The 72,089-nt window shown below is 39.9% G+C and overlaps 1 protein-coding gene across 3 annotated transcripts; it reads left to right on the forward strand.

Annotated features, from left to right (window-relative positions):
- Positions 1–292: 292 nt before the first annotated feature.
- Positions 293–39,893, forward strand: ABCB5 (ATP binding cassette subfamily B member 5). 3 transcript variants are annotated; one of them, XM_074837066.1, is made up of 29 exons: positions 295–426; positions 1,455–1,552; positions 2,599–2,686; positions 2,808–2,856; positions 3,915–4,068; positions 4,521–4,587; positions 4,816–5,007; positions 6,180–6,351; positions 7,378–7,502; positions 9,520–9,694; positions 10,663–10,776; positions 11,652–11,762; positions 14,135–14,260; positions 15,524–15,727; positions 16,951–17,121; positions 19,696–19,857; positions 20,342–20,581; positions 22,609–22,755; positions 23,174–23,278; positions 24,058–24,135; positions 25,280–25,363; positions 27,295–27,498; positions 28,346–28,446; positions 29,754–29,894; positions 30,385–30,541; positions 32,802–32,999; positions 33,925–34,131; positions 35,127–35,273; positions 35,806–39,893. In XM_074837066.1, the coding sequence occupies exons 2-29, from the start codon at positions 1,480–1,482 to the stop codon at positions 36,001–36,003; spliced, it is 3,990 nt and encodes a 1,329-aa protein (XP_074693167.1). In that variant the 5' UTR covers positions 295–426; positions 1,455–1,479; the 3' UTR covers positions 36,004–39,893. The 3 variants fall into 3 exon arrangements, with proteins under 3 accessions (XP_074693178.1, XP_074693167.1, XP_074693188.1); XM_074837077.1 differs by lacking the exon at positions 32,802–32,999 and having other exon boundaries at positions 293–426; XM_074837087.1 differs by lacking the exon at positions 27,295–27,498.
- Positions 39,894–72,089: the final 32,196 nt, after the last annotated feature.

The raw sequence follows: 72,089 nt of genomic DNA on the forward strand, positions 1-72,089 counted from the left end.
TGACTCTTCTCCAAATACCCCCTCACCTCTGCTTATCAGCAGCGCTTTCTAAACTAAAATTCTTCAAGTTGTAGTAACGATGAGACTCAGGGAGTGAGGCAATACTCTGGTAACGGGGCGGAGCCGAGGGCAGGAGCCCGCCGACCGACATCACCCCGCGGGCCCCTCTTCCTTGGCGCCTCCTGCCCGGCTGCGGCCCCGACCTTCACCTGAAACCCGAGCCCGGGCGGGAGGGCGGTGCCCGCCGCTATAAAGCCGGTGGCCGGGGCGCGGGGGACCCGCCCCGCGGGGACCGGACCGCACCGGGCCGCGCTGGTGACCGCGGCCGCCGCGGGGCTGGGGGCACCTCACCGCCCCGCTCCGCACCGCCGGGAGGCTGTAAGGGGCCGCGGTCACCCGCACGTATGGGCACAGCGTGGCGTAAAGGTAAGCTGAAATAACACGAGGAAAAAAACGCAGACAGAAATCTATCGAAAAAGATGTTTTAATCTTTTTTTTTTTTTTTTAATGTCAGGTTGATTATGTGTTTTGTTATCGTTATTCTTTTAGCTTTCATCAAATTCATGTCTGGTTTTTTGCTTTTTAATTTTTTTCTAAATCTGAGTATGTGATACATCAAGAATAGCCTAGGGAAACTTGGAGCATCAGTCATTTACTGCCTCTAAATCTTGCTTAATTGGTGTATGGCATAATGCGTACACATATCTTTAGTTTTTATTGTTACAAACATGACTATGTTACATTTCTTAGGACAGGCTGAGAGAGTTAGGGTTGTTCAGCCCAGAGAAGAGAAGGCTCTGGGGAGACCTTATAGCAGCCTTCCAGTACTTAAAGGGGGCTACAGGAAAGATGGGGAGGGACTCTGTATCAGGGGGTGTAGGGATAGGACGAGGGGTAACGGTTTTAAACTGAAAGAGGGTAGACTTAGATATAAGGAATTCTTTATGGTGAGGGTGGTGAGACACTGGAACAGGTTGCTTAGAGAAGTTGTGGATGCCCCCTCTCTGGAAGTGTTCAAGACCTGGTCTAGGGGAAGGTGTCTCTGCCCATGGCAGGGGGGCTGGAACTAGATGATCTTTAAGGTCCCTTCCAACCCAAACCATTCCATGATTGTTCAGTAAGTTTTAGTCAAATATAAGATAATGAGTCAAATCCTCTATTCTGTAATAGCTCATCCACCATAATTTGTATATGAATGATCTAGGGATTTAGCATAAAAGGCTACTAAACCAGTCTACTGAGTTAGGTTCCATGGCAGTAGTTTGCACTGTTCTTAATATCCCATTAAAAGTAGTTCTTTATCACGCTATTACGTATTTTCTTTAGTCATAATATTTAAGTAGGACGATGTTGAGACCAAAATATAATGAGTCATGGGAAAACCCACAAATATTTTAATGTGTACTCTTTAAATATCTACTTTTTATAAAGGTTTTGCTGCTTTTTTAATGCAGGTTTTGATTAATGTGACTTTATCTCATGAGCATACAACAAAGAAGAACAATGAAGGACTGTTTTGAAAATCCCACAGCAATGGACCTCTCCAACGCTGGTAAGCCACAAGCATGAAAGCTATGTGTGTGTTTGAGGAATATATTCCACAGCTCCAGATCTAAAGGTGCATTATAAGTTTTTCCTGATTGCCATAGTGGTTTTAGAGGAGATAATACAATGAGTTTCCAGTGAACTGAAGCCACTGCCTAGAAAGTGTTTATGCATGAATCATTCCACCAAGTTCAGCAGAATTTATTTACGTAGATAAAACTAGGTGGGTCCTAGCCTGTGCATGAAAATGTTCCTACAATAAGCTCAGTAAGGTGGAAGCCCATTATTGCCTTCAAATGGTTGTCTAAACCAGCCTTTGTAGACTGACTGACATTAAAAGCAGTACATGGAAAATTCTATTCATAGTGAGTCAGGTAAATGTAAATTGGGGGTGACTGGTGTGTGGTACTCTTTTCTCCTGATGTGATTCACAGCTGGCTCCCTACTGTGGTTGCTCATCAGTCTTTTTATGCATTTATTACATCTGATTTTATACATTTAGAATCATAAGCTTTGTGGGGTAGGATTCCTATTTTGTGTAACTTTCTAAAGCCCCTAGCACAAAGGAAGTGGGATGTGTGGCAACTACTGCCATACAAAGAAATAATGGAGACAATTATTACAGGCAAAGACGTGATTCTTCGGTTAACTCGCATCTATTTCGTGTTACCTACAGCAATTATAACCTTCACTATAAGCAATTCCCCTTATTTCAGTAGGGTTTCTCCTTGTTTGCATTCAGTTGTGTAGGTGTTTGCAGAATTAATTAGTTCGTGCTTTTAGTCTTTGATAGCCTTTCTGTATAAATATATTTTAATTATAAAAATAAAGTTTGTTTCCATCTCAGAAATAGAGCTGGAAGCTTTTTTCTGGAGTAGAGAGGAGATGAACTGAAAAGAAGTTTCAAGAAAAATTCACAAGGCTGTTCCAAGAACATGAGAAAAAGTAGTTGTTAAGCTCAAAATGAAAAAGAATTGGCAGGGAAAGTTGCAAGAAACTGGTACAAAAGGTGGGTTATAATGTTTAAAAAAAAAAAATCTTTTTATTTCACAGAATCTGCAGGCAAGGGATATGACAATCCTTCTTTCCAACATGAAGAAAATCCTGAACAAAGTGACCAGTTAAAGCCCAAGAAAAAAAAGTAGGCATTCTTTGAACTTAACACATTAGCCTCTGGTGTATCGGATGTATGGGGGGGTGGAGTTTAATATGGCTTTGTTAGAAAAAACTCATCTTAATTAGTCTTTTGCATTTTCTTCTAGGAAGGAAAATGAGAAGCCAGAGAAACGGATGGTTGGCATTTTTGAATTGGTTAGTGTCCAGTTTGATGGTCTGCTTTATATTTTCTTCTCTTTATTTGTCATTATGAGTTCTTTATGAATTGCAACTAATAAGCAATCAAAAACTGGAGAAGAAGCCTGAGACCTATTGATGCTAGACCTCTTTAAAATTTGACCTGTTAGGTCAGCTTCCCCCCTCAGAGTATTGGTTGCACTGACAGCAGTGCAACCTTAGTGCTGTTGGAGGATGAAGCTCACCCCTGCTGAGGCTGATCTGGACATATATATTGCACAGGCCCTTGCCTTGGCTCTATTTACAAAGGATTTATCCTGTGTTTGACATCTGAGGGATCTGCTCTGTGAGAGAACCAGTGGTATGGTTTTGGTCAGTTTTCCATACAACAGCTATTCCCAAATAACTCTTACACATGGACTTGCTTATTCTGGAACAAGAGAAGTTTTATTCTTCCCTAGTTTATTCCATGTCCATTTACACTTTGGAAGAGGGTTAGGACAGTCAGGAATAAAATGTTCTGATTTCAGATTAACCACATCCAGGAATAGCTGTGGCAGTTTAAATTCACATCCTTCCTTAAACCAAACAAATGTCCAAGGGTAGACAAGCCTTAAGATACAATCTCTGCTGCAGACATTTTCTACTGGTAGATATAACCCAGGTGCTGGTCAATAACTCACTCTTGTTTACATTTCAAAGGCATTATCTTAGTAAATATGTAACTTACTGGAACACAAAATGCAATATATTTGTACAGAGAAGATCATCGCTTAGAAACATGTAGGACATACGCTTTGTTTTTTTTCACTGCTGAGTTGGGGAAGAACCATGTGTCCTGCCAATATTCTCTTAGCAGCCTTACTGAGTACTGATTTAAAGATGTGTGGGACCTACTACAAAATTCTTATGTCCTGAGTTTACCCCCAGTTGAAGTGTTGTTGCTACTTAGAATACGTAGGTAGAAATAAAGCATGTCTTGTGAGGTTGCTATATTGTAACAAATATGTGAACTGTCAGGTATAACTTCATTCTTTTTTTTTTCCTCTTTTTTTTTTTTTTTTATGCTCACATAGTTTCATTATGCTGATTGGGTGGATGTCCTTTTGATGGTAGTTGGTTTGATCTCAGCTGCTGCAAATGGTACTGGATTGCCACTTATGATCATTGTGTTTGGAGAGATGACAAACAGCTTTGTGCTAAGCGGCCTGAAATCAAACATATCAGAAGGTAAAAAGTTAAAATTAGACTTCTCTACATACCAGTTATGTTTTGCCACAGGGGCTGGGATTTTTTTCCCCCAGACTATGGCACTGGTACACATCTAATCAAGTATATAATGAGCAAAATTCATCCTGCTGCAAATGACCCAATTGTTTTAATCAATCTTTAATGGCTAGACCAGGACAGAAGCAATGCATTGGATGTGCTCTTTATGAATGAACTTAACTTTAGCAAGATAGTAAGGAGCATGACCACCTTCTGTATCCTCAGTTATCAGGCACTAATTACTAGAAGTTCCTTATAAATTAATGCATGTTTGCCAAATGATTTTGTATTTTGCAAAACTTCACTTGCAAAATACAAAATATTCCCAAGCTGATGACCCTAGATTGCCATGATTTATCTTCTACATATAATACTTTCACAAATATTACTACATTTTGTTTCCTCCCCGACAGATGCTTCAGTAAATAGTTCCAGCTGTCCATCAATTCCAGGCATAGATATAGAAGGTGAAATGACAAAGTAAGAGTCTTTGTAGTTATTCTGTTAACAGAGTATGGGGGGGGTTTCTTCTACTGTGTTATCCCTTTGAGCCGAAGCCAAATGTTTGCCTTCTCAAAAAGGCTTCCTAATGTGTTCACAGGCTTCAGGATTTATTTTGATATAGTAAATGAAGACTAATTGTTGTTTTGTGTGTGAGTGACTTTTCTCACAAGATAGGTCATATGGCCTTTTGTTGTCTTATCACAGGTTTGCTTACTATTATGTGGGAATTGGCTGTGCTGTGTTGATCCTGAGCACCATCCAAGTATGGACATTTCTGATTGCTGCTACAAGGCAGACGGCAAGGATCCGGCAGAAGTTCTTTTTTGCAGTGCTTCATCAGGAGATGGCTTGGTTTGATACTACCCAGATAGGAATGCTGAACACCAGACTGACAGAGTGAGGGCTCTCTTCATTTTTTACCCCCCGAAGTATGACATTTAAAGAAAACTGCCATTTATCATCTATGGAATAGCCTATAGAGATTTAAAAAAAAACAACAAAAAAAACCCCACCACCCCTCCAAAATACACCCCCAGCCCCGCCCCCCCCCAAAAAGCAGAAAACCCAAACAAACCCACACCTAAAATGTGAAATATTGCAGCTCTGTGGGAGAAATTAATTATTCTTTTCAGCTTCATTTTTGCAGTTTCTGTGATATATGCACTGGAAGGGGTTTTGCTGTGAAATGCCTGACATTGGCTTTTTGATGTCGATGAAGTACATGGCAGACAGTACTAAATAAACAGTTCTGCTGTCTCCAGCTAGTTTACAAACACTTAAAGCTCTGACACTTTATTGAATGGAAATGAGCTTGCATTTCCATCCAGCCAGATCTCAGGCTGGACTCCATCCAGTCAAAAAAATCTTTGGAGCTTTTCCATAGACTTAAATAGACATAGGAGTGAGGACTGTATACCCCAAGATGCAATGGGACTATATGCATGAACACAGATTTATTTTTTTTCTGGATTTTAAGGTAGCTTTAGACAGAGCTGTGTCTTGAAAGGTGTAAGAGAAGCTTAAATGAAACCACTCTCAGCTCTAATATCTGTATGTGCTGGGAAGAGAAAATGGGGAAGGAAATTTTTATGGAAAACAGAGGTTCTTCCAAATAATGGTTGTTCTGATAGAATGGAGATAACCCTTGATCTGAGTTTGTAGCCAAAATTAAGAACTTAAAAAAGCATCAGAGAGCTGAGCGAAAGGAATCCTTTGGAGATGGTCACGGGAGGTGAGGAGGCTGTTTGGCTGTTTGCTTGTATTGCTCCATTTGGATGCTGGATAAGGAAACTAGGTCATTTGTGACCTAGTGACAAGGCATAGAAACAGCAGAGAATGTTGGAAAACACAGAAAATGAGTCCTAAAAAATAGGTTTCTGCTGTGTTTTGGCCACACAAGAGACTAATGGTACTGTTCAGTAGCTGTGGTTAGAAATTTCACTGTGCCAGTTAGGAAATGGCAAAGCTTCTGACAGTAGGCCACACAGCATGAAATGGAGGGGGAGGGAGATAGAATGAAAGGCATTCAAAGCTAACAATTTTTTTTTTATCATTATTATTATTTAAAGTGACATCAACACCATCCATGAAGGCATCGGAGACAAGATCTGTATATTTGTACAGTTTTTTGCCACATTTCTGGCAGGGATTATTATAGGATTCATCTACGGGTGGAAGCTGACACTGGTGATTTTGTCAGTCAGCCCTCTGCTTGCTGCATCAGCAGCAGTTTGGTCAACTGTAAGTGTGTGGGGATTAATAAACAAAGCAAACCAGAAAAACATTATAACTCTTATGCGGAGGAAAAGGGGAGAGAATGGGAGAAACCTAGTGTGGTTTCTAAGTTGGGAGGTTGGCCCATGCTTACCTTGTGATTTCTGCTCCTTCTGTAGCTTTTCTCTGAGGTCCCAAGCATGTACTTGTAGGTCATGTTCCTTCTGTCCACATACTCTGTCCTCATACCTTGTGACAGGAGGGTAATCTGCATCAGAGCATCTTCATCACACAGTGATTTCCTCATGCAGAGCTCTGGGGAAGCCCAGACATACACCTGTGACCCTCAACTCTTTCCTCTTAACACAAATGCTTTCAAGCTCTTTCCATCTGCACATATATGATACCACATCTCTTGCAAATAATTTACCAAGTTTCATGATGTGTACAGAGTAGACCCTAGGACATATATACAGCTGCTGCAGACTGGAGTGATATGAATTAGTGAAATATCTGGAGAGGTTTCCCTTTCAGATGGGAAAGCCTTTTCCCCTTGTGATCCATTGTTGCCGCATTAATGGGTACAGCTTGTATTCATGAGTGGTTACTTATATATAATACTAGGGTTTTTTTCTACCTGAAGCATTTCAAATAAGCTAGGAAGAACATTAGAAGCTGTAATGTGACTACCTTGCTTACTTTAATGTCTACTGGTGCTCTAGTTTCTGAACACCTCAGACACCCCCCAGGGCAGCTATGGCACACCTCCCTGGCCCTACACACATCATAGAGTAGTTCATAGGCTGTCCTCAGCTTGGGAGGAAAGTGGATCAGTCATGAAACTCATCTGATGCTCGTGTAGTCTTTCACTGTAATGAGGACACAATGAGGGAATGAGCTGGATTTTGGGGAAATTCAGGGCACAGAGAGGAGTTGACCCCCTTTTTCCTAAAACCTCATCTTGTGCCTCGAGCATTGATCATTCTTATTCACCAACAGAGTGTGCATAGTCTTTCAGTAGACTGCAATAATATATGTTTTTCAATTTTCCAGCTCCTGGCATCCCTTACTGCTAAAGAGCTGTCTGCTTACGCCAAAGCAGGAGCTGTGGCAGAAGAAATTTTGACAGCAATCAGGACTGTTGTGGCTTTCAATGGACAGCAGAAGGCATTAGCAAAGTAAGTTTTTTAAATAATAATTATATTTAAAATATGGAAAAGGAGTTTGGCTGTGGGCTGGGTTTGTGGGGGAATTTTTGGAGGGGCAGGGGAATGAGATTTACCTTAGTGTCATTTTATCCTTCTATAAGTGGACAGCTCACCTGAAAATAAAGCTGTGTAAATAGACCTAGTCAGACGGGCTACTTGGTGTTATCACTGCAGCATAGGCTCAAATTTCTCCTCTGATTGAGATCTGGAGTTGAATTTAAAGTGAAAGTGGTGGGAAGGTTATCTTTACCTAGTAGTGAAATGCAGCAAAGCATGTGATTAATTGCTTAACTTCTAGAACATGTTCACTGCTGTTCTGATCTTTGATTAATGAGCTTATATTTAAGCTTCACTGGATAACAGCCTTATGTAAAATCACATCACTGGCTTTTATTACTTTCATGATTTGCAAATAACACTTGTAGTTGACCTAATTCTGTCTTGGCCCTAGTCAAATGTAAAAGGTGAGGTAGATATGGCTGACCACAAATTTCTTCACATATGTATCAGATAACTCAACAAGCATAAACAATAACATTCAGTATACAAATACAGGGCATCACCAATACCATGCAGTTGGGAAAGGCAAACCAGAAGGCCTGATCCATATGATCCATGAATCTCTTTTTCAATGCTCATGTTTGCCCTGGTCTTGTGCGAAATTTCTGAGGTGATGTTAGCCCTAGATCAGGGTCCTACAGCCTGCTCCTGCATTTGTCTCCTTCCAAGGACTGAGCTCTATCTTCTAGCACTGTGTTCTGCTTACTGGGATTTGTCCTTAAGTTACAACAGTATTAAGACCCTTTCTGCTTACACAGTAAAAGCGAAAAAGCCCTAACATGGGCTAGATCTGTTATCCCCCTCCTCCCCATCTTCTTGGTCCCTGCAAAAAACAGTGTCTGAAAATCCAATAGTAGGAGCTGCTTCAAACTACTTTTTTCTTCTTTTTTTTTGACGTCTAGAGACAAAATAACTGATACCTTGGTAACCATGCCAGTAAGGCTTCCTTTTCTCCATGGTTGACCATTCAGCCTCTTCCACAGCTCCACCTCCATTTAATGTAAAAAATCCATGGAACTGGTGGATTTCCTAGGAACTAACACAGCATTGGTAGCATGTGAGCAATTTACGTGGACAAAATTAATGCACATTGTTTTAAGATTCCTCCCCAGCTGACTGAATTTCATGTCTTCCTAATATGGGGATGTTTTGTATAGGAAAATATGTATTTGGAAAAAAGTGTAAGCTGTTGAGCATGTCACTGACAAGTAAAAAGATGCACTATTCCTAGGCTATACTTTTCATAATGAGCTTGAGTAAGTGAAAGCTGTTAGCTGGAAACTATAGATGAATAAATATAAACTATCCTTAGAAGAAATAAGTCTCGCATTGAACTTGTCAGTCTTTATACTGGTCTTCTGTGTCCACTTGTTTTCTATATTGCCATATTAATCAGTAAACTAACCTAAGGGAAAGATTCATGACTTCTCAGAATGACCAGTAAGAGAACAACTCTGGCGTCAGAGGGAGATCTGGCTTCTAGTCATTTACCTGCCTTCACCCATAGTGCCTGGGGTTGTGGGTTTTTTGTTTTGCCCTTTTTAAATGTGAAAGACAAAACCTTGCCTTTTGTATGTAATGTTGATAAAACTTTTTCAAGGTGTCCTTTCAGGACCAGTAGAAATAAATGGCTCAAGAGTGGTATGGAGTCTTCCATCATGATAATGAAGTCATGATACCCAATTGTTTTCTAAGTATGTCTTCCATAGTGGTATGACAATGTTGTCAGCATGTGTCAGAGCAGATTTATTCAAATGAATTATATCCCTACTAGTCCTCTGTCAAAAAAAACCCCTGTACTCTCTTTGTGCGACTTCAATTGCTTTTATGGCAGAAATCCTTGTAATTAAAAGAAGGGCATTGGGAAATATCAATCAGAATGGCATGTGGTACATGTCAAATTAATGGTTTCCTTATCCACTTTCAGATATGATGCTAACTTAGAGATAGCTAAAAGTGTTGGAGTGAAAAAATCCATTACCACCAACACATCTCTAGGTGTTTCACAATTTCTTATCTTTGGAACCTATGCACTTGCATTTTGGTATGGAACCAAGCTCACTGCTGAGGAAGAAAGTTATGACATTGGCCGTGTGTTAATTGTAAGTACAGCTATTAAGCTTTGAAAAATGCTCTGTAACATCAAGAAGATAGTTATGTAAGTGGTCTATATAATTATCTCTACTTTCTGCTGAGTGCTTGCTAAATTAGCTGTTAGAGACTCACTTGGCATAAAAAAACTGAAAGGAGGGCCTTCATTTTACCTAGCTTTTGATATAACAAGTTTGAACAGGACACCCAGAATTCCCACTCTGATCGGTGTAGAGGCAAAAGTATCTGCACTTTTCTCACTTGTCTTGGACCCTATTGTAGGGCAGGATGAACAACCTAGAGCTGGTGGTTAGGGAGCAAAGACAAGTAACCTGGACCGCCAACAAAATTCTAGCTAGATGCTAGGATAAATGAATCCTACTGGTGTGCTGAATGTGTACTGGGAAGTCCTCAATGTCTCATTTAGCTGCAATGTCTTCTGTGCATTTTGTTGTTGTTTACTTGCAAGCCTTTACTGTACGTTACCAGTATGTCTAAGTTGATAATGGTTTGAGGATATTTAGCTATCTTCTTGATGTCAAAAGTTTGTTTACATGCTTAACTTTCACACTTAAGTGACTTCTGATGAGTTCTTAGTATGATTCCTCACAGCATGTCAAGTTAATTGTGTGTTGGTCCCACAGGTGGAATTTCAGTTAAGAAAATCTGGATTAAATTTTGCAAGCCTCTTAACTTTGAGAACATCTGGAAAGCAACAGAGAAAGATATTTGTTCTATTTGTGCATGATAGAAAATGCAAGAACATCAAAAAGAAAAGTCATTCATGCCACAAAGGCATGTGTCAGTAGTTACCATTCACTCCAGGAAAACGGGGAGTGGACAGAAGCAACTGTGAAAGGCACCTTTCACTTTCATATTTCATTTTCCTGGAAAGGGTGTACTAGAAAGACTTGGGCATTTAACAGACAGGCACTGGTGGTTCTGTAATCACTGTTAACTACACCTCCCTCTCCCACAGGTGTTCTTCTCTGTGTTCGTTGGAACCTTCTCCCTGGGCCAGGCGGCTCCCAACTTGGAGAGTGTGGCTAATGCACGTGGGGCTGCCTATGAAGTATATCGGATTATCAAGAAGGTAAGTAAGCAGAAAAGAAGACTTTCAATTGCACTTAATTTCTTCCCCCCCCCCCATTTTTTTCTTTCCTCCAGAAGTGTAACAAAAACACTCAAAAGCCCCTAATTCGTAATTTCTATAGATGCCTACCACTGAAACCCATAATATTTCCATTAATATCAAGAAAACTGCCTCTTTATTTGAGACAATGAATGTTGGTAAAATTGGCATGTGTATCTGAGATTTATGGATGAGATCTCTCTAATATTAGACTTGCAACTCCAAAGGGAAAGTAGTAAGGCACTATACTATTTTTTTAAAAATACATGTACACACAGTTTAATCTGAACTGGGGTTTTTTTGTGGGGTGGGGGAGTTTGTGAGTAGGCCATTAATAGTGCTATTGAAAGCTATAATAATATAAAGCTGCAGTGCTGATGTTGCTGTGAAAAAGGGTTTCCACAGTTATTATCTTGGTCTTACTGTGTTATGCAGCAATTGGATATCAGTGTATATGGAATAGTTTAAACAAGTAGGACTACAAAGTTCATGCAGAAATGGCTGCATTGTTCTTCTTGATGTGAGTATAAAATCATCCCATATGGATTACTGAGGGCCATCTTTTGGCTACAGGATAGTACCGTTGTGTTCTGCAATTATGGATTTTCTGCTGTGGATTTTGTTGCATTTGAAAATGTACTATATTTGTCAAAGTAGAATTCACAGTTAGATGTTCTCCTGCATTCAGCATCCTGCGAGTAAAATGCAGCAGCTCTGCAATGGGGTACTGCAGTGTAAACCAGCAGCTAAGAAAGTAGAGAGAACAATGTACCCAGCTGAAATGACAGTTCTAAAAGTGTAATAACCAGTAATATATTATAAAAACCTCTTTCCAGAAACGGCTCATAGATAGCAGTTCTAACGAAGGCTACAAACCAGACAAACTCATAGGAGAAATTGAATTCAGAAACATCCATTTCAGTTACCCATCCAGACCTGATGTTAAAGTAAGTGTTCGCTTTGGATTAATCTACTGTATGGAAATTCTGCAGCCTATGTCCATATTATTTGTCTAATCTTCTTGCTGTTCTTGAATACAAAATTCATGCCTATCGTGGGAGATGGGATGTTATTTTCTTCCCCCCGGTAGTATACAGACAAAGCTCTAGATCTGCTGTCACTGGCTACCTGCTCACCATTCTCCTCTACTGGACAAAGCTAAGAACACGTGTTGCTCCTAGTCTGAATTTCTGTGAATAAGAGCTCTGATAAACCAAATAAGATTTTTCAAGATCTGTCATTAAAAATTCCAGACTTTAGACAGTTAAACTAGGAAGTTGCTCTTTCCAGTCCCTTGGTTGTTCTGAGTTGCTGTGATATCCCATGTGAAAAATGACCTGTGAGAGAGGCTTTACAACAGGATGCCATCAAATGGATTGAAACATATCATCCTAAATATACCTTTGGAAGTCAAATGTTATTTTGGGCAGATGTTAAAATTGCTGCTTAATAAATTGATGTACCTATTCTTTTCCAGTTAAACTTTTCTTAGTACCCTTATTGTGCAGTGCTATATACGTCATGTCATGGTGATTATTTTTGTGGTGACACAGTTGGTTTGACCTCTCTACTATATTCAACAGTTTATAATCTTTTAAAGACCTTGATAAAGGTGAAAGGAAAGGGGATTTTACTGCTGTTATTTGATGAAGAAAAAGGTAGAAAGAGATATTTCAAAGGTCAACAAAAGCTGGACATGCCAATTAAGTGGTGAGAATGGGAAAGTTCATATCACTGTGGCTATTTCTTCAGATGGCTTGTCCCACCTCAGTCATCTGAGGTGTGTCCCATTGTGCATCAAATCTGTTTCCAGGACACTGGGGCTGATAAAAGAACAGATACAGAGCTAGGCTTTCTGCCTGACTGAAGTCAGTGCAATGCATCTTCTTTCATTCTTGGCTCAGAAATCAGAAGTGACAGAGCGGACTCTTCATCCTTCTTCCTAAAAATGCTATTCATGCTAATGAGCTATGTTATGGGTCTGCATGCCAAATCGGAGGGAGATAAGAAATTTTTTGTTGTTCTTCCCAAACCTACTGATTCAGCAGCTCTCCCTACTAAGAGTATCAATGTTATTTAATAGAGCCAAAAGGAATCAGCAAAGATGTGTAGAAGTTATCTACAATCTCTAAAGTAATTGATGCAACACAGTGTAATCTCCACTGTCCAGGCTAAACCAAATCAAACGGATTGAAGCAGTCCAGTTATTGTCAGTTTTAATCTTGACAACACCTTGCCTGATAGAGGAGAGCTAGAAATAGTCTATTGGGTGGTTGTGACTATTTGCATCTGAAGAAATTGTGGTATCTAGAACATAGCTCTTACTTGATAATGCAGGCACCAAGATATCAGCTTCTTGGAGATACAAACCATGCTGGAGGTAACACAGGGAGAAGAGAGCAATATTGCAACTATTTAAATCTCTCATTGCAAAAACACGTGTAGGCAAAATCATAAATCAGCCTGGTATAAACAAGAAGAGTTCCCATAGCAGCCAAATATTTTGGCAACTGCACAGCATTACTCATATATGACATGGACATCTTCTGAGGTAAAATGTTCCTAAATGTGAAAATGGCAACAAAGATATTATTAAGCTGCAACTACTCCCCAGGTTGTTGAGGCTGTTAACAATAAAGATTGGGATTTATTAACGGCTTTCCAGCAGTTACCTTATCAAAACAGCCATTTATATTCTAAAAATAGAAGCAAGCAGGCTTGTTTCTCAACAATAATGTTTAGCACCTTGGAAGTATTTTTCTGTGAGATTCATAACTAAGTGTTATGCCATTGTCTAAGCATTGGAAAATGGAGGACAGCAGGAGAACATAAGAACCCTGAGCCTGCTATCAGATCACACAAATTGGAGAAAATGAGCTATTAAGTTTAGAGTACTGTGGCTGTGTCTATATTAGTTGATTTGAATGTGCTGGAGAATTTTCCCAGGCACTGGAATGCAATAGTCTATGCAAGGGAACTCTTAAAATGTTTCTTGGCATGAACTTGGCCTGTTCCAGTTATCAATCCTCAAATAATTCCCAGGCTTTGTTTGGTAGCCAGAAGGATCCAGAGACCATTCCCAAAAGGCAGGTTGGTAGCCATGCTGTTTTGAAGGCTAATACACTTCACAAGCATAGATGCAGACTCTTTCATATCAGTGCCCCAGAATATTCCCAGGTACAATTGCCATACCTTCAGACTGCGCCCTTTACTACTGCCTTGCTTATTACTACAGTTACCTTGACAGATTGTTCTCTAATCAAACTTGTCAAACTAAGATATATATTTTTGGTTTGGTTTGGTTTGTTTTTTTCCCCAGATCCTCAAAGGTCTAAACTTGAAAGTTCAAACTGGGAAGACCATTGCTTTAGTTGGTGCCAGTGGCTGTGGAAAAAGCACTACTGTTCAGTTGCTGCAGAGATTCTATGATCCTGTCCAGGGAGAAGTGAGTGCCTGCAAGTGAACTGTAAAAACTGAGAGCTATTCAGATAAGCATGAGTTTACTGGATTGACAGAACCTTGATTTTTATCTTTATTTTTTATTGAATTTGAACATATCTCTGCATAGTTCAGCATTTCCACAATTTAAATTTCAAATTAACTATGTTTTCCTGTTGGCTTGACTTCATTATTCTCTTTCTTGCTGTACTGTGCCAGAAGTAGTAAATACCACAAATCTCTGAATAGATGCAAGATCTGAATTTAAAATTATTTTCATCAACGATTGTCTTTTAAGGTTCTGTAAACTTTTCTAAGCAAACAGTGCTCTGCTGTATTTTGCTTCCTTTTCATTGAACGTAAACTAAAACCTGGAGAGAGTTTTCCTATTTTAAATAGTTGTTTTCTTGGCTCATTTTTCTCCATCAGCTAACCCACAGCAAAAGTTTCCATCATTACACATTGTATGTCTGCTCTACCACAGAGCACTAGATCTGGCCAGTAAATGGTAAATGCTTCTCATAAGAAACTTCCAAAAGTAAAAGGAGAAAAATAAACAATATGTTTAAGGAAAATTTTTGTTTTATACTTAATATTTGAAGAATGCTACTTAGTAGTTGTTACTGCTAGTTGGAACTAGGTAAGCGTTTCAAATATTAAATGCTGAACTATCACTACATAATGTATCAAGGCAGCTATCTACTATCAACACAGTTGTTTCTTAGTGTTTCTGTGACTGTTCATTTCTGCCCCTATGCCTTAGTTTGCCGTTCCTCCCCTGTGCTAATGTCAGTGTTCGTAGGACCACATAGCAAATGATGTAGGTTAAAAATAACTTTCCCCTTCCTTTTTAGTCAACTTGGATTATTCCTCTGATCTGGTGTAAAGCACAGACACAGAGGCAAATGTGTAACCACAACTGCAAGGGCAGCAAACTGGCACAGGGGCATGAGAAAAGGGTAAAAAATATGCAGGGAAGCTGGGAAGGTCTTCAGCCAGCTTCAACAGCATGGTTATTGGAGGGGGGGGAACCAACAAAAAACCCCTCCTGTCTTCTCTGTTTATGCTGCTCCTCATCATTTTCTGGCTTGTGCAGTGGATGGAAAAGCTACAGTTATAACTTCTCCCCCAACACAGGTTTCTACTAAAGACAACTTTTTTTCTTTTTTGTCCTTGTAGCTCATGCTTAAGTCAAGTAATAGCAATTAATAGATTTATTATGAACACAGTGCATTTCCTCAACTTCTTTGACATACGCTTTTCCTCTCAGATTACTTTAGATGGTTGGGATATTCGGACACTTAATGTAAAGTGGCTACGAGAAAATATTGGTATTGTGAGCCAGGAGCCTGTTTTGTTTGCAACAACAATAGCTGAGAACATTCGCTACGGCCGAGAAGATATTTCTGATGCTGAAATTGAGCAAGCAGCCAAGGAAGCCAATGCTTTTGACTTTATATCTAGACTGCCTGATGTGAGTTCATGAACTTCTTTTGAGTGTAAGAATGAGAGGTCCATTTAGGCCAGTGTCCTGTTTCTGAGAGGGAGAGCATGGGAATTCAAGTTGTAGTATAACTTCCCAAAATAATCTTATAGCCTCTAGCAGTTTTCAGTTAAGGGACTTTCTGTACTAGATATTGTGCATTTGTTTGGTTGCCCTCAAAAGATTTGTGCCTAAGTCTGGAAAAAATGTCAATGCCTTAACTCAGGAGAAGAGAAGCTTCACAGCTGTATGACCATCCTTACCCATCTCATGAGGCACAAGAAGAGCTGGGCTTTTAAAAAGAAGATCTAGAAATCCAAAACCCTTTGTCAAAAGCTGTCTGCACATTCAATAGGAAATGGGGAGTAGAAGTAAATAAGTATGCCCTGAACCAAGGCCATTTTTAGCAGCTGGGAGCTTGAACTCTCTCTCTGCCTGAGATTCACAGCTTTGAGCCATCTTTTAGCAGTAGGTGCCTTACTCCTTTCAGGGTAGGGGTGGGAAGTGAGTCATTCAAAACACATTCTCAGGAATGGATGATGGCATGTCCTTCCTTTTGGTCCTGCAGTTAAAAAGATGTGGAAAAAGTGCCCACCTGGGATTTGATTTCAAATTCTTCTTCTATCTCAGAGTTTGGCCCCTGTCTCTCAAGCATGTGCCGTTTCTAGCATGTCAGTCTATTCCAAGGTTCCTTCTTCTCAGGAAGAGTTATTTGATCATATTTACTCTTAAACATCTGTATAATAAAAGACTACAGTGGACTTTGGAGTGAGTGACAGTGTCAGTAGGAACCAAGCCATGGCTCCAAGGTGGGGGTCTCAGGTTCAGAAGAGACAACGTTATAGGTCCTGGTGGGTCCCTATGACCCTAACCCTGTTGGAAAGGTAGGCAGTCCTCAGTAAATACAGAGATGCTTTTTACGGGCTTGTCTTGAGAAAAAACAGGGTTTGGAGCACTCTCTGATCAAGCGGTAAATATCAAGACTTTGAAGAACTATAAGTTCAAAGTTAGGCATGTAAAGTATGTAATGTGGGTAGGAGGGCTTGGCTAAGGGCTAGATGGATAGATGTAGTTGCATGTTTGCTCTGCCCATGCTCAAGTCAGATGGAAAAAGCTACGTCTTGTCTAAAAGCTGAGTACTTACGATCACAAAGAGAAGGGAGGATTTCATTTGAGACGTCCCACAGCTTCTGTTTTGTTTTCTCCTTTCTCAGAAATTTAACACCGTGGTAGGGGAAAGAGGGGCTCAGCTGAGTGGAGGACAGAAGCAGCGAATTGCTATTGCCCGTGCCCTGGCAAGAAATCCCAAGATTCTTCTTCTGGATGAAGCTACGTCCGCGCTAGATACTCAGAGTGAATCCATAGTGCAAGCAGCTCTCGATAAGGTAGGAGTCATGTTATTGAAGCTACCAGTTGCCATGAAAAGGTGCAACACCACTTAAAAAAAATTAACATACAATTTTCAGTGCAGATTTCCATTGGAATCAAGAACACTGGAAAATGAAATTGGAATGGATGTTTCAGTTTCACTGTTTTAACAGGGAGTTTAAACGATCAAAATTTTACTGAGACAACATGTCTATTTGGGTTTTTTAGTGTTACTACTGATTACCAAGACGCAGTCATGTGTAACTGTAGCTTAGGGCTCCTGCACGCCCTTCGTCAAATGACAATTGTTCATTTGCTGGTGAAATATGGATGACATCTTATCAAGGCAAGGTATGAGGACTGAACAGCCTTTTTCAGGTAGATTAATAGAAATGTATAGTATAATATTCCTACTGTTTGTTCTTCATTGAACAGTTGCTTCATAATTTTCAGAAAGTTCTTGGGATTTAGCCATTTTCTTTCTTTACAGAGACTGACTGCAAATCACAGAACAAAAGCTGAACCAGTTACAAATACTGAGTCTCTGCCCCCTTTGTGTTTTTTATCAGCCCCACAGCTCTAGGGTGGGTGCTACTGTGGAGCAGAGCTGTCAGAGCCTGTACCCATTCCTCTGTCCCACCAGTTTACGGTCCCTTCCTTGCAGCCCTCCTTTGTCAGCAGTTTCCACCAAGATGTAATGGAGCCTAAAGGCTTTGATTAAAAAAGAATTTCATGGTTGGGCTGGAATGTTTTTTCATTCATCTAATATTTATTTTAATGTATTTTTAAAAGCTAAGTGAAAAATCCTGCCTTTCATTTCAGTAGTTATGCAGAGAGAGATATGAGTTACAAGTGTGGCTCAAGGGAAATACAGAATTTGCCACCTTCATTGCCAGTCATTTTAAATTTGAGGTAAAATGTAGATGTTGGTTATATTTGCATGACTATACTGATATTATTAGTGTTGAGATAACATGTGGATGCAAAAATAATATTAATCTAATTTGTATATAAATGATATTATTGCTGCAAAGTTAAGCACCAAAATATTGCTGCTTCAGCGGTAATTTAGCTTTTTTCTGCCTGTTCTTTAATTCCATGATCAAATACTAACCTTTTCCAGAAGCTTATTGCTTCATTTAATGCCTAACGTAGAGGGAGATCACTCAATTAAGGGGACTGTTCTATGTACTCTTCCTCATCCTTCAGCATGTTCCCAGAGCACACCAAAATGAACCCTGAATCATAACTTTCTCATCTTTCACAGCTTTTTGATGTCCATCAATGTAGTCCCCAAATGGGATTTACAAGTTTCTTCTCAACATCCCTGAGTGGAAAAAGTGGTGCTAATATTGTTCGTTATTTTTACAGCTGAGGAGCAGAGGTATTAACTTCACAGGTGCACACCATTTCTGAGCAGTCATATGTATGTGTCTGTAGTCTGCTGTTTTTCAGATAACTTTGCATCCTTTAAAGCATTTTGCTTGTTCTGATTATAGCTGCAGCTGCAGTGGTGAAGGGTCCACATCTCTGTGTGTTGGGTCACAGCCATGAAATCTGCACCAAGGCAGACCTCCTGTGACAGGCTCTGAGTGACTTGCAGCAGATCCATGACTTAATGACAGGTGCAGGGGAAGAATCCAAATCTCAATGGAAGCATTCATCTACTGAAATTGTCCTCATCTTCTCCATGCCCCTGTTCCTGTGCCAATATTACAGCTTCCGTAGCAAGTACCTTCCAGCAGGCTCCTTGACTGCAGAACATATTTGTTGTGTGAGGTCTCTTTGGATTTTTTCCTCCTGCCCCCAAGTCACCATCTGCTCCAGGCATCAGCGAGGAGGGAAGCCACTCTCTCCAGCAGCCACAAGCTGGCATGTGCTCATTTGCTGCATGAGAACTGTGCGCACCACTGGTCTGCACGTGGGAGCTGGAGAGGGATGGAGCATGTAACCTGCAGACTGAGGCTTTGGTGGCTCTCTCTGCCAAGTCCCAGCAGGCCCCTGATTTGAGATGTAGCTGATTTAAAAAGACTGGGAGAGAGCTTTAGGGAGTGGCTAAAACCCATTTCTGACCCCAGATGTGCTCCACTCATCTATGCTTTCCTGATAAGTTTTGTCAGAAGTCATGCTAATGTTATACTTCCTAAAATATGCGTGGACAGTGTATAAAGAAAACATCCTTTCTTTATATGCTAGCTATCCTAGCTTTAATTTGAGAAAGATCTAACTATTCTCACTGCATTTCCCTCCTGTGTGTGCATACACATGGGAAATCTTTATGGGCAACTTTATTTCAAACAGTTCAAGTTCAGTAAAAAGTCAAATAACCTTAATTGTAGCCTTTAATACCTGCATTGCCTGTCTAATAAGATTAATGTGGTTTTCTCGGTCTGAATTAGGCAAGTGAAAGTATCCTTAGACTGTTAAACAAGAGACACAAAACCAGGAAAAAAATCTGCTTTTAGAAGAAAGAATTCTTTTTACAGTTTGGATTTATTTGATATTATAAATGCCTAAAATAACTTTGTTTTATTTCTGTGATATTTTCTTGCATATTTTAATGTAAATTGCTTTTGTTGTTTTTCCATAAGGCTCGGACTGGACGTACCACCATTGTGATTGCTCACAGACTGTCTACCATCAGAACTGCTGACACTATTGCTGGATTTGAAAAAGGCATTGTGGTTGAACAAGGGACACACAGTGAACTCATGTTGCAGAAGGGAGTCTACCATTCTCTTGTAATGCAGCAGGTAAGGGCAAATTTATTTATTTTCTTTCTCCATTTCACAAAGTTGTGAAATGCTGCTATGTGGAGCCATTTTCTCTATAGTTTCTGCATGTTGTCCAGCTGGCAGCTGCTCAGTCACTCCAGTCTGGGCATAGACACAGGCTCGGAATTCTTGGGGCTTTTACCCATGAAAGTGCTTCAAATTTACACAATCTAATATGTCAAAAACATAAGTAAGTTGAAGGCACAGACTACATAATTACGGCATAACCACAGAACTGTTAGATTCCAAGTGGATTCAATAGACTGCTTAAAGAAAAAGAGAAAAGAGGAAAAAACCAATCAGGACCAAATAGCCTACTGCTCTGCCATTACAGACTGAAATCTGTGCGGCCTATAGGCAACAGTGATCACATGACTGAAACAGTATTCATGAGAAAAAATTTTTACTCTTCCTTCTCCCTGCTCAAAACACCTTGTGATTGTATATCCTGAATTCTCACTAGGATTGTAGCAATAATGTTCAAGATGATGAGACATCAGAAGGAAGTGAAGACACAGGGGCAGAGGAATATGAGGAAAATGACAAAAATGATTTTGTGGAGAAGCTGACTCTTCAAGATCATTTTGAAGAATCGGTGATCTCTGGGAGAGGCAGCATTCGAAGAAGATCCAGTAGATATAAGAGCAAAAGGTGCTCTTCTAAGAAAAAGTCCTCTGGAAAAAAGAAAAAAAAAGAGCTGGAGGTTGGTATTAAAACTTTAGTTTAGAATTTTAGTGATACCATCTAAGCATAAACACAAAGCACATGATTTTAATTACTTTTAGATAGCTGGCTGCCATGCAACCTTTACTCTGCTGCTATTACAGTCAGTACTCACCAGGCTGAGCATTTATCCTAGGGATATGGGGACAATCACGTACATCTTACCAAAACTTCATTTTAACATTATTGACTTAGTGTGGAGCTGGAAAAAACTCATGCTGTTGATTTGTCATGCTGTTGATTTGTCATGCTTCATAAAATTAAGTGTATTATTTCAGTGTTACTCATGTTTTGATTCCATCTAATTAAAATGAGTTGTGAGATTTCATCTGCAGGATTCTTTACTTCCTAGTATTCACTGTTGCAAATACTGGTGGACAATGTGATCCCTGGGGTGTGCGTACTGAATGTTAAGGTACTTTGGAATATCATACTGCATTTATGTCAAAGGAAAAAAACATATCAGAACCCTAGCATTTTTGAAGTGTATTCTAAATGAAAGAACCATTGTTCTCTCTATCTCTCTCTTTTTGAGTCTTAGTATATGTTTTAAAACATCCAGTTCTGAAGGTTTTTATTCAGATTAAACACTTTAGATGACAAATGTCTCATAGAAATAAAAGTCATATAGGAAGCTCAGGTTTTAGAAACAGAACTTTGTTTTGTCAAAGTTGAGTAAAACTTGCTCATGGCAATGAATAGGAACAGATTTCTGGTGGACTCTGGATCAGACTTTGGGTAGGCAGCCCAACAGAAACTTGATTTTGATTTTTTCCTATTTTGTACTGCTTAAGCTACAGCATTTTTTTGCATGAAATATATTGGAAGAGTTGTTTGGTATTTGGGGAGTTTGAGTTTTGTTTTTTGGGTTTTTTTTAATCTGACTTCAGGACCCTTGAATTGAAGAAATAAAATGTAAATTCTGAAGTAAAACCATATCCTTTTAAATCTACAGAAGTTAGTATCTCATCTGTAATACAGCATCTGATTATTAAAAATAGTTATGGAAGGCTTAGTGCAATTTGTATCTATCAATATTCCTTCCCACTAAAATATAGCTTCCAGCTAATACATATTTCAAATAGTATGAAGGAGCTGGATCCATTCTTATTATGACCAAAAAAAGTTATGCAACTTCAAAAGACACTTTTTGTCTGTGTAAATACTGCTTAAGACCTCAGAGGAAGTAGTGGGTGTTCATGCCCAAGACTTCAGTATTCATCACATTCACAAAAAAATTAAGAGATCAAGCATCCAGCAGTTGTAATTATTTCAGAAATCTCAGCCCACTTTCATGGTTGAGGCTTAGCCACGCTCATTCAACATCTGAAATATGGGATAAAATAACCAGGAAGCAAGAGCAACTTCTTCATAATCCTGCCTAATATTTTGTCTCGTTTCCAATGTTTTCATTTTTTGCTTTTCCAGAACTCCTCCTGTGGGGGCATAGGCACTTGAATAAATTAGTAAAGCAGAACAGGGCATTTTTGTACTTTTAAAGGAGATGCAGGCTGACTGTTACATATGCCTCTTTCATGCTTTTGGTAATGATGCATAGGCTATAGTTTGCAAAAGAGAAAGATGACCTCTCTACCCAATTGTATTACTGCCAGCCCACTAGCATTTAGCTGAACCGGAGGGATCTTTTCTGTGCTCTGAACAGTGACACTTATAGTTCTTTATAAAGATACAAGTGTTAGTTGCTGTTCATGGTGACCAGTCCTATCTGACTTTCAATGAACTGTCCTGGCCCTTCTCCCCTCATGACTTAGCCTTTTGTTAAGTTTTTTGCCTCCAAACTTTTACAGTGCAGTTGAAGTTCTAGGATATGAAACAGCAAAGCTGCAGATATCCATCATGTTTGCTCAGTCCAAGTGCACAGACAGGGCTTTCAGTAGTTTTCCAAGACAGTTTGCTATTCAAAGCCTAATGAACACCCCCACTGCCTGGGGAATTTCATGTTCTGCAACTTTCCAAGGAAAACCTGCAGCTTTCCCTTTACTGTAGAAAGAAAATCTCCCTGCTGTGCCTTACTCAAGAATCCTGGCTCTGAACAAACCTGAGTGGCTGTATGTACTGCTGGGAGTGATTGCTGCTGCTGTCTCAGGTGGGGTCCATCCTGCATTTGCTGTTTTATTTGGAAAAATCATTGGGGTAAGTTTGGGGTTTTTTTGCAAATGGATGTTGCAGTACTGAGCCTCCCCCAAGCTCAGCCAGTTCTCCCTATGTAAGACTCTGGGTGGGATTCACTTGTATGAATGGATCCAATGAAAAATGCATAAATGTTGGTGAAGTGACCCTCTAGAGGCAGAGCCCAGTGGAACTGCATCTGACTAGCAGAGGAAAGGAAGAAAAATAGTAGGAGCTGGGGGAACAAATTAGTGAGATGTAGGTTAAATGGAAAGCTGGGCTGTCTTCTGGCCTTCAACAGAAAGTGGACTGCAGACTGATTTCAGGTTCCAGGATACTTGCTAAGACAAATTGAAGCAGACAAGCTTCTTGAGATTAAGGCTGGTTTATGTAACTGGCACTCATTGTCTACGTACTCATTTTTGTGTTTTTTCTTGCATAGGCTTTTCAAGAAACAGATACAGAAAAGAGGAATAAAAACACTTTGGTGCTTTCTTTAATGTTTCTTTTACTTGGAGTGATTACCTTAGCAACATACATAATCCAAGTAAGTGCCACTACACTGAAATGTTAGAAGTTAGAAGAAGCAGGCTTCAGGTATAACTCATATCAGTGCAGTCTGGGAAGCAAAACACCAATCAGAGCTTACAAAAACAGGCAGAAGTGCCAGGGTTCTTCATGAGATATATATGTTTTATGGATGTGTTTACTTAAAGACATATGTCCATATTTGCTGTTGGTTTAAATAAGCCACTGAAGGCAATGTGGATTCAGCATGATTGAAATCAAAGTTGAAGGTCTGACCTTAAAAGTCAAAGTTATTAAGACTGACATTTCTCATTGACAGTCTATAGACTTTTGCCAAAGTAATTATAAAATGGACTTTTTTCATAGCAGACAGTGTTTTTCATACCGTCAAGCAAACTCCATCACTTGCTGTCCTCTTATGACTGCTCCACAGCTTTCAGGAAACAGTTACTGCACAATGATGTCCATATCATAAAATCCACTGGTATGACTTCTGTGAGTGAATGTCCCTGGTAGCAGTCAGAGTACAGAGACTAATGACGAGATAGGCTCACTTATCTTCTAATGAGTCTGGGGCATACAAATAAGGCGTTACAAAGCTCCTGCCTTCTTTGTCATGTTGCTTCCTTCCTGTGGGAAAATAGTTTCAGGTTCCAGGAATGTGAATGGCACTTTTCCCAATACTTACATATGCACAAGGGGTTGTAGGACCTTTTGGTGTCATTGCTTTTGTTGTGCAGCTTTATAAGCAGAGTTAAAGCATCAGATGGGAAAATGTGACTCTTGTTCCTCCCCCAGGGATTCATGTTTGGGAAGTCTGGGGAGATACTAACAATGAGACTGCGCTCTTTGTCCTTCAGAGCATTACTTCAGCAGGTATGAATTATGCAGCTAGGGTATCATGAGAGCCAGATGTCTTTTGCAGACTGTTACAAGGTACACATTGGGTTTTAATTGTGTGGTCTGGAGAAAAAACAAAAACATGTCTCTCCTACCACTAGTTTAGGAAAAAGTACAACTTTTCTGAAAATCTTCTAATCCATGTGCAATTTGGCTCAGTGTTGCTACTGCAAATAATCTAATTTTGAAGGAGTGTCATTGCAAATGTGCATATTTCTGGCATGCTAATATGTGTATGCAAGGATGACCAAAAAGTTTAATCTCCCCTTGCTTGGGTGTTCATGATGTAAGTATGTGATATATAGATTTAAACCTAATCTGTTTAGTTATTTAGATTTAAATCTACATGCTGCAATCCACAGCAAATAGACAATCTGATAATTTTTTACTGCAAACAATTCAAATTGCCCTATTGCATCAAGAATTACCCATGTGAAGAATAAAGTTACTTATATTAAACCCTTCCTGTTGATTTGTGCAATTTCATGTTACTTGCATAGAAGTTTGAGAATGCATAACTTGGCACTCCATACACCCACTGGGGACAAGAACCTGTGTGTTCATAGAAACTTCTCAAAGGGGCTAGGAGAGGGAAAATTAGTGATTAAAAAAAACCTGCCATAGCCTTTGGAGGTAAAAGGGCCTCGTTTCCTTTCTGTATGTACAAATATAGATGAAGAATTGTTCTTCTATAGTTAATGGAAGTAACTATTCCATTAAGAAGAGAAGGCCCAATGTGTAAGAAGAGAAGGCCCAAGGAAGGCCTGAGGAAATGGGTTTTATAATAAAAGTTTCTAAATAGGCATGTTCAGAAGAACATCACAACTTATAATACTTTGATTATGAACAAAGATGTTCACAACAGAATAATATTTTTAAGTTTTTCCTTTTAGTTTACTTGGAAGGTGCTGACTACAGAGGAAGAATATTTCAGTTAGCCATCATGACTTGTACTTCCATTTCTCTGTATGCTACCTGAGCTGGAAATGTTTGTTCATTTAATTAGAAATCCTGATAAATATTGGAAATGTTTGTTCATGTTATTTGTAATCCTGATAAATCTGAAATATGGTAAGAACATGTAACTTTTTGAAACAAAAATTAGGGTCTTTTCTTGCAGGAGGTTGGATGGTACGATGATCAGAAAAATGCTGTTGGTGTTCTGCTAACTCGGCTTGCTACAGATGCTTCCCAAGTTAAAGGGGTATGCTGATTCTTTTGTGTGTGTTTTTGTAGTATTTTTTTCCTTACAAATATTAATTGCAGTTGACAAGGGACACTGATAGTATTATTTCAGAACACAAGGTAGTAGATCTCCCCCACAGACTGTCAGATGTGTTTATGTAGCATGCTGTTGACACCATGGAAATGGCTTCCCAGCTGATAATTTATAAGAACTATCAAAAATCCAGCAGATGTTCATGTACATTTCATTTCCCTCACTGATAGTCTTTAAGCTAAGTATATAACTTTAGACCACTTCACCATGCAAAGTGAAATCTGCATATGTGCTGGGGACCAGAATCAGTGGACCCCAGGTTTTTACACCCTGTGATGGGTGTCACCTGAGTGCCATGAAAAGGTTGCATCTGCAAACAAACCCTTACTGACCTTAATGAAGAGAATTTTTCTTCCCATCCCCACCAAATGTGCTTCACACAGAAGCAGACCAAACAATAAGAAATGGCCCACCATTAATAAAGAACATCAGGGAGGGTGACAGCCAAGGGAGGGAGTGACTCGAGGCACTGGTATGGTAGAAGGGGACACAGGACACTGGCAGAAGAATATGGCAAATTCTGCACAATTCCTCCTACTGCTTACCTCATCAGCAGCCCCTGATAATCTGCCAAATGTCTTTCTGTTTATTCCCTTCTCATTGGAAAAAGAAGAAAAAAATCATTGCAGGACTTGTGGGGGAAAAGTTTACTGGTTTGTTTTAAGTTGTCTTTGTTTCCTTCAACTATGTAGATCCAAGAACCCTTTAATCCCTATGTTTTTTAGAGTTTTGTTTCTCTTTCCTATCCTCCTTCCTTATGGGCTTGTAGTAAGAAAATAGTCTTTGACAAAACTTAGTCATTTTCATCTTTTAAAGTTCCAGTTTGCTTCAGTGGCATTGAACTATATCACCCTGTCAGGGCAGTAGAAAGGAGGGGTGCACAGGGTCCCCTAACTACAAAAGCCAGCTAAGGGCATGAATTGGTCTCCAAAGCTATTGTGTTCTCTGGAGCGCTGCAGAGTTGTCAGTAAGTATGTACCATGCCTCATGCTGCGCTGCCTGAAGTTTCCAAATCCATCTTTATGTGCAGCCCCTAGAACATATGGCAACAATTCACCTTGGCATTGGTTTAATTATTACTATTTTAAATTTTATTGAACAAGAAAAGTCTTCTCAGGGCAGGAAAGTCTTTGGCAAAAGAGAGAAGAATTTTTGCTTCCCGCCCAAGGATTTTTGTTTTTTCCATCAAGCCAAATTTTGGAAGATGAACTATTTCCACAGAGCTGTTTTCAGACCTTTTTTCTGCAGATCAGAGCCCACCCGGATTCTGGATGATAATTCTCTCTCATTTTAAAAGTTCTTCATGAAAAGGTTACACAGGCTGTGAGGAGACAGGAGTTCTTCAGTATGAGTTCATCTTTCCCACTCATTATCCCACTGAGATAAAGCATTTCTGCAGAGTTGCCAAATCCAGACTTTTTTCTGAGTACCCAACCCCAGGTGCAGCAGTGTGAGAACCTGAGGATGAGTAGTTTCCACGACCATTAGTGGGACAGGTCAGTGGATGGCTGTTGTTAGAATGAAGCCCCTCTTGCCTAATGCTGGGCACCTAACCACCAACCTGCCTTACTGTGACAGTCTTCTGTGCCTCAGGTAGTGCAGGAATTCCCAGATATATATTTCATTAAGCAACTACCATGATCACTGTTTAGGCTACTTTGAAGGCCTGGCAGGTATGAGGAACGTCTAGGAACAGCTACATAAGTAGGTGCATAATGTCCACACTCATGACCACACATGGTTTTGTTTTCCAGCTGAACCACTGGCCTCAACTATATAGTAATTTGAAGTGGTGATACAAGTAAGAAAAAGAAAATCTAATGACAGATATTTGGGGGTTTCTGGGGTTTTCTTAGGCAACTGGAAGCCGACTGGGACTGATGACTATGACTGTCTTTACCCTTCTGACTGCCATCGTTATTGCTTTTGTATACGGCTGGCAGTTAACTTTGCTTATCCTGGCCTGCATTCCTTTCGTTATTGCTACAAATGCTGCGAGAGTTAGCTCTGTGTCTGGTCATGCCGCAAAAGATCAAAAAGCCCTGGAAGAGGCTGGAAGAGTAAGTCCTCCAATTTTAACTACAGGGTTATGGTGTGAGATCACTTTTAAGGACAACATTGTAGCTATATTACGGCTGACTCAATTATCCAAGATAAATTAAGGGGGAGAGGAAAGGACAGGACAGGATGGGGGCTGAAGGGAATGTTTATACATCCCCAAGTAAATCAAAACATAGATAACACAAAACATCTGTAAATTAGGCTATAAAAATGTGTTTGAAAGCCTCCATGGTGGATTTCTGGGCAGGGACAGCTGTAGCAGCACCAGCCCCAGCACAGGTGCGCCTTGTGCCTAGGGCAAGCAGCGTGGCTCTGCACTTCTCTGTCCTGTAGCCAGAAGCATTGCAGGGCTGAGCCACCAAGCCCTGACATTGATACTTTTTTATTCCATCATAAAATGCAAACCATGAACGTGCTCAACGGTTTCAAGGTACTGTCTTCATTCACCAGATAGAGCTCTTCCAGGAGACAGAAGTAGTCCATGCAAAAGTGGAAACGGTGTCCACATGACTAGGGTTTGTTCCTATTTTATTAAATAGGGTTTAATTCATCAGGATCACAATCCATGGGTTAGGGCAGGGGCTGCTGATGCTTCATGCATGCTGGCCCAAGGTTCTGAACTCAAATATGCCGTTGGCTTCACCCCCCGCTTGTCTTGTGACTATGGGGTGAATAATCTCATTGCTCTGAGCTTTCCTTCACCTGGTAACAGACCTCAATCTCCTCTCTTAAGCAAGCACTTCCTGATCTAAAGTAATAAATGCTAGAGAAGAGATCAAGTGTTTAGGAGATATGTTGTAGATTTCAGTTGTAAAGGATTACCTCTTGTTTTATCTCCTAATTTAGATTTCAACAGAATCCGTTGAAAACATAAGAACCATAGCTTCACTGACAAGGGAAGAAGCATTTTATGAAAGATATGTTACTAATTTGAATGGTCCATATAGGTAGGATTTTTTTCTTTAATAATTCTTTCTTTGTACATTTTAGTCTTTCAGATTTATTGTAAATACACTTCTTGCAAAATAATACCCAAAAGATTGGGAAGGATATCAATAGCCATTTACATCGTTTTGAAATTTGTTCACTTGGTATATTTTAATATACATTCTTAAATGCAGAGTGAAAAAAACATTTGCAGGATTTGCCTTTTCATTATGCAAACACTTTATAAACTGCATTCTCTGAGTATGTGTTACAGAATATAGGGTTTGCCTGTGTATGCCTAGAATGTAGGACATACGTTCACTCCATTTCAGAGTACTGCATTGATACTACTTAACTCCCATACCATATCCCTTGTAACACAAACCAGTCTTATTTCTCTCATATGACTGAAACCTTGAAATGAACTTCCCGTTTCCCTTGTTTGACCCACTACACCCCACTGACTTGTCTCCACTGAAACGCATTCGAAGCATCAGGGATGCCAGATTTTTCTAGCTCCACTTTATTTAAACAAAATCGTTTGTTTCTTTCCTCCTTCAAGCTAACTAATGTAAAAGAAAGAATTGAAAATGATGCATTGTATAGTCTGTCCTCAGCCAAAACAGTGTTAAAATTCAGTGTCTGGTAATACCCCAGATATGGGCAGGATGCTTTCCTGGACTGTCAAAGGTCTCTGATTTACAGCTCAGACTAGAAAGAGATTTCCATTTCCTTAGAGAGCATCCTAAACCATGAAGGCAGAGAGTCCTCCAGACTCTGATTCAGTGTGCAATCAATTAGCTACACATAATGAAACTTCTCTAGAAGGACAGATTGAGAAATAGAGGCTTAGTCTGAATCCCTGAGGGGATACCCAGCAATACATCCCTGCTCTGAATCGGGATGAGAGGTGTCTGCTCAGATGGGAAGACCTGGCGGAAGCCCGCAGGCAGCTCTTAGGCTGGGCTGGAGCCTGCTTGTTTTCTTAATAAAATGGGTCATCTGTGGTAGTTATTAAATTTTTTTTTTAACTGCTTTAGTGACCTGCCCTGCTATAGAAAAGCAGAGATTCAAGATAGCATAACTGAGGATGAAGGATCTCATTGCTTTCTGTCCTAAGGGCAGTTCCATGTCACGACGCGGGGTGCTTTTAGGGTCTGGCAGGGGTTGTCTGTGAGTGTGCATGTGTTCTGGTCTGATTTGTTGTGTTTTCAAAGGGTGAGCTGTATTGCTTGAAAACTTTAACCCAGAAATCTGGCTATCCCTCAGCCAGTGTCTGCTGTTTCTGTTTTACAAGCTTCTTATGGAAAGTCTCTTTCTTTATCAGAGATTCTCTGTCAAAAGCCCCTTTTTATGGATTTACCTATGGAGTAGCTCAGTGTGCAAACTACTTTGTTAACGCTGCAGTCTTCAGATTTGGGGCATGGCTCATTGCCCATTGTCTGAGCAACTTTGAAAATGTATTTATGTGAGTATACTTTATAAAATGTAAAAAAAAAAAAAAATAAAAATACATGGGATGGTGATTTCAATGCATGCAAATTACTTCATCAAATTACAGAGGTAAGGCATAGAGATTCAGAAATTCAGTCTGGTTGGCAGTGCAGTTTGGGCAGAAGGGCTGTTTTGGGGAAAGGTGTGTATTCAGACAGTGAAGCAGCAAGTGGGTGGCCATGCTCAGCACACCTACTCTGGAGAAGTCTTTGCTGTTTGACATTTCTTCCGGGCAGAGGGTATTACATAAAGAAGTGATATGACACCACCTCTCATCTATAAAGTAGTTATAGGAACAAATAGAACTTCCTAATACTGGATGACATTTTGGGGGGGTGAGAAGCTCCAGAAATGTCATAATCTAAAGATGCTACAAAAATTTATTCTGGGGGTTTGTTTTACACATGAGGAAAACAACACATTGTTCTACCTGAAACCAGTGATGCTTTGTCTTTTGCTTTTAGAGTCTTCTCTTCCGTCATATTTGCAGCTATAAATGTTGGTCAGTCTGCTTCCCTGGCACCAGATTATGGCAAAGCTAGAATGTCAGCTGAAAGAATCTTTCAACTTCTGGACAGAAAACCTCTAATTGACAGTTACAGTGAAGAAGGTGAAAAATTGGTAAGGGGTTTTTTGGGGGGGGGGGGGTGTCAGAAAAATCTTAAAACAAACTAAATTAGTAATGGTTTATTGCCTGCAGCTGCATGCACAGCTTCATATTTTTTTAGGGTGTCACAAAAGACAGACGTTATATAAAATAGTGGTACTGACTCAATTTTTTCTAATGGACCATATTATTTCTCCCAGTCAAAAGCATTAAATATAGTTTTGGTCTGAATGAGTTAAAAAAAAATTACTTGTCATTCTACTGACCCGCATCTTAAATGGTTTCAGGAAAATACTAACAATGTCAGTTCCACTAACAGTTGCGTTGTCTTTGTAAGGGTTTATAGGAGAATTAAAATACAAATGCATTTTTCTACTCTTTTTCTAGATGAGAGACTAGTTTCTTCAGAGACAAAACAGTTTTGCCAAGAGCCATCCTCTTAAAACTGAAAACTCTTAAAAGTAAAAATGTGCTCTTGTGAAGTCAAAACTAACTTAAATAATCTATTTTGCTCTAAAGTGGGGGGGGGAGGGAGGGATGACAGGAAAAAAACAACAAGAGGTAAAAAACCAAAACACACTCAAAAATTCCAAAAAACTCACCTCTAAACCAAAATTGTCAGTTGGGAAACTGACCTCAGCACTTGTCAGATTTCTGCATGAAATGTTTTCAGTTTATGTGATCTGGAAGGATTACATTTGCACATCCATCTAAGTTTAAAATTAACTTCCCGTGTAGGTTTTAGGTGGTAGCCCCTACTCAGGAAACCATAATCCAGTTTCTATAACTTTAAGCTTATACACAAGATTTTCAGCCTTTAAAGTTCTGAGCACGCTTACATATCTTCTTGAATCGGCGTTCTCCAGCACAGACGTTGAAGGATTTGGCAGAAGGTCCCTGGTAAAATAAAACTTAAATGAAAATATTTCTAGTATAGACTGGTCTCAAATACCAGTGATGCCTGTGACTTCAGCAAAGCAAAACTTTGAGCTCATTAAGGACTTGGGCGTATTAGTGGATGGAAAACTGACTATGAGCCAGCAATGTGTGCTCACAGCCCAGAAAGCCAACTGTATCCTGGGCTGCATCAAGAGAAGTGTGGCCAGCAGGTCGAGGGAGGGGATTCTCCCCCTCTACTCCGCTCTTGTGAGACCCCACCCAGAGTCCTGTGTCCAGCTCTGGGGCCCCCAACATAAGAAGGACATGGACCTGCTTGAAGGGTCCAGAGGAGGCCACGAAGATGATCAGGGAGCTGGAGAACCTCCCCTATGAGGACAGGCTGAGAGAGTTGGGGTTGTTCAGCCTGGAGAAGAGAAGGCTCCAGGGAGACCTTCTAGCAGCTTTCCAGTACTTAAATGGGGCCTGCAGGAAAGGTGGGGAGGGACTCATTATCAGGGAGTGTAGTGATAGGATGAGGGGTAATGGTTTTAAACTGAAAGAGGGCAGATTTAGGTTAGATATAAGGAAGAAATTTTTTACTATGAGAGTGGTGAGACACTGGAACAGGTTGCCCAGGGAAGCTGTGGCTGCCCCCTCCCTGGCAGTGTTCAAGGCCAGGTTGGACGTGGCTTTGAGCAACCTGGTCTAGTGGAAGGTGTCCCTGCCCATGGCAGGGGGGTTGGAACTAGATGATCTTTAAGGTTCCTTCCAACCCAAACCATTCTATGATGTGCAAGCATACAGTGCTGTGAGAGCACTGTACTAGCGGTGCTGCTAGTATGTATATAGGACTGGCTCCTACCCCAAACCATAAGAGAGGCTTATTAAGGCTAATTAACAACTATCATTACTTTTTAAAACACAGCTTGTCCTACACGCCTGTAAATTACCTACCAAAGAATTTAGCTCTGCTATCTTGACCTTGTGTTACATTCATTAAATTATGCTGCCTGCAGTGTGAGATCAGGAAAGCAAATGCTATAGATTATATCAAGAGTAGAAGTACCTCAACTACACATGTCAGAAATGAAAATATTAACATTGTATATTTGTCTAAAGATATTCTCTTCAAAGGAGAAGAGCAAAATAGATACAAGAGATGCAGAAAACTCCTTCTCCAGAAGGATCTAGCAACTTACATGTGCAGATCATCCCATAAGTAATGATACTACACTCAAGCCAATATGTAATTTAAAAGAACTTCAAAAGCAGTTTTGAAAACACTTCCCAAACATTGTCAGTTCTCTCACTTTAACTACCAAGTCTTGCAAGTTTTATTATAGTTAAAGCTAATAAATGCTTATATGAGCATGTGAACTCTCTATTACTTTTCAGAGCAATTTTGAAGGTAACATTGAATTCAGAAACATCCATTTCGTATATCCAACAAGGCCAGAAGTTCAAGTTTTGCAAGGACTCAACATGAAGGTTAACAAAGGACAGACTCTGGCATTAGTAGGAAGCAGTGGCTGTGGCAAAAGCACATCCATTCAGCTCTTGGAGAGATTTTATGACCCTGTGGAAGGACAAGTGGTAAAAATAGACTTGTGTGGCTATTAATAACAATAAAATCTACAGCACTCTTTATCTTTCACGGTTTCAGAGGCTTTGAACAATCCTGGCAATATCTCTGGCAAGATGCCTTTTTTAGAGGCATGGGTTACTGAGGTTGTGGCTCCAGTGGAGCTGTAGACAACCTCAAGACCCCTGTCATTGCCTGCCCTGTGCATTTTCCACATGTACCAACACTGGCACCCATGTTGGTACGGTGTGCTGGCTCAGGGTGCAGATCTCACCAGGGAAGAGAATGACCACATCAGACTGCATTGCCTCCCCAAAGATGATCACAACCTGGTCACACAGGGGCATAATGTTCATGTCACTTTCTTGTCAGTGTGTAAGTCATCTCACCCATATGAATTCACACATTAGGGACGTAGATACATGCTTCAGATAATACAAATGTAATCCCACAGGGATGCTACTGTGACACTGTCAGAAGGCTGCAATGGGCTTTTTGATGCAATCCCTGTTAATGGGTATAAAAAGTCCAAAGAAACCTCCTTGGAAGTTTTAAGATTGAGTTAAAGGCCTACAGCTGAGAATATTTATTGTTGCATTCAGCTTCTTAGGGATGGGCTTTCCCATGAGGTTCTCAGTGCTGCTTGTGGTCAGTAGGGCTGGAAGGACTGCAGCAACAGCCTGTAATCTGCACTCTGTTTCTGTCTGCTGGGAAACAGAAGCAAAAACACACACACACAATTAAAAACTAATGGAAGGAAATATTTCATCTATACTGCTGGTTCTTTTCCATTTTGCATGCAAAATTTACTTGCTTTCAGCTGGGAACCTAACACGTAACAGGCTTCCTCTTACAATTCATGTTTCCTGTTTACAATATGTATCTGTGGATGAGCTCTGTAGTCAATTGGCATCATTCTTTTGTTGCTTTTTCTAGTTAGCAGATGGATTTGATACCAGATCTTTGAATTTACAATGGCTGAGGTCCAGACTGGGCCTGGTGTCACAGGAGCCCATTTTGTTTGACTGTAGCATTGCTGAAAATATTCAATATGGAGACAACAGTAGGGTGGTTAGTCAGGAGGAAATTGAAGAAGCAGCTAAAGCAGCAAATATTCATACCTTCATTGAAAATCTGCCAGAGGTAAGAGATAGTGATCTTTTCTTCATGGTGAGATTAGATACTTGGAATTATATGGAGAAATCTAGGTAATGCTCACTTACAGAGATTAAAAATAACCATTTTTTTCTCTCAATAGGAAAAAGTATAGAATTTGTTTTAAAATGTCAGTGTGTTTCAAGCTTAAAATCCTTCTTAGTTTGTTCAAAAAAAAGCCAATATTTCAATTAATATGGGGCAGACAAAGCAGAATATGAGGGGGGTAAAATAAGAGGACAGTCTATGTACAAATAAGTCCTCATCATTTTTTTTTAGATTTTTTCCTTTGATAGCTGAAATTTCTCACATTACTCTGAGAAAAACTTTTTTTTTCCTAAAATAATTCAGTAAAACTAAATTCTTTATTTCTAATTCGATGGGCACTCACAGGGAGTGTTTCTTAACAAATATGAAGGGGCAATAAATCAAAAGTGAATGACATAGCATTTGACCTTCATGCCTGCCAAGAATTTGGTTCTAACAAGGAAAAATGCTTTGATAGTTTGTTTTCACTGTTGTTCTGTGTAACTCGAAAATGATGTAATGATGCTGAAAAATATTTCATCTTCATTACTACTAATGAAGTTTGGGATTCTTTATTCATAAGTAATGCAGGATCAAATTCTTCATATATATGTAAGCATTAAATCTCTAGTTATTCTTATGATCATATGCTCGTGGGCAGATGTCTGTGGACACCTTACAGCTGTATCACTGGTGGTACCATTCAAGACCTATTCCAGTCTTTGTGGAAGTAAATTTTCAGACCAGGTATAACTATGTGTGGCTGTATGTATAACTGTTTATACTAAAGGTGTTTATAAAACCTTAGCTTTATTAAAACCACTTGCGCTATTCTTTTCTTTCAAGATGGAAATACCTAATCATTTTTATAGCCATGCATAAAACTTTACTTTTCTAATCTTCCTTCTCTAAGAGTATTCACAGGCCTTCTTTTTTTTTTAATTTTTAACATCCAGAAATATAATACCCGGGTGGGTGAGAAAGGAACACAACTTTCTGGAGGTCAAAAACAAAGAATAGCAATTGCCCGTGCTCTACTTCGTAATCCTGCTATTCTGCTTCTGGATGAAGCTACCTCTGCTCTTGACACAGAAAGTGAAAAGGTGAGTAATGATTATTATGTGAAACATGTATGTCTATGTATATGGCTAGTTGCTTTCTGTAGGATAAAATCAATGTTACAAATGCTCAGCTGTGAAACAACAGGGCAGGGGCAGGTGTATCACAATAGCTTTTCTAGCTGCAAGCTGTGAATTGAATGATACTGGGAAGCTGTGCGTATCTACTTAAATTAACAAGTAGAAAACCCCCAAAATTCAAGTAGAAAACACCATGGGAAGCTAATACTCTTCAGCTGTCTTCTTATTAGCTGCATTTGATGGTAAATACTGAATTTGTGTTCTGACCCAAATCGGATGCCCAAGGACCCACTTCCCAATGTCTCATGCTCATTTGATCAGCCTCACTGACCTCAGTGAGAAACCCTGTTGAGTAAAGGTTCCGTGTATGTACTGACTTGTATATCTATGGGAGATATATTCAGGTAATAACAAAGAGTAAGAAATCAAATGTGGTTCCTGTGAAAAGTGAAGGCTGTCCAGGTGCTAACAGCATTTTCACAACATTTTTGTGCAGATTGTCCAGAAAGCTCTAGATAACGCCCGGCAAGGTCGAACCTGCATCGTCATTGCTCACCGCCTGACAACTGTACAGACTGCAGACATCATTGCAGTGATCCATAATGGCAGAGTGGTTGAACAGGGCACCCACAGCCAGTTACTGGCAAAGGAAGGACACTACTATGCCCTTGTAAATGCACAAGTCTCTAATTAATACTGTTTGCATTTTTTTTTTTTTTCTGGAAAGACATGAAAAACTTACAGAGAATTAATGTTGGCTGTGTCTGTGCTGATGGAGCAGGAACTGTGTGTTGCAACCTGGTTGCTGTACCCAGTGTAGCCCTTGTCCCACACACCCATGGGGCAAAGAAGGTGCGTGGGGAAGTCTCAGGGGCTGAATCTCCTGGGCAGTTGTGGGGATCGTGTGATCTGGACAGAGCCAGAGCTGGAGTAGTCTCATCCACACCATGGGGTAGGTGGGACACCCTGCTCTCTCTGTCCCCCCAAATCCTGGCCCATACCAGGTGCCATAGACCAAGGCAGTACCAGAGTACAACAGTGGTTAAGCATCATGGATAAGCAGTGAGCTGGTACTTGTGCTTGTCCCTTGGGTTTCTTCACCAGCCAGACGCAGACAAAAAGTCTTATTAATTAAAGATGACTGTCAATTCTTACTGTCTGCTGAGATTCCAAATAAAGGCATTTATATGAAATTTAGAGAGAAGGGTTGGATGTGTGGGTTTGTTGGATTTTTTCCCCACTTTATGACACATTTCTAATATTGCTGTGCTTCACACATTTCTTGGAGATTCAGTATTCTATTTCAGACAATAATTGTAGTAGTTACAAGATGTCCATATAGAGATAAACTGACATAAAAGATACCATTGTTTTGTTTAGTACTTTTTAATTGCTGACCTAACAGAGTTTAATTGTTCTTTGCATCCATCAGGGTAATTTTGAAAGTCTTGCAGGGAAGCTAGGATGGCTTCTTTTGGAGTGGAGTCATGTCAGCCATGTAAATAGCTTTTGCTCAAAAAAAAAAAAAAAAAAAAGTGGTTTTCAGTATGAGATCCTTCATTTTGAATAGATGTGGTGCTTAGGGATGTGGTTTAGTGGTGGACTAGGTAGGGTTAGGTTAACAGTTGGACTTGATGATCTTAAGGGTCTTTTCCAACCTAGATGATTCTATGAATAATTTTAAAGATTGTTTGAAGTGTTGGCAAAACTTGTTTACACATGTGCTTTAATAATTGGTTATTCCTCTGATATATTCCCCAGGGTGCTGCAATTCATCCTTCAACAGTTGAAGAATATGTACTCTCTAGTCAGAGTGACTCAGCAGCTGGTTTTTTTTGGCTGGTTAAACCCAATTGCAGCATTTTAATTTTCCAAGGCTTTGCACGTGGCTTTGGGTTAGGATTTATGGCCTGGAGCAACCTGCAGTACTTTATAATTTCCAGATAACTCTGCTCAATTGTAGCAGAAAAACTTACAGTAATGACTATCTCCTTTGCTCATTTCAATTGTTTTCCGGCATCAGGATCCACAAGGGGAATAAAACACACAAATGAAAACAAACTCTGGTCTCAGCTTTGCCAAAATAAATACAGTCGCTCTCCCTCACACAGTTTTTCTCAGGATTTATCAGGCACCCCTCTTGTGTGACCTCTTCACTTTCTCGTGATAGGCAGATACTACAGGAGCTGCTGCCCTTATTACATTCCAAATTATGTAATGTGGGCTCCAGTTAATTCCCTCTTCCCTGTTTTGTTTCTGTACTGGTGTTAAAATTACAAGCAGTAGAGTTTGATTCTCAGTTTTGAAAATAAAATATCTTCCTTCTTAATCCAGAAATCTTTTGGGGAAAGAAAGAGTTATTTTATACTTCTGGGATAGATATATATGTGTTTTTCATTACAATTGTAATGAATAATAAATTTTTGTAATGTTACAATTCATTACGATCTATTGCAGTAACAAGTAAGTTAGATGAAGTAAAAATGGGAAATTCATTTAAATATATAAATAGAGGAGATAACAGTCAGTAAGCTAAGGGTCTGCAACATAAAGAATCATCTAACATCTGGGGCTAGTTAAGGGAACATCTTTGTAGAAAATACTGCATTCATATCTATGCAGATAATGAAGAAGAATCCAAAATGTGCTTCCTTCCCACCAGCTTGGAATTATTTACTAGTACAAGGGCAAGAGGAGTGGGGAAATATGCACTATTTGGCCTGGAAGGTGTTGAAAGAGCTGCAGTGTGGTCAGCCTAGAAAAATAAGTTCTGTGACTTGTGTTTCCCCTTATTTGCTCTTTCAGAGGTCAACGTTACCTACTATGGGAAGAAAAGTGACTACACTTGCATCCCTTTTGCCAAGTTCCTCACCCTTGTTTATATAAAGCATTCTCATGCTGTAGTAGCTGGACAGACTTGGTACCAGATATGTAGATTAAGGATGGTTCCTTATGGAAGGGTAGGCATGGAGCCAGAAGGAGCAGGTGCTGATGATGGAGGGAGCAGGTGTGCAGCGCTCTGGTCTGTGACAGTCAAGTGGGGAAAGGGCAACGGCTGACAGCTGTGCCTCAGGAACATCCTCTGCTCATACGTGATTAAAAAGGGGAAATAGAAAACATGATTAAGGTAAATAGTGTTGATTTACTTAAGTTCACAAGTGAGATGTTAGGTAATGTACAAACATATTTTATTGATTTATCTCAATACAAACGTACTAAAAGCCACTCATATCACAGCCCTTTTTAAAAGATCAGTTGCACACCTAAGAAAAACACCAGACAAAAGCAAGTCCTCCCCAACCCAAAAGAGAGGGTGAGCGAGGAAGCAGAGCAAAATCCCACACATCTGCAAGAATGACAGAAGAGCACACTACTGCATGCCTTCAAAAAGACAGACTGAGCTGAATGACTTTGCTGGCTCTTTGAGATATAAATAGATTAATATGCTTAGCTTGTAGGCACTTGTAACAAACTCTATGCTCTGATGGTTTATTTCAGACCATCCAAGTCATCTTCCATGCTGGATATGCCCATAGAGCTTGCAGACTGGTGGTGCTCCAATTAAAAGCAGACCTAAATTCAGAGACAAATGTATGCTAAAAGCAACTTTTCAGCACCAAACTCTAGACTGCTATAGAGATCAAAAGAATTAGCCCTGTCAGAAAAGAAAAGCCTATGAGAACAGGTGTTAAGAGCACAGGATTTGTTGGCCCCACCACTCTCTGTCCTGTGCTGCTATCTACCCCAGGTGCCAGAGCCCCAAGCAGGGGCTAGCATTCTCCAAACATGCCCATAATATGGTAAGTCATTACTGGTGTCACTGGGGACCTCACCCCTAAAAGGACTGCTGTGCGGATAGTGATGAAGGAAACATATCAGCCCATGCTTGTCAAGGAACACTAAAGGCCTCGTTCATGACTGGACAAGAAGTACTTAGCCTAGATGCTTGCTTTATGCCAGCACTGATCTAAGCCTCCTACAGAATTATTAAGGTACCATGTCCCAAAAAAGAAGAGTGAAGACTTCAGAGAAGGCATTCATAAGGGATTTTGGAGAAAGAATTGAGAGTTTCTTAACCACTTGATTCCATTGTAGTATCATACATAGCTGTTAAATTTGTTTAAAACTTTGCAATTGTTACTCAAGTTACAGTGTCAATTACTAATGCAGACTGAAGCTCCAGAGATGGGATAAGTAGTTGACAGAAGCATGTGAACTAGGGGGCACAGGACCCAATTATTTTTATGGCCTCAAAGAGTTAATTGTCCTCTTGTTTGTATGATCATTGGAGTGCACCAGCCCCAGTGGGTGTGGATGTTTCCCATTCCTGGATGAACTGTTTCAGTTTGAAATACCTGTTGTCAATTCAGGAATAATACAGTTTGCAAAACAGTAAATTAATATAGTGTTTATCATCACATGTTTTTTCCCAAATGTCTACTTTCCTCTGCAGCCTATAAAATTTCAGTGTCTGTTCATCTAAAATCTGTAAAGTACACATCCTCATAAAGAAGTTATTTAATAATGCTGATTGTATGGCAAGAAGGAAAGCTTTCGTTAAAACTGCAATTCACAACCCTTGTACTTTTGGAAACTATTTTCTTTTTTGAGAAATGTGGAGAAAAGAACAGCTGGAGGGCTTTTTAAAGTCAACTGAAATACGAGTACATCAATGTGTACCTGGATTAGATTTATAAATTTAATTAAAGATGGAAGAGTCTGCAAAATTCCACTAAACAATCTGTGGTAGGCGATACCTAACCTATCCTTTCTTGGCTACCATTAACACACGTTGCGCCGCTGACTTTTTACTTATGTGTTTGCAAGTGGAAATGTGTCTGGCTGAGGGAGAGCTCACAGGGCTCTTGTTGTACTGAGCTGTAGGAAAATTCCTGTCACACTTGGGAGCGGGCCTATTTAAATGTTAATGGTCGGTGATTTCACCTAATTAGTAAAGGAAATGTTAAGAAACTATGCAGGATCGTTAAGGTCTGCTCACCTGACTTTGCTGGAGGGTTGGAAGTGAAACTGCTCCCCTGGACTGTGCCTGCTCTAGGAAAATAGCTGCCCTTCTAACACCGGTTGAAAAAAAAAAAAAAAAAAAAAAGCCAGATCTTGATCTGTTAGATCCTAGCATATAGATATCTGTAGGACAGTTGGTAACGTCGTGCCTGGATTTCAAGGGTTAAATATCTTACCGGGATGAGGCTTGGGCCTCCCCGTCCATGAAGAAGCGGGTTTGTTACAGCAATGCTCCAGCTCTGCCTCCATTTAGGGCTCACCCGCTGCCTGCTGCCACGGGCACGGGCACTCTACCCAGGGAACTCATTTCTTCTGAGGAAAAACATCCAAAAGCAGAAGAGCTCATAAAGTTTATCTGGAGTGGTGGTTGTCTCTTGCCGAAGAAGGAAATAAAGTGACAGCTTTTCTAAGGTATTTCCAAGCTCTTCTTGGAACATGGAGACATGGCAGTCACTACAGCTATATCCAAACTGTGCGTGAACTGGTCAAGCCAGTGGATGAAAGTCAGTATATCACTTGACCTCTTTCCATGTATCCATACTGCTGTATGTAGGACAAACGTGACTTCTGTAAAACATATCTTCTCCATGTCTGAGACATTAAGGTATTTCTAAGATCTTCAACATAGGCAAGAAGATAAATAGCTAGGCAACTAGGCCACAAACAGCATATATGTAGTTTCTTCTTGTAAAATATACTTGAGGCCCCTATTTTGTTAAGCCCTGATCCTTAGGTACTTGTAAAGGACTGACAGTTTTCCATGCAAAGGCAGAAAAATCCAGTTGCCTCGCTATTCTTTATCAACCTCTGGCTGCCCTATATATAAGCCTTACCACAGATTGCCCACCGCCCTGACGTTTTCCAGGGTTATAACTCTCCCTGACTATTCTCTTCCAGTTGCTTGGGCTGCTCTTCCTCCTCAAGCACCTTCCCTAGCACACACAGCAGATGCTGCACCGTGTGGTCCAATGCAAAAGGACAGACAGAGATGAGAGAGGAAGTGCCAAAAGTAGCGATGTAAAAAGATTATGTTCTAAAATTAACAAAAATTTCTCAGCAGAAGACTGGTCATTGCACTCAGTAAGTGAATCATTTACACTGGATTGCTTCCATCTGCCTCTGTGCTGTGTTTGTCATCCAGACTGCAGACAGCTCTTATCTACCTGAGATCCTAGCAGTCATCTTCTCATTTTAGCATTTATTGCCTACCTGGCTCATCAGCAGTCATGTCCAGAAACTATTTTCTGAAGCATGTCTTTCCATCTGGAACTAATAATTTGCTGTGCCCTTAGGGAAGCTCACACATCAGCTCGAGTTATCCCCAGCCTGTCCAACGACATCAGTATCACATGCTCCAAAGCAAACTCACTAAGCCTTCCTGTAATTCTCCTGAAGACGCTAATCTTTATTTTACTGAATTCTTTCACAAAAAGATATTTTAAAGTCATGTTAACTCAACAAATAGATTTTGTGGACTTGTTTGAACTGACCACTACAGATTTTCTTGCTCTGATGTTTCCATAGGAGTAACAGCCTCATTTCTTTCTGATCGTTATGAACATCACCTGTGACTACTGTCCTCTCCAGTGTTGTCCAAAGCTAAACCACCTTGCAGTTAATCAGCACTAGAATAGTTCCTTTTGTTATGGTCCTTGAGGTTTGAAAGAATGACCTGAATATGGCTATTTTTGTGGAAATAATTGTTCAAGTTCACCCCTGGTTGCAAAAGGATATCCTCAGTATTTGATCCACCACAGGCAGCATTCCCAGAGAATGCACATGATATTCTATCAAGAGGGAAACAAGGGGGAAAGTCCCATGCCTTGGGACACTTACCACTCAACTGCAAACATTTAGGGCTGAAGCAATCAATCAGATTGCCTTTAAAGCACTCTAGGATATGACTCATCTGTTTCCAAATGTCTGTCTGAGCATACAGTGAACTACACCAGGGAAGTGCCTATTTCTTACCATAAATCTAAATAAGGAGTCTCAGTTTTTGTTCAGATTATACATTTACATTAGGTGAAGGGAATTCCACTCCGAATGTTTCATCTTTCTTAAAGAGATTGCTAGGTTAGCTTATCAGTCCTGCAAATAATTTTTGGAGGTCCTGATCAGAAAGGCACTGGGGAGCGCACTCTTGCAGACAAGGAGTGCTTCAAGGAACAGGAAGGGCCTCTGCAGCACAAGAGAGTGAATTTCTTCATCTAGTTATTAGCAGGGCAAAAACGTTGGAGTGAAGGACTAACACTCAGGAAACAGGAATTATTCTGAATGTGTAAAATGGAAAAGAAATTTACAGATTGCAGAAGCATCCAAAATGGCTTATAATAATGAGTGAATTAGCAGAATCTGGATTTTTTTCCCTCTTGGATGGCATGAGGGGAATTTTAAACAAGGAGTTAACATTTTCAGGAATCAAAATAAATTATGTCTCTGACAATTCCATACATTGCCTGTTTTTTGTGAAACCACACTAAAAATGGTAAGTGGAGTTCCCATTTTCACATCTGCTATTCATATGAACATGCACCTGGCAATGTAGTATGTGTGTTGCTTCAGAGGAAACTCAATCAAACAACTATCACTTTATACAGCACTAATAGTCTTGGTTATAAACCCAATACATGTGTTTTATTTACTGTAAATGAAATGTATATCAGCAACACTGAATATGAAAATGAAATTTTAATAGGTCACTTTTACAATGCTAGAGCAATGTGAAGAGACATCTGTAATGTGATTTACTTTTTAATATTCAGTAATGCAGTTTTGGTTGGAATAAATAGGATTCCCAATAAAGACTCATTTCTTATTTCACACGTACTTTGAGACCTGGAGCAACTTTTTCCATGAATCTATGCCAATCCTTTTGGGACTCTTCCAGTGTTATGTTTTAATGTTTTCTTTCTCTCCCTATTTTTTTTTTTTTTGGTATATCTTAGTACCTTGCTATAATTATTTTACACTTATACATTTAGTTGCACAATATGATAATGTATATTGATTCTGATAAATTTGTCTGCATCCACCACCATTAAATAATCTTTGCATCTAGCACTTCTTAGTTGCTTCTCACAAATAAATGCAGTTATGGATGTGTATTTTCTGAGAGAAAATGTCTAATCTGCCCCATTTATGAAAGAGGAAAGTATACACTTTGCAATATATATCAGTATACTTGAATGGATACATAGTTTTATATTTATAAAATATATATTTGTATATATTTAACTACATTAGAGATTGCTTCATGATGAGAAGTTTGGAAAAAATCCAAGCAAAAATTCAAATCATGGGAAAATTCCATTTGCTTTCAGCATTTTAGTTCAATCTTGCAGAGTCAAAAGTAGCTTTTTTTTCTGACAGTCATCAAGCTTTGATGATGCAATTTCTCTTTTCAGCTTATTCAGACACTTAAGCCATCACTCTTGACTCACACAGTGCACTTGCCCACATGATGTTAGTTACGCATATTTATTCCATTTTTCAGTAGATAAACCTTTGTTAGCTTTTATGTCTAGGCCTTTTAGCCATACCTCCTGGGAAAACAATTAAACTCCTTGCACTTGAAAAGCCCAGACAGCTCACGCTATGAAGCAGCAGCAGGTTTGTCCAGACCCCAGAAGCTGCCCCCTGGCTTCCATGAGAGACAGTATTATGAAAAGCTACACAACCCAAACCAGCTCCTCTGAAAACACTTCTTGCTGCAAAATTAAACCTCTCCTCGTCTCGCTGCTTTGCCAGAGGCTTTCTTTCCTGTGAAGGCTTCGTATTTTCATTCTTCTCCCAGCCATCCCACAGTTGCACATCGTTCTCAGAAAAACACAGGGGCAGCAGTGCTCCCGCTGCTGCTCTGGACCCCAGACAGCACTAAGAAATTGCTCAGCACAGGAGCCTAGAAGTGCCACCCGCCATGGGCCAACACCTTCACACTGAGTGTCCTTAAAAACTATCTCAAACCAACACCAGTACAGCTTATCCCACCCTAGTCACAATTGCACAGTTACTGGCAAGCATCAGCAAAGAACTGTATTATGTGGGTGACATTTAAAATGCATTTCATTAAAGTTCAGCTTTTGCCATGACTTCTTTAGCTTGTTTTCATCTTTATGGGGAGTATAGTATATCTAAAAATGTATTTTATCCTCTTTCCTGCTAAGTACACTCAATCATAATGCCACCAGGACTGGCACATTCACATAAACTTTCACATGTGTTTATAATAAACTTGTGCTAACACAAGTCATATTTAAGCTGAGTCTGATTTTTTAATAAAAAAAAAAAGCACAAGCACAAGAAAACAGGCATTGATAAAGGTTTTTTAATGTTGCGTATAACAGGTTGTGTTATTTGATTATGTGTGATTTGTAAATAACAGGATATTGTTAAAAACTATCTATGCATTTTTTTTACATCGTTAGTTCTATTTGTTTTCCTCAAAATCTGATGGAATTTCCTTCACCCTCCCCCCCCATTTCTTCTCAGATTGCCCCACATGTTAGTCAATGTCTCAGTTGCAATCACTGCCACAGAGAAAGAACCTAAGCTACCGTGGTAGCTCTGTCCTTCACTAAGGCTAGCAAGGGCCTACTTAGTGAGACCATATTACTTGAGACAATGTTTTCCCTGAAACAGAGTACACAAAAAATGTTGTGCTGCATTTCATTTACCGGGGGTGGGGGGGATAAAGATGGTCAGATTGACTGTTAGAACTGGAAATGCCTGGAAACTTCCAGTACTGAGATGCAGTTAATGCATGTAACCCCAGTTTGATGGCAAGTCAAAGTCAGAAGGGGCTTTACTATAATTGTTACCATATCTACTGTTTAGACAATTGCCTCTAAAATGAGCCAGCTTCTTTCTGACAAGGCAGGGAGAATCCTGTCCCCAAATGAGATCAGTCTAGCAAAAATTAAAACAGGAAGAAAACCCCAAGCCTTAAATACCTGAAGTGCATGGTTAGAGGAATACACACAAGCAGAAACATCTCCACATCTTTCCTCAGGACTCTGCACTGCTTTAACTTTCAAAAAAACTTGGCAACCATTAAAGGTTGAATTGAATGACAGTCAGATGTGTGTGTTCTCTGGGAATATTTCATGAGGCTCAAGGGGTAAATGATGTTCTACAAGGACATTAGCCATACATCTTTCATATGGCCTTCCCTCTTTCAGCTCATCACATTCACTAGTCCTATCTTGCTTCAGATTGAATGGCAGAACTGTCAAGAGAGGGAGAGGTATTTCCCCAAGGTGTTTATGAAATGACTAGCACCATTCAGCTTCAGTCCTGTCTGAATACTTTCAAGCACATGAAGCACAATAATGACATGTCTCTAACAAAGAAGTCCTACACATGAAAAGGGTAAGCAACCTCCAGAAATGGTGAGTAATGATGCTACGGGAAACTAACAAAAGACAGAGGATTTCTGTCGGTATGGTTGCTCTCTGGGTGATGAGTAACAGAGATTTCAAAAGGTCATATTTTTCTAAGAAGCCTCATTATGCTCAGATCACAAGACAGGAGATTTTCTCCATCCAGTGACAGCAGAGATAAGCAATCTGTCCACAGTCCCAGGCTTTGAAGCATGAGGGCCACTGAGAGCTTTGAGGAGACAAAGGGAGGCAAGCTATGTCTGCAGGACCAGTTACTTTGTTACAGAATCACAGAATCATCTAGGTTGGAAAGGACCTTGAAGATCACCTAGTCCAACCATTAACCTAACATTGACAGTTCCCAACTACACCACATCCCTAAGTGCTATGTTGGCTCTACTCTGAAACACCTCCAGGGATGGGGACTCCACCACCTCCCTGGGCAGCCCATTCCAATGCCTAACAACCCATTCTGTAAAGAAATACTTCCTAATATCCAGTCTAAACCTGCCCTGGTGCAACTTGAGGCCATTACCTCTTGTTCTATCGCTTGTTACTTGGTTAAAGAGGCTCATCCCCAGCTCTCTGCAACCTCCTTTCAGGTAGTTGTAGAGGCAATGAGGTCTCCCCTCAGCCTCCTCTTCTCCAGACTAAACAACCCCAGTTCCCTCAGCCGCTCCTCGTGCGACATGTGCTCCAGACCCTTCACCAGCTTCGTTGCCCTTCTCTGGACACGCTTGAGTAATTCCATGTGCTTTTTGTAGTGAGGTGCCCAAAACTGAACACAGGAATCGAGGTGCGGCCTCACCAGTGCTGAGTACAGGGGTAAGATCACTTCCCTGTCCCTGCTGGCCATGCTATTTCTGATGCAAGCCAGGATGCCATTGGCCTTCTTGGCCACCTGGGCACACTGCTGGCTCCTGTTCAGCCGGCTGTCAATCAACACCCCCAGGTCCCTCTCTGACTGGCAGCTCTCCAGCCACTCCTCCCCAAGCCTGTAGCGCTGCTGGGGGTTGTTGTGGCCAAAGTGCAGCACCCGGCATTTGGCCTTATTGAAACTCCTACAGTTGGCCTTAGCCCATCGCTCCAGCCTGTCCAGATCTCTCTGCAGAGCCTCCCTACCCTCGAGCAGATCAACACTCCCACCCAACTTGGTGTCATCTGCAGACTTACTGAGGGTGCACTCGATCCCCTCGTCCAGATCATCAGTAAAGATGTTAAACAGGAGTGGCCCCAAAACCGAGCCCTGGGGGACACCATTCGTGATCGGCTGCCAACCGGATTTAACTCCATTAACCACAACCCTTTGGACTCAGCCAGCCAGCCAGTTTTTCACCCAGTGAAGCATTAGATATGCCAGGATCAGTGTCGGGATGTGTATCAGGTTTCTAATACAGGCTCAGGGTTTTACCTGGCACCATTAATTCCTGCATGCCAAGTTCTTCCCTAGCAAATTGCAAGTGCAAAGATATTCTCCCCCAAATTGTTTTGGGGAAACCAGAATCAAAATGAATTCACTAAAAAACTATTTTTCAGCTAAGCCAAATATTTTTAACATTTTGTTCAAACAGCAACTGAAAGTTTTGTTTCTGTTTTTAAAACTTTCGATTAGAAAAAGTTTATGCAGGTAATTTTTTTTTTCTAGACATGTTGAGATGAAGAGCTTCAACCTTCTCAACAATTTTTCACGGCTAAAACCATTTTCTGTATTTACCTGTGAATAGTTTTAGCAAACCTCTGCTTCCCTGTTTACTGAATAAAGTACACATCCAAAGCTGATCATGCAGTCTTGTTTCTAAAAAACTGGAGATGCAAGTCTGGCAGGTGACTCCTGTGACAAGGGGAACCTGTTGGGGAAGGGAGGCTGAGGAGAGGAAAGCCAGATTAATTAAAGAAAACAATAGTTGTTTGCGTTCTAGTTAAGTTCTGTAGTGCATCGCATAGCGCCATCTCATGCCCTGAGTGAGACTGCTCTGTCCCTAGCTGTGCCTGCCTCACCCAGGGAAAAGGGTTTGGTTTAATAACCTTGGCCAGGGAGGAAAGTGCTTGAAAAGCCCCCCTTGCACTGATGAGGCCAGGCTGGGCTCACAGCATCTGAAGTTGGCAGCGAGAAGAGCCTGTGCACCTTGCAGAGCCCTTCTCATTGAGCCGAGCCACAGAGCACCTGGCACTCTGATGGCCACCCCACCTACTCTCACCAAGTTGCTTCGGCAGGACGGGAAAGAAAGATTTATGGAAAATAGATGGAGACAGGTGTGTGGAAGAGGAAAGGGAGGACAATGACAGGAAACCACAGCTTCTGGTCTCCCATGCTTTGCCCAACCTCTGGCCATGGCAGCTGACAGCCACTGCCCATCCTCGCTACATCTCTCTCACCACTCGCCACATAAACACTTCGGTGTGATGAGGATGACCAGGCTACCAACTACACTGCCCCAGAGGACCACCAACTGCACCACCCCAGCGGACCCCCTGAAGCGTTGTCTCAGGTGGGACATCCCTTCTACCCCCTTTCTCCCACAGGAGACAGCTGGGGACAAGGCCTGCTGGTAGTGCCCTGTATGGGCCTTCTGAGCAAGCCTTGCCCCTCTGACATTCTCCCTAATGGAACAAATTGAGTCTGGAGGAGAAAGGAGACGTGTCACCTATGTTTTCATACATATTTGGTTTAATTACCTGATTCTAACATTTTTACTGTTAAAAAAACCCAACACCCAAATAAAAAGTCACTCTTTCTCCTTCCTTAATACATGACCACAAAACTCTCAGTGCTTTTTAATGCTTCAACAGACAGTCAAATATTTTTAAGTTGCCATAAATCAAGATGTTTTTAGGCAAAACAGGTCTTGAGCAATGTTTGCATGAGAAATTCTCTGGATCCCCAATGCAGGAAATGTCTGAGATTCCTGAGGAAGAGCAGTATTAGCAGGGCAAGGTGAGGATACTCAAGTCTGTACCTCCAGCTTTTGTTACTGGGATGGCAAAGGTTTCAAGGCAGATTAGTTTGAGGTATTCTGGCTTTTGACATGTTTAGGAGCTCACATGCTCCAAGAATTAATTTCTAATAATTTACCAGAAATGTTTTTTAATTAGGACAGAGTAAAGGGGAATTGGAAATAACAGCCCTAACTTAAATCCTCATATATTTTTTTCCCTTTTAAAAATTTTTTTAAGTATATACCTTGCAAATTGCATATGATACGACATGATTAGGAGAGGAGAGGAAATTAAAAAAAACCAAAACCTTCTCACCCGTTGGACCTTTCTATGTAATTTACAAGGCAAATTCCTCAGGACAGAGTCTCATCTGTGGAGATTTTCCACTTCCCTACTCTTGAGGAGCAGAGAGGTTATTGCACATCAGCACCCACTGACACCCACAGAGAACTGAACTGTCTGATAAGAGATTGCTTTTGTTTCCCTCAAGCTCCCACGAAGGTACTCAGTGCACAGACCAGTATTTGTATTATGCTGTGAAGGGAAGGATTTAGGCCAAAAGAAGCTGGCAGCCATGGCTTTTTAATGAGCCATGTGCTGACAGGCCTGGTTGTGAGCTGTTACAGATGTGCGCCGGACAGTCTAATGAGATGCAGGAAATTCAAGAGGCCAAGAAAACTCTTTGGATTTTCTGGTTACGCTGGTAGGATCAAAACCACTTGTGTTCTACCTGGCATTGCCAAGCAAGGGATATGATCATTGTCCTTATTAAAAACATTGCCATTTGGGGTAAAGGCACTGATGCACGTTGATTGCCATAAGGGGGAATAAAAGAGGGGCTGAGTCATTAGCCAAGAATGAGAGCACAGGCAGGACAGGATCCTGCAGTGGCACATTAATTATAGTAGCATTTTCTGTGATTCCCCTGCTACGTAACCAGAGATGTGGGAGCATGAGCAGGGGTCACAGCATGAAAGGAGGTATCCAGGATGAATAATCTGAAAAGTAAGGGAAGGCAAACCCCTGGTGAAAGAATAAAACCCCCTGAAAATTTCTCCTCCCCACAGAGCAGAGTCTCCAGCTGATGTGTCCAGCATGGAAGAGGCGCCTTTTCCCGGTGCTTTAGCAGAGGAGTGTTCTGGTATTTCTCTCGGAACATGAGTCAGAAGCAGGGGTTGCCAAAAAGCCATGCCAAGTCCTGCTCTCAGTTACATGTGCCCACAACAACATGGCACGTGAGCAGATATTATCTCAGCACCAACTGAGACATTGGAGCGGTTGTGGGCTGCTATGTGCAGCTCTGCAGCTCTTTGGTTTCACCTCTGTTATCTCTGTGCAGTCTGATTATCAACTGTATTGCAGATGGTATTGCTAATTGCCAGGCCTGCAAATTCAAACAGATCAATGGTAAAGGCCTGCTTTTACTGTTATGTTACAGATAAAACTTATTTTTAACTATGTAACTGATGAAGCACTAGCGAGCAGATGCCCCGGTTTACTTGCTTTTTGTCATATGAACAGACATACATAAAAAAGCATAGACAAGAGTCTATGAAACAAAATAAGACACATATACAGACCTTTTCCAGCACAGCTAGGCTGGCTAGTTTGCCAGAACTTAAAGCTGTATAAAATATGCAACAGTGACATCTATTGGCAAACAAACTTTGTCCAGATCCCTGCTTTATTCCACAATATTTTTAGTTGCATCAGCAATGCCATAAGCGCGTGTCCCATGCTGTTGCGATAGCTCACAGCCACTTTCAGGCACAGGCCCAGCAAGCTGGCAGGGCTGCGAGGTAAAGAGCTGCTTGAATAATTTGCCATTAGGACACAAAGAAATTTAGTCTTCACTATGAACGACCTATTCTCTTTGCACAGCATAAACTGCAGATAGTTCATGCTTCTGCAATCCCCACTCACAGTGGACTGCCTCTTTTTGTTGTGGGGTTGTTTTTTTTTTAAAGACATTTCCACTCGTGTAAACCTTCATTTGTAGCAAAAACTTTGTCTTGTGACACGTTGGGTTGGAGGGAGAGGGGCAAGAGACTTCCCTGCAAGAATTTCTTCTCTCTTGGGAACCCAGTGGTTCTTCAAGGCACAGACAGTTAGAAGGAAGACTGCCAGTAAAACTATTTCTTCTTTTTGGCTGTAAAGTCCTTCAGGTTGTGTGTTAAGTCCAGCCCCAGGGAACTATAGCGATCTCCAAGCTCCAAATTTCCCAGCTCATGAGGGAATTGCAGAGTTAGTTTTGGAAGTCCTGGGTTAGTGTTTTTAGATCACTTGACTTGCCAGACCCATCTCTTTCAATGTACACCACAGGAGTAACTTTCCTGAGGAAGATAACTAATTCTCCTCAGAGCCCCAGAGAGTCTTGCAGTCAGTTCCTCTACTGCATCTATTTGTCAAGAAGCTGGGCACTGAGAGGGTAAGTGCAATGCTGTCAAGGCAATAGTTAACATGTGGGCGTTAGCGACTTTATCACCTTCTCCTTGCCTGGCTGTGAACAATCAACAGGTGGTTTTACTCCCTTTTTTATTTGCCATTACATTGCACTCTCAACTTTTCCGAATTGGGGTGGCATGGTTTGAGTGGTTTGAGGTTTGCTTCTGACTAAAGCTGCCTGCTTACTGCATGGCTAAAATAATGGTTCTAACTGAGCATGTGTTTCAATAACTATTATTAACTCCCAGTGATCTTTTCCTATTTGCGTAACTGTACCTGAAACTGTGCAGTTCAATGCAAGAGGATAAACTGTGTTCCTGGAATACAGTGTGCTCAAGTATTTCAGGAGCATTGTAAGTCAAGTTAAATCTCCAATTTTGTTAGCTTTGGTATGTTTTTTAAGCCTTCTTTCAGTGAAACTATTTCCAATTATTTCAGTTGCAAGCAATTTACCTAGCACCATGTGGCTCTGGAGAGATGTAGGGAATAGCTTAAAGGGCAAGGTATTTTAACCAAGAGACATCGGTTTGCTTTCCTTGTCCCAAGAGAGAAGCCTGGGAAAAAACTGAAGAGATCCTACAAAATTGATTTTAAAGTGGATTTTAGTTTATATTATTTTACCTGTTTCTTGTAATGAAGTGGTGTCTATTGAAGTTGTATTGTATGAATGAGTTTTGAACCTTCTCACTTCTAAAGCAGCTATCTGTAAAGAAACATAAGCTGAGTAAGATCACACATCATGAACATTATGAAATCTTGTGTAACAAAAGCAGAGAAGGAAGGCACTGTGAAGAGACTGGGTTTCTATTGAGGTCGCAGTCATTACTGTTGCCCAGAGAGAAGTGGTAGTTGATGCATTCACTGCTAGTGAGTAGGAAAATAGAGCACAAGCAGAGGCAAATGCTGCCCAGTGAGCAGTCAGGTCAGTAAACCTGTGGCATCAGAACTATCCTGGGTGAGCAGTTTTATGCATGCAATACATGATCATGCCCCTGGGATTAAAAGGTTGTCTCTTTTTCATGAGTAATCATCCTGCTAGGTGTCATTCTCACTAAGGAATCCCTGGAGCCAGAGCTGAAGTCATGGGAAAGCAAATTCTCAGATGTTTTCACAAAGCTTTTTTCCCTTCTTTCTTTTTTTTCTTTTAAAAATTAAAATACCGCTTTTATCTGCGTTTTCTACAGCTCTCATATACTGGTTGTATTTGTGAATCCAGTCATGCAGGTTTAAAAGATATCTCCAAACTGGAGGCATTTGATCCTGATTATAAACTGAGTCACTGTCTCAGGAGCTAAAATGATATGTACATCTTAGATGATCAACCCTCATAAAGCAAAGGGAATAAGCCAGAGTCAGAAGGGTACACTGCAAATTACCTATATTTCTGAAAAATTACAGTCTAATTGCAATACTTTCTTCAACAATTCTGCAGATAACCTTGGCTTTTTAAAGTCTCTGCAACTGTCTGGCTGCAGACAATTTGCAGGGGTTCAGAGAAACACTTCATGTCTGCTCCCTAGCTTCTTTTCCACCTGTGTGTCCTTTCTTGACAAAGCTGGCTAACACAGCATTGCAAGGAGAGACATCAGCCAAAGCATCCAGGCACCAGCGTGTGGATTAGGGGACCAGCCAGTGAAAGAACTGTTAAAGTAATATTAACATGGAGACAAATGCGAGAAAAAAAAAAAAAAAAGCCACAATAAAATGGTAGTCCAACAGCTTTTCTACTTTGCTTCAAACTTAGCTTGGTATCCTGAGGTATCAAAACTAGTTTGAGCTTGAACTCAGAAAGAAGTCTTTATCTGTGGTTTTGTCACTAAAATGAAGTCCTGACAGATACTGATACTTGCAATGAATTTGGAGAGCTGGCATGGACACACATGGCTTGAAGATGGACAACATTATTGCAAGGAGAGACAGACATGCAGTTGTGGGGTGGTTTTAATTCCTTAGCTTTTTCCAATTTGTTCTGCAAAGAGTGTGCTTTGATAGGACTGAAACACAAGGTCCCCCTCTATTAATGCTCACCCATGTACTTTGCTGAGGTCAAAGCAAATTGCAGAAGAAATGTCCTAAATAGAAAGCCTGTTCCAAAAGGCATCATGTCTTTCCACAATCCAAGCACAGCAACTTTCATAATTCTGGAGAGAAAAGACTTGTCATTTAAAAATAAATTATTATATTGTTTCAGAAAAAACATCTTCCTGCTCCATGCTGTCCTCAGGCACATTTTCCCCATCATCTAAAATTTTCTGTTAAATTAGGAAGCTGGTTTTTATGGTGCATGACTGTAAGTTTTATATTCACTTTTGGCATCAGGGGAATGTTTATTTCCATCAGAATTTTCTTGCAAATTCACTAAACCTTAGGAAAAAATAATAAATATGTGAATCCAGAAAAGCTTGTGTATAGAACTGAGAAGCTATCCCACTGAACTTATATTTTGGCCAACTATTGATTATATGCTCAGGGTCAAACATCTCACCGATAAACACAGATAAGATGCTAATAAGAAAATCATTTCAACATATTGATTGGAGAGTTGCCAGAATTTTCAAATGCTTCAGGAGTCAAGAGTATTAATCTTGGGGAAAGGAACAGTCTGGGTGGAATCCGTTCAGAAAACAAATATCATTTGTTGGTATTTTAAAGGAAAAATACAAGGCAATAATGCTCATAAGCCTAAAGCAAGTCTGTAAGCATGCAATTGCACAACATGGAAAAATTGATCACAGCTCTTTTTTTAAACAAGCTATACTCTAAAAGCAAGGATTTCATTAATTTGTGAACAAAATACCATATACTGACACAAATTTCTATACTCTTTCTTCAGAAACACATATATATCCAGCAGAAGAAAAAATTAATTTTATAACACATACACGGTGTGTAAGTATATATCACATGCAGTGATACATTTAATGCATTTAATATATTACATGTGATATAAGTATACAATATATAAATATATTATAAACACATAGTATTTATTTTATTACAAATATATAAATGCGTGTAAGTAAGTCCAACACTTCAATTGAAAAAAAACCTTTTGAGGTAATTTACAGAATTTTGCTCCCATGGCAGACTTTTCTCTGTGTAAGGCATCATTAATTCCCATAAAATTGACAGACATCAGTCTTGGGTTGAGTATAATGAGTATATTTTGTGGAAAAAGGAGATTTTTTTTCCCCTCTGTTTTCTTGTTTTTCATTTATAATTTTTAACTGTCAGCTTTCTCCCTCAGCAGAGGATAAAGACTAAATTGCAAAAGAAATTCATCAGAAGCTTCCTTGCCTCAAATGACTGTTGTCTTCTACTGCTTTGAATGGATTGGAGGTTGCAGGTTGCAGAGCCATTGCCACTTTTATTTGCTGCTTGGATGTCTACATCCTTCCTCTGTGTGCCAGCTCACATCACTGCTAGTTGAAATGAGAGGAGACAGCAACCATCTTAGCTGGAAGAACCTAAAGAAAGTAATACAAAAGATACTAACCTTAGAAAAGTATTTATAAAATCTATACGGTATACCAAGTCTGTTAGTGTAACTACACAGGAAAGTAAAGGGAAAGATATCTGTCAAATAGAAGCTTTTTTTCAGAAGGGTGTATTTCTAACCATAGCTCAATCTTTGCAAATCAGGTTGTGTGCTCTACACCTCATGTGTATTGTGTCACTTGTGATAATGTATTTATACATGTGTACAGTCCTAGAAGTGCTCTAATACCAGGTAAAGGCACCAATGATGCTCCGGTCTGAGCTTCTGTTCTATATTCAATAACAGTGGCATGAATCCCCAGTCTTAAACAAGAACTTCATATACACTATCTGAATTTAAAGGAGTTACAGATGTAATTCTGAGATGTTTTGTAAATGGAATGTGCTGGTGGCGGTGACCCTGTTTCCCTGTATTACATCAGTAAATATATTTTTGTCTGGACTTGAAGATCATATTCATCCCTGGGGTAACACAGAAAATTTGCACCAGAAAGTTTAAACAAGTCCTCGGTTATGTATTGAAAGGTTCTCTTTATTTAATCAGGTGATTTAAAATTCAATTTTTGCTGATGTGGGAAGAGTTCATTAAATTAAATTACTGATTATCAAATTGAATGCAAATTACACTTTCTCCTGATTCCTCTTACACGTACCATTGATTCAGCAAAATAAATTTAAGACTGCCGAAACTATTCACACAAGTCTAGAAGATGATGGGAGTCATTTCTAATCAGTTTCTTCACATCCAAAATTATTCATAATATCTATTTTCTGCCAAGTAAAACATGTGACATGCCTCTGATGTACCCAGAGCGTCTCAGACTGGCTGCCTCTGGGCAGAACTGAAGATGCCATTTCCTTTTTGGAACAGAGATTATCTGAGCTGAGCCCACCAGCTCTGTGACCGTGGTCATTTCCATTTCCATGCTGTCTGCTCCCTTTGTGATTCTGACTTTCCCACATACACGACATCATCATCTTCCTGGAAAGCTGAGACAATGTATTGACTTAGTAGTTTAGGTCATGGTTGAGGCAATTATACACAATGGTCTTGCTGCTTCTTTCATTTTCTATCTATACATCTTAAGAACTACCTGATATCAGTCTTAGTTTTTTGCAGCATCCAAATCTGCTTGACTTGAGGTTATTCTCACTTCATTCTTATGATTCTGACATCTAAAGTACAACTAAATTTGGTGATATATATATTCTTCCCTCTAGTCGTTTCTTTGCTCACTCATGGTATCTTTATTGAGATGAGTATTTGCCCTAAGGCTGTTCAGTTCCTGGTAGCTTTTGCTCCTTCTAAATAGAAGAACCTTTTGGGTTCAGTCCCTGAGCTCTACAGCCCAATTGACTTCACTGGATATTCAATCCAGCTGAATAAAACTCATACTAAACTTTTTCAGTCAACATATGATTCTGAGTAGTAGTGAGTTCAGTGGAGGAATGGACTATGATGGCTGGTAAAGGATTCCATTTGTCTTTCAGTTTTAAATATGTATCCCATCTATTGCTAATTTTGTGTTGTCAATCATCCTAAAATTGATTCAAGGAAGTTTTTCAAGACTGAAATCTTTGCTCTATTGTTATGGTTCTGGAGTATTTAGACAGTGAAATTCATGGATTAGTTATGCTTATACGTTTTTAAAAGCATCTTCAACCACTTTTTAATTGCTGCCTTGGAGATTTCATTCCATTCCTGTTTCCCTGCAGTATAATCGAAAGCAAATAGGTGTATCATTTTTCCTTACTCTGCAGTGCTTGCTATTTTTTGCACTGCCACCCTTTCCATTTCCATACCTGTGACTGTTCTTGTCAGCACACTGGGAAGCTCTTTCTGAAAGCTATGGTTGCTACTGGCATTCATCCAGGTGTGTCAGCTGGGGCATCACCTGGCCCCCTAGCATGGTTTGGATAAACATACTCCATAAAACAACGCTGTAGAGTTGTGTTATGGTTTTATTTGCTTCTAGAGGCAAAACACAGAGGTAAGAAACTGCAGATCTGAAGGTACAAGAGGTCTCAAGAGATTGGTTTCAGAGGATACTTCGACCCTCAAACTCACAATGTCACAGGACAGCCTCAGCAGTGCTTGTGAGACCCTCAACAACTGTCAACAGCAAAGGCTCAGAGCCAAAGGATCAATCATTGTGAGCGCCTCCTTATCCACCACGTGCAAAGACAGCAGCTTGGCTGAAGAACTTTGATTTAAGCTGGGATTTCCTGGAGTGGTTAGCACAACAGGCTACATCTTCCATAGAAGCTGGCAGGCAGATGGTCTTTCTCTATGTTTTTCTTTTCAGGCCCTGGGATTTTCATTTATAATGTTTTGCACCAGTGCTTTCAATATATCTTTTGTTATGATTTTTGCTTCTAAAATAAAAGGCAGCAGTATTATTTCTGCCTTTACATACAGTCTGAATAAGTCCATTTTTCCAAGTTAACGCTTGCTTTGATAAACTGAAAACAGTACTCCTGTAGCTATCACAACATAGTAGAGAAATAATAACCCAAGTTAAAAATAGGCTCATGCAAAATAGTGTCCCATGGCAAAGGGCAGGAAATTGGTTGCAGTTGAACTAATATTTCTCTTGAAATTATCTGTGGCTGCTATTTGCTATGCAGCTTCTGCACACCCCCAGGCAATTCCGGACGCCTTTGGAAAACCCTCTGAAGCTGGGTGCTGCTTCAGAGGAGAAGCAGTGGTGAGGCGGTGTGATTTCTCATGCTTGTAGCTCTTTGGTACAGAAGAAATGTTTGTCTTTAGAGGAGTGCTGTAGAAAGTGTATATTGCATCATATGACTCATTTATAGTATTTCCCCTTTCTGAGCAGAGAATAAAGGAACTGCATCCCAAAACAGGGAACTTGCATCCAGGCTTGTAAATTCTTCTGTCTTGGATGTTTTAAATAGATAAACAGAGGTAAAATCACACAAAAGGACACATACAGTCCAGTACAGTGCAGTGAAGTATATATAAGTCTTGCAACAATTTTTGGAAATAGATACAACATTCCTGTTGCATTTCAGATGGACAGTTACTTTGTTCCTAGATATTGAACTTATGCTCTTGTTCTTGCACAGGAAGGTACGAAGACAGTTCCAAACTCTTTTCTGTGTACCCTATGTATAAATCCTGCCCTTTTCAGTCTCTCCCAGGTGAAATATTCCCAATCTTTTTCATCTGTTTCTGTGATAGATTTCCCCATCCCCTGGTTTGCAACAATTGTTCCCTTCACTCGAAGTGTAGCTGGGAGTAGGGACACTACAAGCAACGGGGATGTCATAACTGGTATAACACAAGAGCTCATAGGATATTACATGTAAAGTTGTATCTTTTAATGATTTCTTATAGCTGCCACATCAACAGAAAATGTGCTCTTTACCAATTAAAAGATTTTCCAGTAAATAATAATTTCAACATTACTGTATTTTTGCAGGATAAAGAGTCTATAGACATGATGAGGGGGGAAAAAACCACTAACACAAAACTATTTAGGATCATATGGATGTCTGTGGCAAGTAGGTTTATTGTTATGTTGTTCTGATTGACTTTTTTTCTTCAGTATCTCAGCTGTCTGAAAACCACTCCCTAACATTTTCAGAATAAAACTTCAGAGCTGATACTGAGATCACCTAATGGTATTAGTGTTCTCACAAAAGCTTTACTGCTGTTGTAGCCACATTTATTGCACTGCAATTACTTACTGCCCAGTTTAAATGAGGTCAGGGAAGGGCCCCACCGTCACCACTGGCACTGCACCTTTAACTGTCCTTACCTCAGTCAGCTACCAAACAGAACTGAAGTATGATGGGAAAGAAAAGCAATCTTAGCCCTATCAAAACATATATTTTCCTGTCTGCTGTAAATATGGTGCTAGTAGAATTAAAATGGCTTGAAATGTGTGTGAGAGATGACAGTAAAATTCACTTTCTAGACCCATTAAAGACAAAAATATGACTTGTGAGATATTTACTTAACCAGGGAACATAAACAACATTATGTGACTTCATGGAAAATTTAATTTCTAGTTTCAAATACCTAAATACAGAGCATCATAAGCTATATAGGGACATCCCAATAGCAGTAGAGAAGAATATTCTCGGAGTATTCATCACAAAATACTTACTCATCTAAAAGCCACGTGGTTACTAAAGCCTAACCAAAGTTCAGGTTGCCTTTCCTATGAACAGCATTCTGCTGGGTAGTGCTGAGCGTTTTGAATACAGAGATAACTGAAGCTTGATTTGCTACCTGATGCAAGATTATAGATGGAATAGTGATGTTTACAATGTAGCCAGATAGGAAGTTCTCCCTGTGCAGACTGCAGGAGGCTACAAGATCTCTGTAAAACTTGCTATAACTACTTATGTTAAGCAGATGAATATTTGAGAATTACTTTCTTGTCTTTTTGTGATGATCACTTTTTCTCCACAGACGAGTAACATTGAAAACAACCTATTCATCAGTTTCTAACTTTCAGCCTAGAAAGCATTCTAAATTTAAACTTAATCTTCTTTACGTCTCATGTGGGTGTTATTTTACCTGGCTTTAACCATCTAGAAGTTTGACGTCTAGCCTAAGCTAATCATCTAGGCTCCCTTTGTAACCAATGGAGGGAAGATAAAGATGCCTCCAGAAAAGCTAAATGAAAGAATGGAAAATGCTGTCATTCGGGGTAATGCTTATGTAGGTGGGATTAAGTATAAGAAAAGTTAATGGAATTGAAGCCATTAAGGCATGCATATTCTCTCCAGATCAATCTGTAATGTGGCAAAATACACTCGAGCCTAAATTCCAGTGCAAGGCACTCTTCCATGAAAAATCATGGGGCACTCTGTGACCACTTGACATATACAAATACGTATGTGTATGCATATAATCACTTTCTAGTTGTTACCTGCAGGCATGTTTGCACACCCACCTAAAGCAGACAAACAACTACCTAATGACTCATTAACCTGGTATCAGATTGCCCAATATGTCAATCTGATATAGAGACAAAAGGCCATAAAATGCAATCTTGCACTCTGATAGAGAGTGTGATGTTTTCTGTAGATCACCCTGGAGGAACATGCTGTAAAAATCATTTAACTTAAGAGGTTCCTGAGACTTCGTGGGCATGGTCAGCCAGGCAGCCATCCTTTTAGGATGACAATTAGAACAGGTGTAAGACATGGCAGAGAAAATGTAACTGATGAAGTTGTAACTGCAACAAAGGAAGAAAATATATGTTAACCTAGTATATTTCCTGTTATATTCAAATATCGTTCTTGGAAATTAATTGACACAAAGTTCAGTATTGAATAGAAGCTGTTTTCTCATATACATGGTGGAGCTTTGTGTGCTTATCTATAAAACAATTTATTTCTAAAATTTAACTTATCTCTAAACTCCCTGAAATAAAAACCAAGGGGTGCAGCAGCACACTGAGACTAGAGAAATGGAGATCAACAAGGTAATAAGTCCAAAGTCCAAAGCTACAGCATGGCTGAGTGAATGTAAATACAGTTGAAAAGTTAGACTGACTTCGGGGCAGGGGGAGGGTGGTGCTGGTTTATATGTCAGTCCCAAGTAGGTTGGAGGGTGGTGGTGGTTTATATGTCAGTCCCAAGTAGGTAACATCTCCGTCCCTGCAAAACCAGTAAACATGGCGCGGGAGGGGGGGGAGGGGGTGGTGGTGGTGGTGTGTGTGCTCAATTTAAACCGAACACTGATTTTCTGCAGCCACCTTGTGTCGAAAATGAAAATTACAGCTCTCAAAATTATAAGCACAGCGCCCTGCTTCAGCAAGATGCTTAACAAGTATAACTTCAGGCTCATAAACGTCTCTGCTGTTGCCAGGGGAGCTGCTGACGTGTGCTGAGTTATGTCATTGGGCAAACACTCTGAATTGGGGTGGATTTGCACTGATACTTGGTTTCTAGGAGGAAATGTCACATAGCAAGAAAACATTACTTTTAAATTCCATTTATTTGCAGTTTGAACTCTGCAGAAATCAAAAGGGATCTTTCCATTTATCACTATGCTCAGTCAGGTCCTATTAAAAATTACTTGTTCACAGTGTAAAAAATTACAGATCTTATACTCTTCAGAGTGATACCACTGTGGTTCAAAGGGGAAATCTACAGAAATCAGGGGTCAGAAACCAGGAACGACTGTTGACAGAGCTTTAGAGTGCAGTCCTAAAATTCTGTTATTAGATGACACTGCATCTGCTCTAGACACAGAAAGCAAGGTGCTAGTTCACATTGGACTAGGAAAAGTAATAAGTGCTTTGTCATTGATACAACCCTTTCTCTTTTCTTAAATCATGCATTTAATTTAAATTCAGGGAGAAGACACAAGTGACAGTTATCATTTTCCACAACAGATCTGTAATAAGAAGGATTATTTCCCAACTCACAGCGAAAAACTGCCCACTATTCTTCTGTGACAATATTCTCATATCTTCCACCTCACCACCACTGAAACAATGATTTCCACTTGGCTCATCTAGCCAGGGGCTGGCAGCATGCAATATCCATCTGAGCAGATAAGCCCTCACTGTAACACTCCAGACAACTCTTCTGAGTGTTTAATTTGCAACAGTTAACTCAGAAGAAAGCTGAGTCAGAGGCATTTTGGAAGAAATCTTTGTCTCTCTTCTTTGGTTATATAGGCAGGCTGCAGGTACTAACCTGTTCATTTATTCCTGGAAATTTGGCATCTGTGTTTAGATGATGTGAACAGCTTTCCTCCATAAATTGCCAAATTATAACCCCTGTGTTTTTTTGTGTAGCAATGGAGAGCCAAAGCTACCTATTTAAGACAAACGCATAGCCTTCAGCCAGCTAATGCTGAGCAATGGTTACCAGTGGCAAATAACTGGTGTCATGCTGTTAGAATCAGTGGGACCCTGGGAGTAAAACTGGCATGTGTCCTCCACCAGTAAGCCACTCTCTATGGAAATGCTCCTAAATTTGTACCTCATGGCTGGGCTTTTCAACAGCATTTAAAAAAAAAAGACACACCCCAAGAAAAACAGAAGCAGCAAAATAAGCCAAAAGAAAAAGCAGGTTACAACTCCAGCCTGCCAGGGAAAGGAGCAGGTTGTGGTTTAAGTCAGTTGTGAGAGAATCATGGATGTTCAGCAAATGAGATCAATGGGATGTAACAGCAGTATCAATATGACAAATTAGAGGAATTACTCTAAACCACCAAGCTACAGGGGACATGAATTACAGTTTGGTATTTTGTTTACAGGCCAGGCAAGGTCAAACTACTATTATTATTGCTCATCGGCTTTCCACCGCTCAGACTGCAGATGTAATAGTGGGCATTGTGGATGGCGCAGTGGTTGAAATAGGAACACACACGGAGCTGGTGGAGAAAAAGGATCCATATTATTCACTTGCAACCTCACAGGTACATTTATTATTATTACTATTATTATTTGTATAATCATAGTATTCAGGATGATATATCACGGATCAAATCCCTACTGAGCATAGTTTTAGATGTGAGAGCTGGATATATGACCACGCATAGATGTGTTTGTTACTCAGCAATTTTACAAATGCTGGTTTCTTTTATGTAGCGTGGTGAGTTTGTTTATTTGTGAGTGTCTCAGGTGATCTTAAAAAGACAGCTTAGCTCATGACTCATGCATAATCTGATATATGCTTTAAAGTGACACTTATGCACAGCTACAGAAGCACCAAGTGACCTATCAGCTAGACCATGGCCTTCAGTGGAAAAATCCTTTGGTGCTGTACTGTAAGTGCTGCCAGGCACTGAGACATCTCCAAAATCAACTCACCTCCAAAGAAGGCTGCACCTTTCTATACTGCTCCTCTGCAATCTCCTGGCAGCAGCTGTGCCTGTAATCTCTGATAGAAGTGTGAGTGAAGATTTCCACAGTTCAGAGTGGTCTGTAAAAACAACAGCAGTAGCTGAGGCTGTAACTCTGAGCCCTCACTGTGCTGTAGAAGCCCAACTGAAAACAAAAGCAATAGGAGGACACAAAAATCCCCAATATGCCAGTCAGCACTGGTTTGTGCAGATATATTAATAATTCAAACCATTTTTCCTATGCCGGTCTACCTCCAACAGCAAAATGAAAAGTACAAAAGAAAGCATAGGAAGGGCAGAAGGAGGCCAGCTATGGGCAGGTTCTCCACCATGCCACCTAACCAGGTTTGAGCAATTTTCAACACCGACAGGCAGAAAAGTGCTGGCAGTGTGATAGGAGAGACAAAGTCTTGACCAAGCATATTGTCCTTGCACATAGCATTTGTAGCAGCATAACTTGAGACACTCCTGTTTAACACAACCAAGTTAAAATGGACAGTAAAAGTAGTGGGACTGCATTTCCAGGGGCTACTAATGTACAGTTTAAAAGCTATGTTCTGGAAAATGTCTTTAAAACATATACTTATCCGGCCCTGCCCAGGAATGCCATGGAAGCCATTTGGTAGGTGTGGTTCTGCCATGGCTGCCAGTGTGCTGTAGCTAGGGAGTCTTCCAGGCATACTATCTAGAATTAACTATTTGTGTGGGGAGGAGGTGGCTGAAACTAGGAGGACTCACAAAGGAAATGACTGCAAAATTTTAAAGGTGAAATCTTGCTCTACTTGACCTCAGTGGTAGCTTTGTTAAACTGTAGACACTGACAAAGATGTACCCACAAATTGCAGCAGCCACCAAACCCATTTCCTTAAGAGTTTGCCAAAGCATTCAAAAAAATGGAATTAAAAGTTGTCAATGCATGTAGGAATCTATTGTTTGCTTGCAGACTTTGCCTTTTGAAGAGATGCTGAGTAATTACATCTGTCATTGTATTCCATGGATGCTTGCAGGAACCTTTCAAAATTGCGCAGAATTAACCTCTCTGAGGGAAAACACGTATAGTTTTCCTAGGGCTTGAAACAACATGTTTGCCTTTTTTTATACTGTAGACTTGTATGTAGATTTCCTAATGACTAAGGGAAATGTTTATAACCTTACATAGCAATAGCTTTGAGAAAGGCAGCTAATTTGGTCAGATGAATAAATCTAAAACAGAATAGCAGAGTACTTGTGTGAAACTACAAACAGAAACTAGTCTGCTTTTCACAGCCACAGTGACCAACACAATACATTTCTGACTGGTTGAATTTTTTTTCTTGTCTTATGCGCTTTGAATTAATTTGAATGGGTGATAGTAGAGAAAATAATGACCACAGAAAATCCTAAGGCTGCATTCAGTATTAACAGCTTGAAACCCAATAGAGCAAATCAGAAATCATGCTCCATAATAAGAATATGAAGAAGAAGAATGAAACCCTCAAAAGGTAATGATTTACACTGGATAAATAGGTCCAAGGGTCTCACTGAACCCTAAAATACCTAGCATGAAGAAGATAAACATTTGTCAAACAGTGTAGCTGTGGAATCTCCATCCTTGGAGCCAGTGAAGACAAGCATTGAGGCCCCGAGCAGCTGGTTCTGTGTACAAGTTGGACTGGATGGACCTCTGAAGATGTCTTCTGACCAATGAGGTTCTGTGAACCTATGAAAGCTAGTGATAGCCCCTGCACATCACTTCCCCTTTCATACTGACATCAATTCTTCGGAAGAATGCATCAAAGACTATTTCTGTAGCAGTCAGGAGGACTGTTTCCTTTTTCTAAAATTAGTGTCATTGATTCGGCACAGTTATTAAGGTGGCTTTTGCTGTTGCCTGTGGTCCTGAGGCAGCACTACGGAATGATTCAAACCTGTTCCCTCACTCTTGCCAACTACCTTGCTCTCTGCTGCTTCAGGATTCTTCTGATTGTTTCTTCCTGCATACACTGAAGACAACATTCAGATCAGTTTACCTTAAAAAAGTAGAAATAATTGTGATTTCAAAATATTTTTTAAATTTCTTATTTCTGTTTTATAGGAATCCCATTTTTTTTGCCTGAAGATACTGAAATTAAACAAGAATGAATGGGCTGTAAGTGGTGACCACAATTTGAAGGTTTTCCATCATGCTTGCTGAAGGTGTAACAATAAGCAAAGTGACTTTTCTTCCCATAACTTAGTTGTAAAAATAAATTCATTGAAGTGACCTGATAAGTACCTTTCACAGTCTTTGATTATCCACACCACAGGGAAATATCAGCTAGAATTGCTTCTTAAACTGATCCTTATTACACATTATTGCCATCACTTCTCTGATCTTTAATCTCCCATCTTAAAAATATTATACCTTTGGTTTCTAAAATGGTCCTGAATGGGGTCATACTTGGTTCAGGAAATGGATGACTGAGTCCTACTACTCAAAATAGTCGTTCTTGACGTAATTTCTCAATGGTATAGTTAGACCTCACGTATATGGTACATTTCTCATTTACAAAGTATGAGGAATTAATGACTGAGCATTTACAGTATATTTGTGAAGAAATTTTCCCATGAGTACACTTCGTTATGCCTCAGGAACATATGATGCTTTTGCTCATTTTATTTACTCCTACAAGTGAATCCTTGAAGTCTGACTTTCAGCTGTTGTGTTTGCATTGCTAAATCATGCCTTTTTCTAGCACCCCCAAGTGCAAACTGAAGTATTTCTGAACAGAGAGAGACTCAGAGCCCCAGCCTAAACTATTCTGAGATTCTATCTGATCCAACCCTTGCTCAAAGCAGAGCTAGCTGTGAAGCTAGGTCAGGTTGTTCAGGGTCTTGTACAGGTAAGTCCTGAATAGCCCCAAGGATGGTGAACCCACAGCCTCTCCAAGCAGCCTGTGTAAGTGCTTGGCCACCCCACTGTGAAGAACACACTCCTAATATTCAGTCAGAATTTCCTTTCTGTAGCTAACATCTTTCGTCCCTCATCCTTTTGCTGTGCATCTCTGAGAAGAATCTGGCTCCATCTTCTCTATATCTTCACATTATCTAGTTGTAGACAGCAACCATCATACTTCTTTTCTCCAAACTGAACAAATCCATTTCTCTCAGTATCTCCGTAGCTTCTCTTACACAGTGTGCTTCAAATACCTCTTTACCTTCATAGCCTTCTGCTGGACTCACTGCAGTATGTCAATGTCTTTTTTTTTGCAGTGGGAAACCCAGAATTTGACACAGTGCTCCTGACATGCTCTCAGTTTCTGAATAGAGGAGAATAATTGCTTCCCTCCACCTGCTAGCTGCACTCCTTTGCCAATAGCCTCCCGTGCTGTTGCCCTTCTTTGCTGGAAGGGCACACTGCTCATCATGTCCACCATGTTGTCCACCAGGATCCTCAGGTACTTACAGAATAGCACGTATAGAATAAGGAAGACTGGTGACTCTGTAGCCAAAAGCTGAAAACTGACATTAAGACAGTCTTGCATAGGCCAGTCAAAGCCATCGTCAAGAAACCATATTCCAAAAAAAATATGTGCATAGACAGTTTTTCTCTGTGTGGCTGAAATATGCACCTATATGTATATCTAGGTGTATTTTAAATACATGTATTCAGTGTAGATAAGCACAAGTTAGACTGTTAGATTTGTACAGTAGAAATCTTCCTGTGAGATCTAAGAATACTATAATGACTGTGTATTTTAAACAAAGCTACATATAGTTCCTTGTTTCTATTACTTTTTTTTTCCTATGGAAATTATGTAAATATAAACTATTTGAAAAATCAGAATCCTAACTTCATTAGAACATCCTACCTTAATATTCTTAGCAGAAAGAGTGAATTTATTTTATTGACCGGTCTGTTAGGAAAAACAGTCAAGTTAATCTTAATATAAACCTGAAAAATATTTCCCCAATATGTGTTGTGCATGGTCTGGAAAAGTCCTTTTCATTTTCATTCTCATTTAATTTGTGCTTCCTTTTTAAATTTTCATCTAAATATTGATCTGTGGGGAGCAATTTCCATAAAAGTACTATATATAAAAGTTTAATTCACATTGCAAGTTTCTCCATTTTTCTAATGCAGCAAACAGTCAAACTCTATTACAGTGAAGAGTTTGATATCATAAATATTTATCCTAGCCCAGTGGTGATTTGTTATAGTGATGTTAGACCGTGTCTTCAACACAAATTTATTTCCACAGTTGCAGTTGGAACTAACGAAGTCCATATTGTCACACTGATGGTATTCTTTCAAAAGGCACATTAAATCCCAATGACTCCTACAGAGTTTACAACACAACTGCTTTGGAAAGTTTTACAATGAGTCTTCATTCTCAGTCTGGAAACAAACTTTCATATAGTATTTTCCTCCCTTCTCTAATCCACTGTTAGGGCCTTGACTAAGAACTGTGTAAAATTCATCAACTATAGCACTCTTGAGTTTCTAAATCAGTATTATTTTTTTCTTGTCTTTTTACTTTTTGTTTAAATAAAGAATTTTAGTTAGGGGACTCAGAATGAACCCAATGTCTTTTCCATTACCTTGGTGATATTTTGCTAATCCCTTAAATCTTGCAGGTAATTCTTAAATTTAATAGAATAACTTGTTGAAGAAGCAGTTTCTATTCTGCTTGTTTAAATTGTGATGGATTTAGTGCTCACAGTTGAGGGATCATGACATGAGTGGTGAGGAAGTGTTTGACTGTGCAACTGTCTTGATCCAGTCACTTTACTATTTACCTGTAATATTCTATTCTTACAGGCTACTGCAATAACCTATATACAGCATGCAAAAATAGCAGATTGCCTATGGATGTCAAAGTGAAATATAGTATGTACACAGTTGTTTTCTTTCAAGGACTTCATTATAGAAAAGTGGGAGAAATTCTAAGAACAGTATTCAAGCATATAGCATCTACAGCTTTACTTAGATGGGCTGTTGTTAAGCACACTTAGTGAATACAAAACTTCTTTATTTTATTACAAAAATTAATAGGAAATAGCTTGATTCACATTTTATTCTTGTCCAGTTCAATTTTATTGTATCAACTTCTACAGGAAAAAAGGAAAAAAGAATTGATACTTGAACCATTTGCTTATTACCATTTGCTTATCTTTTGGTGCACCTATCAGTCTCAGAGGAGAGCTTTGCTAATTATATCCACAACTAAACCTTCTCTTTTCATGCAATTTCCCTGACCAACCATGGCACTAAAATGCAGTGGGAATGGAGTTCAGCTTCCTTTTAACTGGGTGAACTCACCAAGCATGTTGCAGTAAGTGTTTGTATGTTTGTCTCCAACACACATCATACACAATGAGCAAAGAAAGTTTGCAAGAATCTCCCCTGTTTGGCCACCATTCCCATTTCACTGATTAAGACGCAAGACATTGTTTCTTATTTTTAGCAGTCATAACTTTGCCTGCCAAGAGCAAATGATTAATCAGGTCCTTAAAATGACTTAACAGCTGTAAATCAAGTAGTAATTTTAAGAAGCAGCGCTCATGGACAAAATAGCTGTTTCGTTTGCCAGGGAGCAGACAGATATATTTAGTCACCTCTGGATGCTAAAATTGTCTCCCCATCAGATCTTTTAGAAGGTCAAGTTGATTATTCCACAGGCCTTTTCTGCATGTTGCTCCTGAAAAATCTCACTACAATATGCATAAATTCCCTTTTTTTCTCACAATTTCAAAGTATCACAGCCACAAGTCTCTTTGAACCCAGGCCTTGCTTGAAGAAACAGGAGATGTTTCCACACCTTGCTGGCTCTGTGTTCTGGACTTCATCTTCCATATCTCTCTGAGGCTTCTGTCACTGCCTGCTTTTCATGCTGCTCCTTACGTCCCTACTTCTGCAGGTCCGTCAGCTAAGATCAATCAGACGAGTCTGGCTGAAAGCAACCATTTTTCCAGAATCACCTATATGTCTCCTCATCTTGTATCCCACCATTCATGATTATTCTGGGAGCTCATTTCTGGCCATTCTCAGTGCCCAGGTTATTTCAGGGACACTTTACTGAAAGCCATTTACAAGGTGTTCATGGTACACCAGTGGTGTGCATTTCCTTGGGTGGGAATGACCATGCTTACAAATGTGTCCAGAGCAGCAATGTAGGCTGCAGACTCAGAATGACGAATGGTTGAAGTTGGAGAAGAAGTATTCCTGAGTATCTACCACTCAGCAGTATTTGCCATAACCAAATTACCTACTACAGATGGTTCTAGAAGTAGAGATTAAATCATCTTCTGGCTACTTTACAACATGCTTCTGTTGTTCCTCCACCCAGTGGAGGCAATGGACCATCTCTGTAGTCTTTAGGGACAGACCAATCTCTTCAGATATCAAGAAAATAGAGATTCTGTATTTCATGAGCTCTGCAATACATCCACTGAAAAGTTTTTAGTAATGATTTAGAAATTCTTTCTTTAAACCTCCAGAAGGCATTTTAGTTTTATCTAAAGCCTTGATTTCAGACCATGCTGAAGTCATCTGGACCACAGTGTTCCCCAAACAAGTGTAGTATGGACTGTAGTGACACAATGAAACTACTGGCAGTTGGAATCAAGACCTGCATCAAAACAGCCTGCTCAGTTAGAGTGAAGTTTAAGTTGGAGAAATATTTGAATAATTAAGCTTTTCCAGATCTTCATTTTGCAGTTACCTCACTCCACTCCAGCCGTGGAACCAGCCTTATCCAGATACTAACAGACCAGCAGGCTATCTAGTTTCTCATTGTATCTCATAATTGATCTTCAATCGATCAGTAACTAAAAGTCAATCTGATATATAGGACCACACAAAGCCCTTACACTAGCATGCCATCATTTTGAAAAGGCTAATTGCTGACCTCCTTTCCTTTCAGACTGCAGGTTGTAGGGCATAATAAGATTTATAGAGGGGGCAAAGCTCATAGGGAGAAGGAGGAGGTTCAGCGTATAGAACTTGAAGAAAATGAAAAATCCAAGCCATTATTAGAGTCAGATACTGCCTTTACTAAGAATGCAAAAGGTCAACTTTTGCAAGTCTGTAACTGCATCTATACTACCACCAAGAATTAAAATTGGCTGCAAAAATACGATGGAATAATTCCATAGCAAATATAAATCAGAATAGTTTGACTGAAGTCAGTGGAGCTATGCCAGTTTACAATAGGTTAAGATCTGGCCTCAGATGGACATTTTCATGCATAAATCAAGTAATTGCATGCACAGACTGATAGTTAATGTGATTTGCATGTGTAAGTGTTCACATTAATTAGCAAGAGCACTATTGAACTAGTGCATGTGGTGTTTTTTTCATGTGCAAACAGATGCACTTTCAGACACTGATGATTTTGTTAATAATAATGCAGGAAGGAGAGAAGAGGCCTCTTACACACTGAATAACCCCTTTTCTTCTCCCTCTCCCCTCACCCTCTGCCCCAGTCTGTTCTTATAGGAAAACTCCTGCTTTGGTAAAGAGAAACTAATACTGGAGCTTTGTTGACAAGGTTAGCCAGAAAAAGAGAAAAAAATCAAACGCTGTGTCTGTTTCTAGCATTTCTGTGTCAGTTTAACAGTGACATTAAATATGGGTCAGTCCAAACTTACTACAGAGTGCATATTTCTATAGTGAACCACTGCAGAGCAGTCAATGAGTCACACTTGGGAGACAAAAAACTGGTTTTAGATAAGAGGGAAAGTAATCAAGTAAACCCAAACTGTACTTGCAAGAACACAATGTAGAGCACATGTATTTGAACCAAAACAAATTCTAATTAAGCTCAAAGGATGAAGAGTCAATAGGCATTGAGCTGTGAAGTTTGAAGGTTGCACCACAACTTTCCGAAAGGTTGAGTCTTCTCAGATCTTGGATTAAGAGGTCAGCCGACTACAGTGAGGGATGCCAAACTTCAAGGTTCCCCAAAGTCTAAGTGTACTTGGGGATAAGATTCCAGACTAGTCCAGTTCCAAAAAGAGCAAGGAATCAGTGAGAAGGAAGGAGACAGAATGCATGAATGAATGTATTTCAACTGAACTGTTACAGAGACATATGCCAGACAGATAACAGATTAAACAAAAAAATGCAAATAGCAAATCTGCCCATACAATCTCATTTCTCAAGAATCAAAACAACTTCTTAAATTCAGCAAATAACAAGGGATAGAAAACGGAACAGAAGAATTTGGAAAAGTCAGAACATTTTGTTTTGACATTTTCAAGATGAAACTTTCTGTTTCAAAACAGTATTTTCAGTCCAAAATTAACTTTAGCTTTTAAAATATCGCTCAAGAAAGGTTGAGTAACTCAAAGAAGGAAAAGAAAGAACTTTGGGTACTATTAAACATTTTTAATAGCCATTAATTTTTTTAATCACTGAAAAGTACAATACTTTTCTGATTCATACCAACTTTGAGCTATATTTAATTTACTTATTTTCTAGTTCAGCTGCCAGACTAAAAATTGCCATTATTTTCAGTGTCTTTAATTCTGTATTCCAATCTGAACCGAAAACGGTTAATATAAAATCCTGGGACAGGCTACTTTTCAAAGATTGGTGTTAAAATACAAACTAGAATGAGAGAAGAGAAATTGTGAAATCTCAAGGTGTCCTAATAAGGGTAGTGTGATTCTGTCCTCCAAACATATCACTTCCAGCTCTGCATGACCAGCAATTCTGTGCACACAGACTGCAGACGCATGCAGCCTGGGAGAGTGTTTAAAAAAATGGTCACTGGCTGGTTGACAGATTGCGATACACATTTCTGTCAAGGGAGATGAGGCCATGGAGGATGACTTGTCTGACATGTTCATGGTCTCTTATTTTTCTCCTCTTCGTTTCACCACTCTCTTATAGTGCTTGCTGTGAGCTAGAGGATGAGATTTTAAATTAATTTAATATTTAGCACCCAATGGCAAAAAGTAATTTTTTTTAAATTACCTGATTATAGCTTACTGGAACAACACTTGGAACTGTAACACAAAACATCTCTATCTTTGTTTTTTCTGTCATTACCTCTTTTATATATGGATAACAGCTGATCTTTTCTATAGCATCTGTGCTCACTGTCACAGGAATGCTAGATATCGTGGCACTGCGTGCCATGGCCAACCAGGATAAAAAGGGACTTGCAGGCATTAGGGAAGGCAAGTCAGTCCCACTCCAGATCTTCAGGATTTAAAGGTATTGCAATCTGTGCTGTGGCCTTGTTAAGATGTGTTTTCTAGACAGCACAATTCCTCTCCATCTTTACCAGACCTGTCACAGTGGGGTCCTATAAAAGAGGTTCTTGGAGCTACCACAAAGGTGCATGCACAATACCAACACAGTAACACGTATGACTGGCATATTTTACATATACATCTTATGCAAACTTGATAATATTGTCACCCATTCAGGGGAACACACTTTATATGCTAAAGAGAACATTACAATTCTCAACAATCACAAGGATTTATTGCAGAGAATTAAAGGAGACAAGCCAAACACAGTCAGCAAACATAGAGAAAACTTGTGTAAGCCTTGGGGGTTGCCCAGGAACTTGTGCAGTGGATTTTCTCCTGACACAGATCACAGCTAGAGCTAGATCTTCTGTCTTATGGAGAGAGACAAGCCACGGTGCATTGCTGGAGCACTCTGCAAAGAAACACATTCCCTTC

This window comes from Strix aluco, chromosome 1, assembly GCF_031877795.1.
Source record: "Strix aluco isolate bStrAlu1 chromosome 1, bStrAlu1.hap1, whole genome shotgun sequence".
In the NCBI taxonomy this organism is placed as follows: domain Eukaryota; kingdom Metazoa; phylum Chordata; class Aves; order Strigiformes; family Strigidae; genus Strix; species Strix aluco.

Excerpts from the sequence above, each read along its gene's own strand:
- ABCB5 (XM_074837066.1), top strand. The coding sequence starts at position 1,480 with ATGAGCATACAACAAAGAAGAACAATGAAGGACTGTTTTGAAAATCCC. Across the intron at positions 7,503-9,519 it reads CAGCAGAAGGCATTAGCAAA|ATATGATGCTAACTTAGAGA; the intron begins GTAAGTTTTTTA and ends ATCCACTTTCAG. Across the intron at positions 11,763-14,134 it reads CATCCAGACCTGATGTTAAA|ATCCTCAAAGGTCTAAACTT; the intron begins GTAAGTGTTCGC and ends TTTTTTCCCCAG.